Here is a 72,089-nt window from a genome sequence, read left to right as displayed (position 1 = left end):
ATTAAGAGCAAAAAATCCTTGCCAAATGAGTAAGGCCCAAACCTAAACTGATGTGGAATATCTTCATCTCTAATTTACTTATTAGTAAACTATACTTCATAGGATTTTGTCTGGCAAGATGAGATAATCAGAAACAAGTTTCCCCGCCCCCCCCCCCCTTTTTTTTTTTTTCAGTGATGCCAACTTTTAAAGAACCAAATAAAATACAAAATTCAGCATGCTAGAAAAGAAGGGAAGACCTCCCTGCTAATTTGCATCAGCCAGGATATTTGGGAGGAAGGTCAACTTCAGATTGTGTCCTGTACACAGACTTCAGCTTTTCAGTCAAAATGAAATTGATTTTTTCCTCCTTTCTTCCTACAGATAAATATTGACTTCCATACCAGAAACCACATCTCTCAGAACATCTCCGAGCCCACCCTCAGTTGCTTTGATGACGCTCAAAGGTTAATTTATAGTCTCATGGCAAAGGACTCATTTCCCAGGTTTCTAAGGTCAAATGAGTATAAGGAACTAGTAAAGAAGCAACAGAATAGAAATCAAAAAAGGTGGCTCCCATTTTTGTGAAAATGGAAATGGGAAAGACTTGAGTGTTTACGAGTTTATAAATGTCTCCTGTTGCAGATCAGTACAGGTAATATTTTATTAAAGTGATAGTAGAAACCAGAACTAGTGTGTTTTTAAGTATGATAAATACATGATTTTTTTTTCTGCTAAATTTGGTGGAGAAGTATCCTAGAAACAGAATGGAAACATGCTAAGACATTTGAATTAACTTTTCAGTTAAAATAAAAATGAAAAGAAAAAAGTTTGCTATTAAATTTTCCAATACTTTCTTTGTTAGTCAAAGTGGTCTTACATTTTGTAAACAGAATGTTCTGGTTTCCTGGTTTGCCATTGGTTTTTCTTTAGAAGTATGGCCTCAAAAAAATAAATTCCTTTCAAGGAACTTAAATACTTTTATTCACCTTCTTGTTTATAATTGGTAAAATAAATAAATAAATAAATAAATAAATAAATAAATAAATAAAAGTTAAAAACCTCTGTTATCAGGTTCTGTACCAGTTCAAAAAATGGAGAAATACAAGAAATATAGTAGATACCATACTATGAATGATAATAAATTAAGGAGAATATTTAATAAACACGCTTTCTGACAAATGTTCCTGGCATTTAGAATGTTTCACTATGAAACAGCGAATGTTTCATACTACAGCCCTCTTTAATATTTTCTTTGGGTTTATTTCATTTAAATTTTTAATTGAAATTTTTCATTTATTAATTGCATAGGCATTTTGGAAAAGAAGTGGAAACCTTTGTACATTTTCTATTAAAAATTCATTTTCTTTCCTTTTCCAAATGTATTAATTGTCTACTTACACTCATGACAAAGTAATGTCAGTAATGATTTTTTTTTTCCCAATGAAATAAAGGTAAGCACAAAAGTAGGCCAACAGTTTTAGACAAATAACCACATAAATCAGAATTTAGTGCATGGTGTCACAAGATATAAAAAGATTCTAGTACAATCTTTGCATGTCTACAAGCATGCACACAATGAATGATTTGCATGTCTACAAGCACGCACACAATGAATGATCTCATTCATAGGTACTAGAGGATTTAATGCATATTTTTAGGTGAAGGAAGGAGCTATGGCATGCTCTTGAAGAAAAAAGCATTCTAAACCATATGGGACAGGAAGAATATTCACAATAGAAAATAGTTCTAAACATAAGAGACAAAAATAAGATTTAAAAACAAACATACAACAACAGAAAAACACCAACCAACTTTCATTTGATATAAATTTAATTCTCTTGCTTTGAGCTGCTCTAAATCTCCAGGGATCCCTCCCCTTTTTTGGAACCCTGTTCCTCTTGCCTTCTACATACCATTGCATCCTATACACAAAAGATCCTCTCTATTTTATCAAACTAAATTAAAGAACAAGTTTGTTTAGACAATAAAGGACATTAAGCAGTCTGGAAGCCCTAATATGCTGCTCTCAGTTATGTACTTAGGTACCACAGCTTATGTAGGTGAATTTGGTGTAAAATAGCTACTCTGTGATACCCACAGCCTAGGCTATTACCTACATTTTCTTCTTGCTTTCTGCATTTCTTTTCATTTCTTTATTCCCCAGCATTAGTGGTTAACAGAGAAATGAACATGAGCACTGAGGTTGAGCTACAAGGAGGATGTGGTTTTGTTCTGCAGTCCCGCAGCTACCATTCATTTTGCAATGATACTTCAGTGGAAAATTGCAGCTTCCGCCTGCAGTGCAGCCTCGGCATCACTTCTGCACTGGGGAATTTCTGCTGATTAAAGTCACAGTGAAGACAGCGATCAGGATAGCTGAAATTATATGATTTACTCAAAAACGTAGCAAGTCATTTTTCCCTCTTAAAATCCAAACCTCATTTTCAGAAGAGAAAATGCCCACATGTAGGAAGGGGCAGGATCAAATCACCTGTCTTAATAGGTCAAGTAGAAAACCAAAAAATTCTGCTGCATCAGTTGTTAGTGACACAAGGACAAAAAGTACCTTGAAAATAGATGTACGATAATGAAATCTCACGTCAGTACTCCTTTAAAAATTCTGCACTTTTGACTTTATCACAAAGAGAAATAGAAAGTGCAGACAAGGTGGCTGCTAGGGATCTTTGATTCCTGACTGTTTGAAAACACAGGATAAGGAGAAGTTAAATATAAAACAGTCTAACTTGATAAAAACAATGCATGCTATTTTTCTGATAACTCTATAAAACAATAGTAGGAAGCCCTCAGTGTCAATACATCCTATGTCCACCACAGTTGGAGATCTGACTAATTCTGTTATTACCAGCATAATTGTCATCAATAGAGGAAACTGTTCTTAACATATCAGCATTTGACGTTCATTTTAACAGTTACTTAATAAAGTACCATGGATGGTTTTAACACTATTTCAATTAATTTAGAAAATTTAAGCAGAAATGTACAGTAATTGCACTTTTAAGGGTTATCACAGACTGAAGTGTAATATAAAAATACTAATTTTTCATAGCCCCTGATTAAAATTATATTAGTTTTAATTAATTAACAGAGTTAGTAACAAATTTGCTGAGCAGACCTTTCAACCCTTTTATAAATTAGTCTATTTCTGGAGCTTAAATATGAGATGAAACTTTGCAAAGTTTAAATATACGATCAATTTAAATTTGGATATATCCAGTGATAATTGGATGTGTGCACACAGTTAATTTTTCAAGCCATCAGAGCACTATCTCAGTACATAGCAGGCAACCAAACAAAAGAATCTACAAGCGGATTGAAGTGTTTCAGAGTTGGGCAATCAAATATCTGAAAATGTATATAATACAAGATGTGTATTATCAAAGATACATTTCAGAAAGCATCTGAAAACACCCAGATGAGAAAGCTGGGAGCTGATAGTCTTTATTTCTGTTTATCCTCTGGATCTAAAACTGATGCTTCAAACTTTCACATGAAAAAAAATGAAAACCAAGCATCCAAACTCTAGTAGTTTGGCACAGGAAAAGGCTAGGAACAGAAGTACAACTTAGAAAACTGAATTTTTCACAAATCCCAGAGCTTTACCAAGAATTTCCAACATGAGCTCGGCCCGTTTGTATAAACTGTTGAGCAACAAATATGAAATGGAGAGGTTACCTCCACCTTCCATTGAAATGTAGTACAGATGTGCCCATTAGCATTTAGGGAGCGTGTAAATACTACAGGAAAGCTGGATCTCTGATTGGGCTTCAGAGTGATCCTTCAGACCAAAGCCACTTAGCAGCAGTCAGAGAAACATCTGCAATGCCGAAGCCACTAAAGCTTGAAAATCCCAGATATAAATTTGTGGAGAGGGGTCACAAATAATTCCGTATGTTTGTAAATCACCTATTCCTGTGGAACATCAAGTGCTAACATGTTACCAGAATTACTTATACTAAGAACAGTTTGGGGTTGTAAGGGAAGAGAAGAAAAGACTGCAGTGTTAACAATATTCAGCATTATGCTTTCAACAATTATCTTACAGAATTTATGGCAGATTTTTTTTAAGCTAGTCTACAGTAAAAGGATGAAGAAAATACTGTTGTACCTAAATAGAAAGCACTCACAGAAAGTTCTATTAGGAAGAATGTTTGCACTGCAACCCTCCTACTTGCTTTTGCTAAAAAATAATAAGTGATTATTTATTCAGTTTTTCTCTATTTACAAGTCCAAGTCAGGCAAAAATCTAAATTTTGAGAACTATTTTTTTTTTTTTTTAGAGGACTCAGTCTTTTTCAGAACAAAAAAATCATGCCAAATATAAATGTTAGTAATAAAATGGGGTTTATTTTTTAATAACACTGCATTTCTTAAAACAAAACCAAACCTCGGCTCCTGCATGCAGTGACAATCCTAAACCTCCCACAGCATCTAGACTCGCAGACTGCCAGATCCATCATGCACACATCATGACAGGACTGTCCCAGAATTACAATTAAAGACATAAAAATATTATAAATAAATAATAATAAGCAAGTAACAAACAAGTTCTATATATTCTCTCTCTATATATATATACGTTTTATAAGTTTTATATATATAAATTATATACATATAAAATAAAGGCATAATTACATCCTCAACACAGGACTGATTCCAGGCTTGCCCCGAAGCCCAGGATCCTGAGTTACAAGCAGCCTGGTATATTTCCAATGGCAGACTGGACTTTGCAAGATTCCTACCTATGCTTTGTCAAAGGTTTGTCAAATTCTGCACACCTCTGTGAATGTTGGATCTGAAAACTTGGCATTCGGCTTTTATCAGAAAATTTCCTGCTAAAACTATAACACAAATGTACTTGAACATGCACACTGAGCCCCAGGGTTTGCACAAGACCCTCCTAGACTCATTTCAGTCTTGATCCAAAGAGAACACTTTTAAAAAAAAAGTTCAAAATACTGAATCCCTCCAGCAGTGTCTGCTGCTAAATAAGAAGATTATCATGCTAAGATGATTAGAGTAGTTCAGCACCATTAACCTGCACTGAATAACAATTTTGCTTGTGTACCCAAATGTGTTAGTCTAATATCCATCTCTGATTACACAGTTGTCATTGTATTTAAGTAGGTATTCAGTTAATAAATTTCCATGCAGTGCTTTCCTAAGGCATTTTTATTGATGTCGAAGCTCTGGAGATCCATGAAATCATTATAACATTCTTATTCCTGGAACACTGAAACACATTGTGGGCCTGAAGCACTGAATATATTTTCTACCTTTTCTCAAGCCATGAAAAGAGGAATTGCCATGTTTGTTAATATTGGTTAAAGATCTCAGGTAGCTTAAGAAGTCCCTGTTTTATTACTTGAGTAACAAAAACAAGGTCCTCGTGCATATTCACCTTCAAATACTGTGTGATGTTCAGTCTTTACAGTGCTTAGAATTATGATTGTTCAGTATTGTAATTTTGAACTAATTCATTTAGCGACAAAGTATTTTGAAGAACTGACACATGGCACTAAAAACATCAATAGAAGTTCTACTTCATATATTCTTAAGCTGTTCATTTTGAGAGAAAATACCTCCTAGAAAACTTTTCCATTTTCCCCAGTTTTTCCACTTCTATAATATTAGGTTCTGTAAATTAGATTCAGTGTATTCTTAGACATTTCAGAGGAGGCTCTGGATGTTCTGAGCTTTAGTGAAACAAATGAGACAGCACTAGAGCAAATTATTCCCTTCGTTTATTATTTTGTTGCTATGGTTTCTGGCTGCCATGATATCTTTTCTCTGCCCTAAATGAGACATTGCCTTGTATTGTTTTCTGCATTGCATTTATCTTTGCATATAAAATGAATACAGCTGAACTTGTCTCCCCATCTATACCTGTTTGCATTTAGGTTTGCATGTAAGGTTATATTTGTTCTATGAATAGCTTCCCCACTATGCATAACAGTGCTGGAAAGGCAAACAAAAGCACGTACTCAAAAGTCTAGGGAAAACTTTTTTTTTTTTTTTTTTTTCTTTTTCCTAATGCAGTGGTTATAATGTGAAGACTCAGAAGCCAGAAAGGAAAGAAAAAGCTTCTTAAAACTATATTTCCTGAAGAATTTTGCATGCATTATGTTGTTTTCTGAACATGTGCAAAAAGAGGGGAGGAAGAGAAGAAATCATGAAATTCAAGACCGAGTATTTTTGAGGAAATACCTCTTATTTTTATCCGTGTTGATAGCAACATTCCCCTGCCTGCACACCCTTATGTAAAATGTGTTACCTTTTTCTCCTCCTGAAATACAGAAGAATTGTACTATGTTAACTACAGGCTACAGTCTCTAAACGACCAGCACACACAAACAACATTATTTAATAGTAATTCTGATTTGTATGTAGATATTTCTGTTCTAACCTAAGCAAGTAGCCAACATACATGGCACAAAGGGGATTTGATTCTAAACAGATAAAAGATAAAGAACCTAAAGCAGCATAAATATATCACAATCGAAAATTATGATCTCAAGAAATTCAGAGAATTACCAGGGTTAGCTCCTTTGAAAGGCTGAACTAGTTTGTTATTTAAAACATTCCGTTCAGTAGAGGAGATGCATAGGTGAATGCAGGCTGAATTTGCTGACAACAGAAGACTTCAGAATTATTCTTGACACTGTAAAACAATGCTGCATAAACTAGGAGATATCAGACAAAAAATGCTCTTGCCTAAGACCAATTCTTGTGTTTTCTCTAAGTTCTGCACTCCACCTACCTGCCTAGGCTCATCACCGTGAAAAGACATCTTCAGGTTCATTCTAAACTTGCACAGCATTATTGCTTCTCTTGAAGCACTATCAGTAAAATTACATACAAAATACATTTATATAATCATACCAAGTTCATTGTTTTAGATTTGAATTTAATTTCCAGAACAAATGGACTGGATTTTGATCTACATGCAACCATTTTGCTTGCTACAATGAGATAAAATGGCAGTTCTGAAAGGTCCTTGTATTTATTGATTTTCTTACCAGAGGTTTGTCTTTTAGAGAAATAAAATGAAAAACATAGCTTGTCAAATGGCATAAAATATTTTTTGTGACACATTTATCTTTCATGTCAAATATTAAGTGCAGCATATTCTGGCTAGACACTAATTCTGACACTTTTCACAGTGTCAAGTGGTTTTCACTGATGATAGTGAATCAGTATTGGAAGTTTTATATACTGAGACAGGAATTACTAGAATAAACTGCACTTCTGTCATGCCTCCTACTTTGATATTTATGTTGTTTTTCAGTTAGTCTTACATTACACTTTATGTTGATCTCTCTGCACTTACAATGTACATACTACAGCAATGCTGAATTCTGTAGCCAGAAATACATTAGTTTTCTTAATGAAATTACCTTTTTGCCTGAATTATAAACACGTTTTTTTTTTTTTTTTTTTTTTTGTTTTTAAATAATAAACTTCCTGGTTGTAGTTCTTCTTATGGTAACTCCCCAAGTTTTTTTTCTAAAATATTCAAAAAATATTTTTAGAAGGACTAACACATTATCTAGCCATGCATGACCAGGTAGTAAGTCTCTACTCTGAACTGAAATTAGAACTGGAGGAATGGCAAAGGGGGACACAAAAGGAGGATTTCGGTAACAGACTGCATTTTTTAAAAAGTGCTTGTCTGCTTTTCTAAAAAAATCTCCACAGGTTTTGTGAATAAATAAAAAAGAACGCCCACCACCATTAAGTACTTTACACCCTAAAAATGCAGTTTTGTGTCAACTGTATCTATGGATTTAATAATTATAAAAATAAAAATATTCACTTATTTCTTAACAAGGCTGATTTGCTTTGCTTCCTTTCAGAATGGAGTGAAATCAGAGTTATTTCATACTTTGTTGTCCTCTATGAAAAGCTTTTGATGCATTGGTACTAGAAGTCCATAAGGCAATTCCTATGAGTTACTGCTTACCAAGGTGCTTATTAATGTACTGTACACAAAATGGTGACGTATGTTTCTTTTTAAATTATCTAACACAGTTTTTGTAATAAATTTCATTATTATTTTGGTATTACTATTTACTTTTATAACAATTATGCATTAGAATTATCCCAGGAGTTGATTCTTTTTGGCAATCCATGTGAAAAAAGAATTGACAGAAGGAAACAACATCAGGTGGTCTCTGATGGGTTGTAAGTTCTTTGATTATATAAAAGCATGGGAAATTCATATGCAAATGAAAGCTGCAGGTTTTACAAAGGTAGGTAGTACAAAGCAGTTGTACAAAACTGCACACAGCAGAATAAAGACAGGAAAAAAGGTAATGAGGCAGTTTCATAAATGTGAACTAATACACTGAAGGAAAAACACCTTAAAATGCAGCCCACTAGGCAGGTGTTACCTAGCAATATTGTTGAAGGACATTGCGCACCTTGGCAAAAAAGCTTGTTTATTCAAATGTGTATTTTAATAGTTACCGAAAAAAAGCTTCCCAAGATCTGAACTAAAGACAATGTTTATACAATGCTCTTTTAGGATTTGGCTACCATGTGGAGTGTAGAAATTGAACTCCAGGGACATCACTTTTCATTAAGGACAATCTGCTGCTGAATTTTGTTTCAAGGACTGGAAGCACCACACATGGAGCTGAGCATGCAGGCCCAACTCCAGTCCTACAATTCTATGCACATCTTGAATGTTACAGCCTGGAGATGTATTCAGGGCTCTTCCCCCCTCATGATACTATTGGTATGCAGAGTTCAGAGAACTTATCTTCTCTCCAAAAGTTTAAAAATTCAGTATTTTGAAATCAGTTGCACCCTATTTATCAGAAAAATCCTAGTGAATATTCCTAGTGAATAGGCAGGAGTTTGGTTACTAGGAAATTAGGGGAAAACGTGTTTGATTTATTAACAGCATTAAAGAGATGAGCATAAATACAGTGTCTTGCTCAAGGAGGTACATGAACCGTACGTGTTAAAGGAGCATGAAGACAGAAGGCACAGAGTGTGACTCAAGAAACCATAGTAATGAGACAACAAGTATACAACACAGATGGATTAGCAATGTTTCCCTATTTTCCCTGAGAGAAGGGACACAATTCCTATCACATGGGATACTCACTGGAATAAGTAACGGACCAGAGAACACATCCTCACCACTAAATAATTCCTTTCTGTCTGTAATTCACTTCAGTCTGACACTGACACCGCCACTACAGCTGGCACAGAACACAGAGTAAGAGCTCAATTCCCATAATGCAAAACTGTCCAGGTTTCCTATCCCATTGACTCCTAAGTGTCCTGCCACTTTCAGATAAATGCCTTTAAATAATTCAGGAACAACTGTCCTTGACAAAGAGCTGAAAAATGTTACAGCAGCTAGCAGACAAGAGAAAGAAGGTGAAGAATTTAGCAGAACATAAAGATTTTGCTTATTCAGACGATACATTAGGAACCTATTTAATCTGCTTCACTTCCAGCACCTAGGTAGCGCTACCTTGAGGAGTGATGGCAGAAGAACACATTGCAAATGTCGACGTTTTGTTCAATCAATGTCATGGACAGACAAAGCCGATTGCTCGTGCATGTATAGGAGCAAATGGACATTCTGTGAAAAGTACCTCTGAGGGGTTTTATCCTGAAACAAGGGCATGTCTTGTGTATCCACAGATATTTTACATTACACTGATATCAAGAAAATTTTTTGTTTTGATATGGTAATTTCAACATTTTACCAAATACTGTGGTACCACCTTGTGGTAGCTTTTTAGATAGCACTAAGACCATGTATATTTAAAAAAAAATATATAACTAACATTTGTACTGATTAGTCTTGAGCTATGTTCAGAACCATCTGCATACCATGAGCAAGCAATATACTTGATGGATTTATGGTTCTCTGTGTTAGAGAATATTTGAGGCAAATTTCAAGTGTGCTTCCATGAAAGCTGAACATCAGTGTTTCAGTACTGTTCAAAAACTACATACGTAAGAACTTACTTGTTGAGTCTTCTCAGTCTGGCATTGCTCAGGTACACAAATATTATCAAACCTGGGAAGGAAAAAGATGCTAAAACAAGGGTAGCTCCTGCCTCTGTTACGGCCATCAGATCAGTGACAGTGTTTCAGACTCTGAGCTCCAGAAATGACAACAAATCTCTTCTGAAGCCAGGGCTCAGAGAAGCCATGGGTACATCTGTCAGGTAGGACTGGCTATGGCTCCTGACATCCCATTCCATGCAATCTTGAGACACTGCTGAGCACTGATAAGCATCAGCGATATGAGAGCACTAACAGACCCGGAAGAGCCAGGGGTGTCCCTGTTGCCTCACACGTGCAAAGAGGAAGAAGCCAGTCAGATGTACAGAGAGGTGACAGCAGCTTCTGCTCTCATCGTGCTAAGATTAGAGGAAGGCGTGGACAAATCCAGAAGGCAAACAGGCATGTAAATGAACTACCACTGTAAAGATGAGCTTTTGGAAAGAAGAACACAGAGATCCAGACACTGCTGACTTGACAGCAGATGTCAGACTAAGAAAGCATTTGGTTTAGGTGACCTGGCTGGGCCAGTCCTTAGCTAACAAGCCTCTTGTACTCTTCTGGTTTTTGACCTTATTGGAGTCACTGGAATTTAAACAACAATACTGTGTCAAGCATCTTTTAGTCTACTTCTGACAGCCATCTTCATCCTTCTTTTTCAACATCACCACAGGAGATGAAGTTTCTGCTCTCAATAGGACATAACATTTATTTAGACTTTCTGCTTTGGTTTAGGTCCATCTTCGGGTATTGAAACTTAGGTATAATTTTCTCTCTTACAGTTTTGACTGCCAAAAACACAGAGCAGAGCAGGAAGGAGAACTTCTTTTGTTTGAAAATGGTAGTTAACAGGTCGCTTGTGTGTGCCGGGAAGCTCTGGATGTCTTCAAATTAATGCTTTGACTTTGAAGCAGCTTCCACATTCCAGCTCCAACTCATGCTTGCTCCTGTTTTGTTCACTATCTGCAAGCATCAATTCTGTTGTAAAAAAGATTAGAAACCAGCACAGAAACTCTGTGTGAATAAGCCATTTTAAAGCAAGGACTTTAGCTCTGCAAGGTCTGGTTCTCTGCCAGCAGCCTGCTTTCTTCTTTCCAGCTGAATCACAAAGGGAGAAGCACTGGGATTATATAATAAATTTATTAAGTTTGGTAATGAAATAGGAAAAAAATGCCAATAGAGCAGGTGTTTGGGTCAAGCTGAAGAGAAGGCAGAAAGCTAAAACATAAAGCAATATAAAACTTTAACAAATGCTCTTGCACCATCTGAAGAACCCTATCATCCTTTCACATTTTTTAATCTCTCCACCCTGAAAGCCTGCATTACCCCTCTATCTCAGGCTCAAATTAAAAAAAAAAAAAAAAAATCAGAAAGAGGATCCATTAGGTGATTAGCGATGTAAAAACAATTTGTTCTACAGATTGATACAGATTCCTGATAGAATAATCATGTTTACTCTTTGTTATCTTCTTCATTTTTAAAAGCCAGCCTTCAAAAGCCCACACTGCTTTGTTAGGAGCAAATGTCAGGGTCTGTTACTGGAGTAAAACATTTTCCACTAAGTAGGCACTTATGTACCTGAGACATTTGTTTTCCAAACTTTCTCATGCATACTCTATAAGGCAATGTTGACAGTAACCTGCCAAATAATCTTTGCAAATATCCATCATTATAGTAACTATAAGCCCGTGCCTTGATGTTATATTAAATAGGTTGTAACTCATAGCAAGAAGAGAAGCAGAAAGAGAAGATACATTGGGCTAATTTAAGGAAGGTTTCTTAAGCAGTTTCTTTAACCTTAACATACTAAAGTCCTGTTTACCGTTTTATGCTGTATATTTGTGATATACTACGTCACGTCATCTGCTCTAGAAGGAAGGCCAGTTCAGAACATGCTTAAACACATGCTTACCTCACAGCTGGTGAGCAGTGAAAGGGAAGAGAGGCACATTAGAAAAAAAAAACGCTTGGACATGAGTTCCTGAGAACAGCAATGTACTTAAGTGTAACAGGAATTTATATTTCTTCTGAAACCATCTTAGAAATCAGTTAAGGCCTATGTAAGAAGATAAGTGAAAACCCCTCCAGTCACAGCTAAGGATACTGTCACAAAGTTGTGTGCATTAACCTGAAAAAAACAAAACCGAAATTGAAAACTGTTCAGGCTCATTGAGAGTCTTCAGAAGCCACAGGAAGACGGCAGAGAGAGAAGGCTGGAGGAGGCATTCAGACACGTTATTTTTGCCCAGCAGCAGGCTAAATGCAGCTACCCGGCCTGCCAATGGCAGATCACAAGAGAAAGCCGCGTGCTGGGTGCGCTCCCGGCCTAGCGCTGCACCTCCGGCCTCCTCCTGCACCTGGTGCTTTGAAGGGCTTTGTTTGTAGCTTATCCGTACCTCCGTCCTCGGCCCTGTAGGCGGGATCCTCTCACGTTCGGGTCGTGCAGCTGACACACAAATGAACTGCCCGTGATTCTGTTTCCGTGCGCAGTGGTTTTAAATCTGGCTGGGATTTTTCAGTGAAAGCTTTTTGACTGGGAAAGTCTGAGTGACTGGAACCCTGAATTTTCTAAGGAAAAACGCACATTTCAAAAGGGTCGTCAGGGAATTTTCTCAGGACAAAGTTAAAAAGGAAAAAGAAGAAAAATCTGTTTTATTCACCACCAACACATTTACTCTTTATCTCCAAAACAGCCCCTGATTTACAAGCTAAGCTGGGACACAGGGAGGTGCACGTGGAGCCCAAGACATGTGCCTCAAGCCTCCCTCATTCCAGATACCGCTCGTCTTGTGACTAAGGAGTGTCTGTCTGTCTGGTGTGGGTTCTTTTATGACAGCAGTAGTTTCAGTTCTTCCATAACGAGGAGCAGAAGCAAACACTGCAACTACTGTATCTTTCCTGAAGAAGAATACTTGCTTTCAGACCAACTTAGTCTTGACACAGTCGCTACCAATTCCTCTTTTTTTTTAACCCAGACCCATTGACCCCACTTGACATTCACCTCTTGCCTTTTTATCTTGATTTGGGGTATTTTGGTTTTTGAGGTCCTGATGATGTCACCACCCCGCCTGTTTCTCAGCCCACGGAAGTCTAAATGCTCCTCTGTGTGGAGGTGAATTTATGGCCTTGCATGCTTTTTTGGCTTGTCTGACTTGTGGGAGGAGGTGGGTGATAGCACTCTGGCCCACATTCGAGTCTCTCCATCTATATATAAATGTATATGTGTAATGTTTCCACAACTGCAGGCTTTGAGGGCCATCTCAGAACAGCAGAAAGAAGGTGGTGACTTAGAGGGAAACTGTCTGCCAACATGCCCACCCATAAAGGACACCCGAGTCAGTCAGCTGCGTTCTCATCTGTGCCACTCCTGAATCGCCCATCCTAACCTGGCCTGGTACACAATCCCCTCCCCTGCTCAAAGAAGTCTCCTCCTTAGACTCAGAAGTGAAAATCTAGCTTTGGCATTTGCAACTGCATCCGTTTAACAAGTTGTGGTGAGAACACTGGAACCAGTGAATCCTGTTCTCAGCGTGGAAATTGGTGACATACAGTCTGGCCCTGCTGTCACCTTCCACCTAACCCCTAGGCGATGCTTCCGTTTCTAACGCCCACAACCCTTATGTTTCACGCCTTCTCCCTCCCACTGCCTGTAGACCTCTGGCAAGGCAAGAAAAAGCAGACAGCATGTGGTTTAGAGACATCACACGCTCTTTGTCGGCAGCGTATGAAACCCAGTCTCTCCCACTGAGCCACCAGTTTCATCAAGCCGAAGGGACCAGACCCGTGCCCCTCCGCCAAGGCCAGTTACAGTCAGCTGAAACCCAAAAGGGTTACTGTGCAAGGTGGCCAGGTAGATAGAAGAGAGCATAACTAGGCTTCATTTCCTTAGGAAAGGAGTCTGATAAATCATTTTGATTTTTTTTTTTGATAAATCAAATAATTTTGATTTATCAGACTCATTCATTTTGAGGAATAGAACACCTAGGAACAAAACCTGTTTTCAGCCCTGTTTACCCACTCACATGGAGTGGCTGGCACCTGCAGACCACTGGCTTTGAGGGCTCTGCCTCAACCTCTTACTAAGCCCAAGTGATTGACTAAATGACCCAAGTCACTCAATCATGGGCAAAAAAATACAAAACCAAAACAACAAACCAAACCGACCAACCAAATATGTACCAGGTTTTAAAGGGAACAATGAACAAGAGTCTGCAGTAAAATAGGCTCAGAGAAGACTCTGCAAAAGGTGTTTCAAACAGTTCAGATTTACTTCACTCACCAGCAGGGGACAGCAAGACTATATACACACACAATTTTTTTCTGCTTCTCTGGTCTGATTAAAACAAAACAAAACAAAACAAAACAAAACAAACAAAACTGTTCAGTCTCTACATACCATTAAGCAAAGATTTCTAAGAAGAAAGTCATGAATGCTCAACTTCAGCCAGAACTGTAGGATAGCAATGGCAAAGACCCAGAGCAGAGATTTTAAGGCTCAATCTTGGATTAAAAATACAAACATCACCCTGTTTTACTTATCCAAGGAGAGGGTTTAAATTTTAAAATAAGTTTTTTAGCACTATTTTATATGCTGAATGGAATCCTACTCAGCCTTAGTACTATTTCAGAAGGGCAGAGATTTGAACGTTCAGTGTCATAGCTGACAGCCCCCATATCTTCAATATTTTAGGACACCTACAGTGACATTAAACAGCTATATTTAAAGCAGCTGGCTCACGCTTACTGTACTTTGGGTGGGGAAGATGATTAGAAATGTAAGTAATCATTCCTGACCACAGCTGTCCTTCCATGATTTTCCATCCCACATGATTTGATGACAGTTATCACCATGGAATGACGACATTTATGCAGCCCCCCATCACAGACTGCCTGCACCAACAGTGTCTCAGCAAAAATAAGAAATTTTCCTAGTCCTGATTTAAGTGGAATAGTGAATAGTCTCATTTTCATCTTTTCCATACAAGAAAAAATGCCAATTTTGAAACAATATCAATAATACATTTTCAAATTATTAAAAAATTTCAAAAATGTATATTACCATTTAAAATTGCCAGATACTGAAAAATGAACTTGAACCATCTCTCAATAACTAGTAGTGTATGCATGTGCTGCAATTCCTCTGAAGGAATTCTGCAAAATTAAAAAAGGAAAGCTCTCTGTTCTTCATGTACAAAACTGCATTCAGAAGCTGTTTGTATTCACCCAAAAACAGCAGATACCAGACCCACAGATAACAACCCTAAACTACACACACTTGCATATTTTTTATTTCAGTTATGATTATGAAGTTCTTTTTTGTATTTTGATTGTTCACATGGAGAGGTATTAACAAACTTGCATACAAAGAAGGCCATAAATACAATCTCATGACTAATTTTGATCTCCATGTTTAAAAAACACTGCTTCCAAATTTAAGGGGTTTATAAGAAAACCATGGTTGAGTTCCAGCAATCTGCTTTCTAGGAAAAGAACAAAAAAAATAATGCTTAATCTTTTTAATTTATTGAGGGACAGATTAATGAATAACTATAACAGACAAAAAAAAGCAAGAGAATTTCAAACTAGAATGAGACACTTCTTAACAACAACAATTAAGAGATGTTATGCTTGTACTGAGACTTCAAATCCAGATTGGAGACATCCTAAAATGTTTTACTCACACCTGATTCTAAATCCCTTATTTTACGGTGGGTCAAACTTGGTCACCAAGGTCTCTTTTGGTTTTAAAAAATCTCTGAATCTTTCTGCGAGTAAGAATTTTTCTGCGAGTATATTTAAACATTGTATATCCTCATCATTACCTCTGATTTGACACCTAGAATTACTCTAGGGCTTACTGTAAACTTTCTGAATCTCACAACAATGCACGTGGACTTCAGAACTTTTTTTTTTTTTTTTTGGTTTTATTGCTGTTCATGATGTACATGAGATTGTAGGATTGTGCTAGATATCTCCTTTTTCCATCAATAAATCTTTTTTAATGCAAGCTGAGTGTACTAACATTAATAAAATAATGTTCTCAAGAAGAGAAAACACAGAACACCCTGGCTGTTGGACATGTAACCTATGACATGCACTGGTTGCTATTAACAGCTAGAAACAGCCTTAAGCTTCTGGCAGTTGTATTGTTTCATTGTCAACAGAATTTGCAAGAACTTGAAAATCAGAGCAATGAGTAATGAACTTGATTGAGGAGCACTCCCAGAGTTCCATTTATCCAGACCCCAGTGAAGTCTAAAGTTCAAGAACTGACACTGAAGTGCATTCGCTGTTTCTTACTACTCTGTTCCTTGAAACTATTGATTTTTAGAGGCTCAAAGTGTATCTACCAGTCCAAAATCTTTCTTTTTAGAGTCTTGAATAAGTATTCCCCAGATCTCACCTTTTCCAAAAGCGGTGCAAACAGTAGATGGAAGGCCTGCTGGTTCACTGGCAAACACTTGTCAGAGTCCCATATCCTGCTCCCCCCTCCCACCCCTCCGCCCTATTTTCCCCCATTAAATATTTTAACTAAAGTATTTCTTTAACCCAAATCTTTTAACTAAATTGAAGTGGTGTTACGGGGATCTCCCTGAATTTTTACAAATTTCAGCCTGGTAAAATAAGTAAATTAATACAGATACATACATACACTCCTTATCCTCCCCATCCCCTAAACAGATATGTTACATCTCACTGCACAACTAAATGTCACATGTAAATAATTTCATATTGGAATTTTAAAAAGTTTGAATTACAAATCAATTGGTTACCCTTTTATGTACTAACTTTTGTGTTCACAAATCAACAATGTATGCTTGGTCTTAAAACAGTAATGGATGCATTTTAGAGAAATGCCATTTAAATACCATGAAGATGTTTCTTTCAATGTTAGGCTTTATAAAACCTATTTCATCCTTAGATTCAAGTACTAGAGTGACTGAGTTAAAAATTCATTTGACCACATATTTAACATAGGTTAGAGCATTTTTCCTCAGGGTTAAGTGCAGTTACATTTATTAGAATAGTTCAGGGCAGAGTATTTCCATTAAAAATTGAATTCCATATACTGAAATACACAGTCTATTTGCTTTAATATCTAGCATGAATAACTACTGATCACACTATAAGAAACCAGAAGAATATCCTCTAGAAAATATTCCCTTAGAACATGCCCTTAGAAAATGACATAGCATAATTGGAAAAGATATAGTACCAAAATATGTAATGAAGTTCTACTAAGTATGTTGATTTGTTCATACAACAGGGAGACAGTGCGTAAAACCAGGTTTGAGTCTGTCTGGCAAAAGTGTGTGGTTATGTGGGACGTATGTCTCAAACGCAGTTTTTCAGACTACTTGTCCCCAATTTCCTTTTTTATGTTTGGTCTCCTCTATAACGTGGTTCTCGGTGGAAGTCTTCTGCTTCCGTTTTAAAAGACTGACTAATCAGTTGTGACTTGTGTTACTCATTTCACTCACTATCTGTAATTTCACAGTTTGATAAAGAAAAAGCTGCGTAGGCAAAAGACTTTCAGGACGAATCTAATATCCTATTCTAATGAGGGGGCACTGTAAGAGTATGGAAGAAGCATAGCCTCCCTACATTCCCCTTTTAGTTGGGGGATGTAGGGAAACAGCTGGGAGTTCAAATAAGAAAGACAGCTGTAGATGTAGTCAGTTATATATCTAAAACTGTAGAAAAAGAAAGAAGGAAGAAAAAAATGTTTTCCGTTTTCGGTTAACTAAGTGAGCAATAAAGCAAAAAATAGAAGATACATTCTGAAAGACCTCAAGTGCCAGCTAAATTAACCCACTGTTAACTGTGATGCGGGTTCAGTCTGTCTAAACCTGCCAGAAATCTGTGCTTTGGCTATTCACACTCTGAGCAAACCACTTTGAGAAAATCTAGTCAACCCCAGGCCATGTACCTTTGACAGCTTCATAAAACTCATCAATTCACTTCCGATGCATCTTACACCTTTGGTTGGGCTAATAACCTTCTGAGTTCAGCCTTGACCAGGCTGGACACATCTAAACTGGACAAAACTCCCCTGAAAAAAGCAGTTTTTAGCTCAGGGTTATGTGAAATGCAGATGTCCTAACATTCTGACAATAAAACTCGAAGTTAGTCTTTGCCCACATGAAACCATGCCAAGGTTCATTTCACATTTTTTCCTTAATAAGTTTACTCTTGGATCTTGATTTTTCTACCACCTACGGCGCATTTGCTAAATCCCATACAAATCCTCACCTTCAACTCTGGTTCTTTCCACTTAGCCCATCAATAGCCAAAATGGATGTAAATACCTTCAACCTTTTCCTTCTTTTATATGAAAGATTACAGGTTCTGCCTTCCCTGCAATGATGTGCAAGACCCAGGGCCGAGACTTCTATGCCCCAGACTGAAGGTGGTCTCCCTGTGGGTTGCCAAAGAGACGTTTGGTGCTTGCAAAAGGGAGAGCACAGCACTGGAACCTTTAAGTTTCTAAAGCAGACAGAAACAGGACAAGACCCCTCACATCACTGACCAAAGATGGCACATCAAGTTAGGAAAAAATAGAATGGCTTTTTATGGTACCAATAAAGTTTAAACTCATATTTTTTAAAAACCTTTAAAAAAATATTTCCCCTTTAACTGAATAAAGGGGCAGCCCATGTTCACACCCTGTCAAATGTTGGCAAATTTGTTTTTTTTCTCTGTGGTATTACTTATGAGAGAGAAATACTTTTGTGAATGCTCAGAAAAGGACTGCTAGAAAGCTGTCACATAATCCTTGTTTTCTATATGGCTTCTAGAAAGTTTATTGTACAATCTCATTAGAGAGAACACAAATAGGATGGAGCAAGAAATAATTACTCCTTCCCTCATTTTACAGATAGCAGAAAAGAAGATTCAATTCAGTTGCCCACACGTAGTGGTGGAATACTATTTGATATTCACTCAAATATCACCTGATATTCTTTCTCCTCCCCATAGGCCCTGTGTCATACTTGCCAGCACTGTCTAGACTTTCCAGATGCCCTATGCCTACTCCAGATGGGTGTAGACACCTATGTCGGATGACTGGTCTGAACTCAGGTTCAGTTTTGTTCTCACTCACACAGGAAACCCATGGCAGACCCAGAAATTAGACCCAGTTGACTTCAGTATCATCCAGTAACCACAAGACCCCTAGTTCTGCTGGCACTGAAACTTAAAGAGATCACCACCTTCTGGTGGTGAGAAACGGCCTTCTTTTTATACATCCTTCAATGCCAAAAAAACCCACGTGCTCTATCTTCCAATCACTCTGACATGACTTCTCAGCTATTTTTGTCCCTAACTTTTGATCTACTTCCTTCTCTTGTTCTCTGTCTCATTCTGATCTCACTGCTGTAGCAGTAAATAGTGCTGATACATGACCAACAGCCAGATTAAGATCCATTGAAGCACTAAGCTGCTTATCTACACGTCTAACGCTCTGGGTATTCGCAGGGTGCTCTTCAGAAGTGAAATCATGTCTTGCATATTAGAGTTGATCTTCATGTTTATGAAACTTCAATAGTTGTGAGCCAAAAACAAACAAAAAACAAACAAAACAGCAACACCAGATGAAGTTTTTGAATTCAACATACACAAGTTCCAATTCCTCTAATTGTTCTCAAGTGGCAAGCTGATCTGCCTTCCTCTTTCATGCCTCCACAATGCTACGTTTTCAACCAATTAACTAATTTCAAATATCTTTAATCTACTTTGATAGTCATACAGGTGAATGGCTGCATCTAGTGAACTGATGAGTGAATTCAACAGGTTTTAGAATATTAGTGCATCTTCTGAAAGTCAAAGAGGACGCAAAAGGAACAGCAAGCAACCCCTTGTGACAAAGAAAAAAAAGCAGAAGCACAAAAGGAGGAACAAAAATCATATTAGAGACACATTAGCAGAGTACAGAGGCTGTTCCATGCTAAAAAGTACTGATTAGGATCAACACCTGACCCTACAAAGCAACGTCATTCCACACTTCCACTCAAAACTACAGCTATGCAAAGTCAAATATCTTACGGTGATACTTGGTAAAGGCTAGCAAGCATTTATCTCTAGGTTTCTATCAGTAGGCTCTCCATTTTCTTCTCATTCTGTTAATGTTGAAATCATTTCCAAAAAGTCAGCAGTTTAGAACCGTGCAAAGCATTTGACAGCCACAGAGAACAGGATGGGAGCCTCATGTATGTCAATGGGATTCCAGCCCATCTGAAAGTATGGCTCCATGTATAACCTGTGACCCAATGCACAAGAATCTCTACTTTTAGAGACCCATTTCTTTACCAAACTTCAAAAACATTAGTGCTTAGGGACAAACTTGACCAAAAAGCAAATGCGATCAAGTTTTGCAGGTCCAAGGATCCCCCAAAAGAGATTCATCTAGCAGTTTCTCTTTTGTTTCTGAACCTGTAGCAGTCATGCTAAGAGCATACCAAGTTGGCACATCAGCATTTCTTACAGGAATTCACAAGCTACGTTTTTACCTTTTTATTTTTTAAAACATGTATATATGACCATGGCAGCTTTCTTGCTAGTATGTGGATTATCAGATAGAGGGAGCAGCAGGGACACATGGAAAGCTGGAACACTTGCAGCTAACAACAGGTGCATGTAAATAGGTGAACCACACCCCGAGGAGGAGGAATGTGTGCTTGTAATATGCACGCCCATATTGTTAAGGGAATAAAATAAAGACAAGAGAGGCTTTTCCCTTAATAACTGATAGGAAACAGCTAGGAAATTGAAAGCATCAAGCAGAGCAGGGGCATGAGGATGAACCTTGCAAGACATCTGTGGTGAGCCTGAAGTGAGAGACCCTTGACTGAGCTGGATATTAGACTATGAACCAGTACATTTGTCTCAACTTAACAACTAGGTTGAGAGGGTTTTCTCTTTTATATAGATGCATTTCTATGAAACAGTGTTGTTGGTTTCTTTCATTAGAATTTTCTAATGAACAAATACACAGAAAAAAATCCAAACCTGTCTAACAGTGATGAACAAGCTTCCTAATGCTATTCAAGCAGTGCCACAGATTTCTGGGTCCATAGCAAGATAACTTCCTTTTACCTGCTTATGAAATAAGCAGTGCTTCCCAGTGTTGTGGTTGGCTCTTAGTAGTTACTAATTCCTATTTATAGAGCATCCAACAGTTCTGTGAGTGCTGCATAGAAGTTCCTCACCTGCCCCTGCAAATTGTTTTGTAATGAGCTGCCAATTGAGCAGAGATCCCAACAAAGGAGGTTGGGTTAATTTACATGGAAAGGAGGAGAATGTGAGTTAGCAAGACACTCCTACATACATACTCTGTATCATACTCTGTATAAAACAGACAGCAGACTTCCAAGTTTATTTCAAAGAATCACGGCTTTGGGTTTGTCTTAAAATTCAAGTATGCCACCCCTACCCCATCTTATTGGCTGTTGTAACACTGAAAAGGAATCAGTTACCTTTTGAAAAAGGCTGATAAACATTACATAGACAGCGGAAAACCACATTCTGAAGTGGTTTCCTTTTGCCAGCCCCTAGGGACAGCAGCTGCAGATGCTATAGTGGCCACGACTGCTTCAAGTGTTTCTGAGGGTTGAGCACCATGTCTCAGATGCCATGAAAAAGGAGAGAGATGGATGCCTTACAGTTTTGGTGTGAACTCTAGAACAAATAGGTTTGTGCAGGTTGGGTTTTCTGTGTCGTTCCTACAGCCAGCGTTTGATAATAAGCAGAGCTCACCAGCACCCTCCAATACTGAGACGTTTAAAACAATGAGTCATTTGTTTCTAAAGCCTTGCTGCACATATCCTTACAGCTCTTGGCAAGTTTTAACAAAATAAAGTTCAGTACTGTCCTAAATGTACTTCCAATGGAATGTGAACATGAGGAAATTTCAAGCTAAACTCCACTATCAAGTTTAGGGAGAAAATGAGTTTAACACCTCCTTTTTCCTCTCACTATTGACCTCAGGCAGTCCAAGCTTTGCACCCTCATTCCACAGCACAGCTGCAGGTCATATGGAAGAGCGTTCTCTCACTGTTCTACCTTTGTTTGTCCTTTCTCACCAGCTCCTCTGCTAGTTTCGGTCAACTGTTACCATTACCTCACACCCATAAGCCTCCTGCACACTGTCAGCTCCTTGAGGTTCCTGTGCAGGAATAACACGAGGGAAAGGCTAAGCTGAGTGGTCTCTTTAGCACTACTGACAGATGCTTCACAGAAAGAAGAGGATGAGAAGCAAGAGTTGACGATCATATAGGGAAAAAAAAAAAACAAAACAACAGATAAACGACAGAACCAGAATGATTTTATGTGTCTATGTATCTATATATATAGATATAGATAATTTAAATACTGTCATTATTTGTTTCATAATCTTTGCATTAGCCCTCACTTAGTTTCTTGAAAATACAAGCATACGCAGTGCTGAATAAAGCCCTGTGGTTGTCTGTCTTCAGAGACAAAAATCCCTAATGAGATTCTTATAGATTGCTCATGCACTTCTTTATGAATACAAGATAAAACAAAAATTAAGCAAAAAGGAAACAGGTGCGAACATGCACCAGTGAAAGCGAGAAAGTAAAATTCACAGAAATGACATTTACAGAAATAGCAATATATACTGAAAACTTCTTTGCTCTTGAACTGAGCCTGTTAACACGTAAATCAGGTAAACAGCATCCTCCTTCAAGAGTATAATCATACACTTCGTAAGCTATATGTTCTGTGTACTATAAGTGCCGTGAGGTCTGTGATGGTCCCTTGGGTTCTGAGATCATTTTTTTCCTATTGTTTTGCTCTGTGACTGGAAACCACATGGAGCCCTGGGCTCTGTTACACCGCAGCTCCCTAATATTTGGAGTGTTCCATAGCAACACACAGTGAGACTAAACCAGATGACAAGTGAAAGTGGTGCTGGTTATTCAGTGAACGCAAAAGGAATCAAAAAGGAAAAAATTGGCTGGTAAAACACAAGACTTGCTGCAATAGAAGACAAAAGCAATAAAAAAGACTGAGAACAATATGCAAACAGTATTCTGAACTTCAAATGACGCAAGCAAGCATTGTTAGGTCTATTTTGTTATGGCCTGTGCTCAGAGGTTGATTTGCATGAAAAAAGAGAATACCGTAAAGATGCATTAAATGCTTTTCAAGCTTCACTGTAGCTTTCTGTTCAGTATATTCTGCTTATACCATCCTTAATGGTCAAAGTTAGAGATGCCACATCAAGCAAAATGTCCAATTATTCTTTTTTTTTTTTTTTTTCCCCCCACCCAGCAGTATTAACACATCTTCATTCTGTAATTGTCAAAGCAGTGATATTTGTATACGGGAAGGGGAATCTGCCATATTCATAGCAAAGTAGAATAATTGTAACAGGAAAAAAATATCATGGGAAAGAATCCATGAAATAAATTCTGTACAAACAATAATCAGCTGATAAATTAAGTGGTGTGGCATGGCAATTTACTAGAGGGAAATAAACATAACATAGGAAAAATCGTGCCTTTTTTGTTCCAATGGCAGGAGGAATTTCATCAATAATCTTCCACTGTTTATCCATGTTTTTCTGGTGCATTTGAAGGCTGTTATTTCTTATTCAGTTCAGCAGTTAACTTACTTGCTGAATTGTCGTCCATACTTATTTGGGTCCTAGGTCCCAAGCTTTATAATAAAAAAAATAATCCAGGATGCCTTTGCTCCACACGCTTCTGACTTTCAACAGAGCAGCAAAGTAATGAATTTACTATGGTTTTATGTTCCTCCTTCCGAAAACAATAATGAGAGGAAGGAAGTGACAGGTGAAAAGAAAGAAAAATCTTCAGCTCTTCAAAGGGAAGTATCTCAACGTTACGGTTTAGGTGGAGACTTTAAGGTCAATCAGTGTGGCCTCACTGATTTTAGTTCAAAGTGCATTATTACCTGACTTGATTTTTTCATTAAAAGGGGGGGGGGGGGCTACATTACAGTTTTCAGAAAAACAAATTCAGCAAGTGTTAGCATTTCAAGAGCATTAATGAACATGAAAAATGAAAAAGTCATACCTGAAAATCTAGTTGTCTTCTATTTCTTTGATTTATCGTGGATATCCCTAAATTAACTGAGTTTATGATAAACCTAAAACATACTCAGACCCCAATCAATTCTAAGATCACTGCTTTGCTTCTATACAGACTAGCATTTTATTAAATTGCTCTTCCAGGCAGAGAAGGACCTGGGAGTGATGGTTGATAGTCAGCTGAATATGAGCCAGCAGTGTGCTCAGGTGGCCAAGAAGGCCAACAGCATCCTGGCTTGCATAAGAAGCAGTGTGGCCAGCAGGGCTAGGGAGGTGATCGTCCCCCTGTACTTGGCTCTGGTGAGGCTGCACCTCGAGTACCGTGTTCAGCTTTGGGCCCCTCGCTACAAGAAGGACATCGAGGTGCTCGAGCGGGTCCAGAGAAGGGCGACGAAGCTGGTGAGGGGCCTGGAGAACAAGTCCTACGAGGAGCAGCTGAGGGAGCTGGGCTTGTTCAGCCTGGAGAAAAGGAGGCTCAGGGGTGACTTTATCACTCTCTACAGATACCTCAAAGGAGGCTGTAGCGAGGTGGGGGTTGGTCTGTTCTCCCATGTGCCTGGTGACAGGACGAGGGGGAATGGGCTTAAGTTGCACCAGGGGAGTTTTAGGTTGGATCTTAGGAAGAACTTCTTTACCGAAAGGGTTGTTAGGCATTGGAACGGGCTGCCCAGGGAAGTGGTTAAGTCACCATCCCTGGAGGTCTTTAAAAGACGTTTAGATGTAGAGCTTAGGGATATGGTTTAGTAGAGGACTTGTTAGTGTTAGGTCAGAGGTTGGACTCGATGATCTTGAGGTCTCTTCCAACCTAGAAATTCTGTGATCGGTACTTCAGTTTTGACTGCTTTAGCCTTCTGAATTGGTCTGGTTTGGTTTCGTTGGTAGGGTTTTCTTTTTGTTAACGAGAGACTCTGACCCTTGGAAATCTGGAGAAAAAACGGGTCAAGGCAGGGTTTCATGGGGCAGCCTTTCTCTCTGGCAAGCCAAATGGCCTGGGGGGGAGCCAGCCCCAGAAAAGGGGGCCCTCAGCCCCCCCAACCCTCGTCCTTGCTCCACATGAGGGCATCTTCTGGGCCTCTCCCAAGGCAGGCGCCTTCGGCCTCACACGGGCCACTCCATCACAGAGCTTTGCTGAGGTCACAGTGGCCACCAGCGGGCCCACCCTTACCCCAGGCCCTATAAAAGGGGCCCCCCTGCCACTGGCCCGCCACTTGCTCAGCGATTTGGTCTTCTGAAAGCCATTGGCTGAAGGAAGGCCAGAGTTAGGAGCAAAGAGAGAGAGAGGCGAGCAGCAGCCCTTCTCAGTGCGAGGACAAGAAATTGTTCCTAGGACCACTGAGAAGGATGTCTGCCTCTGAGAGAAAGCGCCATGGGTCGAGGGCCAGCACCTCAAGCACAAGAACCAGCAGTGCCCAGGAGGTGTCTGGTGCCCGGCCCAGAGGCTACTCTGATAAATATCATTGGAGCCGAAGTGATGCGGGGAGCAGGCCGGCCCCTCGGACGGACAGCAGCAGCAGGCCTGGGCCTAGCCGGAGGTCCAGTGATGACGGAGAGCGTGGGTTGGAGGGCCACGGGAAGCGGAGCCGTGCCCAGCGGTCAGAATATGATGCGGGACCCAGCCGTGGCCGAGGGAGAGATGACAGCAGGAACTCCGTGAATGAAAATCAAGCGGAGAACGGAAAGGACCCAAGGCCCGGAACTGGGAGGCGTCCTGGTGCGGCACCGTGGCCAGAAAATATGCCCAGTGGAAGGCAGCCTGTGTGGGCAGTCCCTGCCAGGGACTGGCTCGTCCTCCAACCCGCGGAGCCCATGGAGGTGGGTGCACAAGATGAAGAAGAACCGATGGAAGTGGACCCACCTCGGCCTCAACAAACATGGGACTCCCCTGGCAGCTCTCTGAAAAGTGTCCTGAAGGAACACCGGCAGCTGTGCAGAAGGGCTCGGCAAGCTCCCTATTCCGCATCGCCCAGGCTCCACTCCAGGCATTAGCCTGGAGCCATGTGGCAATAAAGACCTTTGCCAATTCTCAGGGGTTGTGTGAGTGCTTCTTTCCCATCCACCAGGCCTCATGCAAGAGGTGGCAGCCCTTCTGCGCAGAGCCTCGAGGAAGAGCACAAGAGAGACCCCAGCTCCCTTCGGGCTGCTGCGTTGGGGTGACAGGAGGAGTCCCCAGGAACCACCGTGCACCTTTAGAAGTTGTAAAAATAAACCGAGGGGTGAAAATAGTAGTGTGTGAGTGATTATAGCTGGCTAATTTCTTATATTAGGAGTGAGTTTCTATATCTGAGTAATTGGTAATGACAGATGTGGAGAAGGCTGAGGTACTCAGCAACTTCTTTGCCTCTGTGTGCACTGGTAGATGGGCTTCCCACATCTTTCATTTCCCTGAACCCATAGATGGAGGCTGGGGGAGCAGAGTCCCAGACACTGTAAGCAAAGAGCAGGTTCGAGACCAGCTGATGAATCCAAAGAGGTACAGGTCTACGGGACCTGATGAGCAGAATCCCAGGGTCCTGAGGGAACTGGCTGATGGAGTTGCCAAGCCTCCCTCCGTCACAGCAGAAAAGTCCTGGTAGTGGGGTGATGTCACTGGGGAGTGGAAAAATGGAAACGTCATGCCCCTGCTCCTCAAGAATTAAAGAATTGAACAAAGAGCACTGCTCTTCAACAAGTAAAACAATTAGGAGACATTACTTCTCAGAAGAGCAGTCAGGCACTGGGACAGGTTGCCCAGGGAGGAGGTGGCGTCACCGCCCTGGGGGAGTTCAAGGCAAGGTTGGACGTGGTGCTTAGGGACATGGTTTAGTGGGTGACCGTTAGTGTTAGGTCAGAGGTTGCACTCGATGATCTTGAGTTCTCTTCCAACCTAGAAATTCTGTGATTCTTCTATCTAGTTGCAACACCAATATGGGTTTTGGTGTTTGTCACTGAACACACTGCGTTCCTATACATAGCGAGTGTTGAAGATGACACTTTAAAGCCTAACCTTAAAAGAAAACCAAGAATAAAGTGCTTGAGATGACTTGTAAGTTGCAAAAGTGCTTTAAGTAACACCAGAAGAATACATGTAAAGATCTACAAACATTTCTTAACAGCTATGTTCAGGCCACCTGCAAACATTGCGGTGTGGGTATAAATCAAGTAAAGAATAGAACAACTCTACTTCTACATAAAAGGGATATTTGATATCCAGTTATACATACATGCAGATCCATGTTTTGAGAGATATCTTCCATTCATAAGACAGAAAACATATTAAGAAGAGAAAGGTTCAGAGGATGGATTTATTTTTTTTTGCTCTCATTTTTTTTGCTTCCATTTACACTGCCCAGGTAATGCCAATGATTAGAAAAGCCATCTTCATAAGGGAGTCGTGATCCCGCGGTTTCTAGGCCCCATTTCTCAGGCTGAGGTTAGGAGAACATACATCGAGCTTTCACGATTGCTTTCAGAGTAACTCAGAGCAGCACAAAAATGCTCAGCAGTTAACAGCAAAGCTACTACTGTCGTGAAACTCAGCGGGTTCCACTTCCTGCAGCTCGCATGAAGCCATCCCTCCACATTTGGTTATCGTGGTTTGCACACTGCATTTTCTTCTGTTCTCGTCTTCAAATTCAGTTGAAAAATTAAAAGGAAATGGACACACACACATTAAAGCTCACCTGGTTTACAGTACAGCAGCACTGACACGTACAGCACACTTGGTGGGGAATTCCAGGCCTAGCAACGTACAGGCCACACTGTAGAAATGAGTGTGGGGTTTTTTAACCTTTCTATGGACTGTCACAGAAACTAGGCTGAAGTAATTAGTTTTCACCACTAGTGGGGAACTGGAGGGACACAGTAATCACTTGGTGTTTTAATAATGACACACATTAGGAAAATACATTCTGAGGTTGTGACTACCCCTCTTTTGGGCAAAGATTATATATTCAGTACTCGTAACAGCCAAAGACTGTTTCTGGAAGTCGACTTTCAGATAACCTCTGAGGAACTGTACAATGGCTTTGAATGACAAAGGCTCACCTTTCTTTGTCCTGGAACTTAGAAGCAAATTAAAAGCCTGTAATTTCCTACACATTTTGGAGAGAGGCCAGGTACTTAGTGACCCAAAGAGGCAAATATGCCTTTTGATAAAGCCATGAGCACCTATACAAGTTAACTTCTCCTTGTGGAGTTAGGTATGTAAAGAATTAGGCTGCTCTTAATCAAAATCATGCATCAAAACTTTTCTAAGCATTCAGACTGGTGTCTTGAATGATGCATGCCTGAGAAGTGAGTGCCAAGCATAGGTAACAGGGCGGGGGGGGGGATACATTCGGAAAGACTTGTCTTATTAAATGCAAAACCACCTGTTTGTTACAAATAACTTGTGTTTACTAAAAAGCATATGATTAAAGAGGTCATTGTTCAAAGAAACACGGTAGGCTTACATTGTAATAATCCTTTTGCCCTCGTTCGGACCAGGAATGAAACACTAACTGCTAGTAGCTGGATTAGTAGCTGGATTTCCACTGGTACCAGCAATTCCTAAGTAGCAGCCACCTCCAGCCAAGAGACTTCCTACAGGATTCTTCTTCGTTACCCTAAATTGACAATAACCACCCTGCTAGTCAAAAGTCAAAACCCTTCCCTGACTAAATTAGAACTTCTCAGCAACTCCATTGCACAGGGTTAGCTTCATTTCTTTAAGCATGTGGAGACTGAATCCTCAGATCCCCCTCCTCCTTCTTGCATCCTGCCCTTTTCAGCACCTTCTTGGCAGCGCCCAGACGTGCAGCGGCACATTTAGCACACTAAATACTAGTAGCATAGCCACGCGTTCCCAGCCAGCCCAAGCTCTGCATGGATGAGCATGCAATCTCAAAGCACTACTGCAGAAGCTTTTGTTTCACCGCGTGCCCAGAACTAGGACTGACTATCTTAGAGGACAAAGAGATTGAGGAAGGCAGCACATCAGTTAGGAAACAGCCTTCCTGAGCATTAGGGAAACCAGGTCAGGTAGGTGTGAGGCACATGGGAGGGCAGGGAGGCAGGCTGATAGGATGGAGAGGTCTCTCTGTGTGGTACAGCTTGTGGAGTGCCAAGCTCCCACATAAAAAAGCAAGTATGACGACTTTGAGCAAATTTAAGTCTTTCTGTTGCACGTTCTAACACCTGGTAATTAAAAGTAGAGAACAGGTGAGACTCAAAGTAAATGACAAGAAAGGGAACTCTCTTCCTCTGGTTCATCACAAACAGAAGTGGTTGTAACATCACATCCCCGAAGATTTCTAGCTCTTCTATCCTTTTATGTACTTAAATGGAGAATATATAGATATCTCCCATTTTCCCATTTCTTGAAATAAATTGCTGCTACTTTACCTATATACCAGGCAAGTATTTTCAGAGGGAGATGGAGGAAGCGATAGTTTGACCGATGCACTTTCAGAATGTGGTTCTCATTCAAAAAAGACAAACTGGAAACCCTTATTAGCTTTTACAGTTACCTTTCTTTCCTAAGCAGGACTCTTAACCGAATTACAGTTCTATAATAACATTCGTTCATGTCCCAGCCCTAGCCATCTTGGTTGCCTTCTGCTGAACTTGCTCACATCTGTCAATGACATTTGTATTGTTGGGGCCAAAAACTGCACACAGTTCTCACTGTGGTCTACGGAGTGCTGAGTAGAGAGGGTAAATCACTTCCCTTGATCTGCTGGCTATGCTGTGCGGATGTAGCCCAGGATGCTGTTGGTCTTTCTTGCTGCCAGGGCACACTGCCAGCCTATGCTGACTGCTGTCTGCCAAGCCCTGAGTTTACCCTTCTCACCCCACCTTTCTGTCAGAGCTGCTCCCCAGCCAGTCAGCGCCCAGCCTGCATTGATGCACGCAGTTATTCCTTCCCACCTGCAGGGCTCTGCATTTGTTCTTATTGAATATCAGAAGACAATTGCCTTTTCCTCCACCCTGTCTAGTTCTCTCTGGAAGAAGGCATCCCTGCACTTAGGTGTATCTCCATTTGAATCCTCCTCATTTTGGTGTCATCTGAAACCTTGACAAGAATAGGATATTGATCAAGATGTAAAATTCAGCAGATCCTAGGATAGACCCTCGCAATGCTCCACTTATTATTGCCTTTCAGGTTTATTATGACCCATTAACCAGTGGTCTCTAAGCCCAGCCATCCAACCACTTTGTTTATTCATCTGGTGGTTCATCTGTACGACTGTAATGCCCTAACTTTATATTCCACAAGAATACTATAGGACACAGCATCAAAGCCTTGCTAAAAATCCATGTGATATCCCCTGCTCTTCCCTCATCCTCCCATTTTAGCCTTTCACAGCTAATGTAGTGGCAGATCTTGGTGTCCTTTTACATCCCATGCACATCTCAACTCTTGGCTTTCCAAGTTTTCCAAGAAACTTGGCTTTCCAACACATCTGGGTGACATTTCTAAATTCCTCCTTTACAGTCTGCCCCTTCTTCCATCCCTTGTATGGTGGTGCTTTTTTGAATCTGAGCTGTCCTGAGTGCCTGGCTTAGCCAAGCCAGTATCCCAATACAGCTACTTGTTTTCCCAAGTGTCAGATGGACCCTTCTTGTGTCTGGAATGGCTTCCAGTAACACAGGGCAATTTTCTGATGAACTCATTTCTGTGAGGATTTTTATGGTCAGAAGGAAAGCTAAGCCTGCATTGAGGTGATAGTTCAGCTAAGAAATTTATAACAGCAAGTATGAAATAGTTTCCTGAAAGTGTTCATAATTATGCTGAAACAAGTTCTGTAGAACTCCACCTAATTCTTTGGTATTACTTTTCCTGTTCAAACATGCATAAAAACATTTTCAAAGTTTTAGCTTGCTGTCCATATCCAATCAAAAAAACAAACAACCCAAACCACTGTTTTAAAAAAGAAATGGAACCTCAGTTTAACGTGTCAGATCAGTAAAAGAAAGAGCATCTGATTTTTCTTAATTAAGATTCAGATGAAGAGGAAGCCTGCTAATTTCAAAAGCTAAACTGGTATCGTGTTCACATAGCACATTTCCCTGCTCACAGTGAGAGCACTCAGCAAATTCTGCTTCACACCTCACCACCTCAGACCACCTTCTCACATTTTCTTGCTTAAAGAAATGTTGCCCTGCTTCAGTGCACCAACATGCGAGCGCATACAAAATGTGGAGTAGGCAATCAGAAATGTGCGTGTTTCCCAGATAGTGCGTGGTGAACACATTTCCTGCACTGCCGAACAACAGACACAGGAAGCATCACCATCAGCCGCCAAAATTTACTGTACTGCATTTTTTTCTTTCAATCCAGGTGTCAGTCAGTACAGCTGAGAACCAGAAGTCCCCTGAATTCACAGAAGTAAAACAGTTAATTTATTTTTGATGGAAAGCCCCAGAATGAAAATGATCTGATTTCTGATAAACTGTATAAACTTATTATACTCTAAATAAGAAATGGCCATAAGAAAAAAGAGAGTTACTGGGTATGTGCATTTCTCGGATTATGAGAGATGTGCTTTGGCAGGAGGAAGAAATAAGCATATATAATTCCTTGCACTGACTCTACAGTATAAACAAGATTGCTAAATACTAACAACATTCATCATAAAATGTTGTTAATATTTCTCTGTAAAGAAAAATCACGGAAGTTCTAAAAGATGCCACAGAGAAAACAGTAATTTGATAAGAAAAATGCATATTCAACTTTTTTTTTTTTTTTTTAAACTACAGATTTCCAGTAGTTAATGATGACTCAAAACAGCCACACAAGTACCAGAGAAGCTAATAACGTGTCTGAAGTCACACAGACCAAAAGTTCAGTGTCCATTGGGACCGTGTACAAACATTGAGAGGTAGACTGGTTTTCTTTTTCTTTACACAGACTGTAGGCATTCCATAATGGATGCAGTGAGTGGACTATATTTTAATCTCCAAGTGATCCACATGGAACACTTCACTTATAGGCTGTCTTCTCCACAGTGCTTTCAAGAGCTCCTGACAAGTCATCCCTTTGCTGTCATGATGAAAAATTCCATGAGGTCCTCCGCAGAAGCTGGGGGAACCCCTAAAAAAAATCCCCTGAAAGCATTTTGCTGATAATTCAGAAGACAACAGGGCAATTTTGGACTGAACTGGCTGTCTGCAGGAGCATTTCTATGAAGACATTTTATAGTGATGGAGGAAGTGAAAGAGCTAAAAACTCAGGAAAGGTCTGGTTGCTTATCCTCCAGACTCAAGTCTCTTGCTCTGTCATGCTTGAACTGAAACACTAAGCATGTCTGTTGCACATTTGCAGCTGCCCAAAGAACGAAAAATAGCAGAACTAAGTGGAAGATATCTACCCAAATTTCAATGCATGGCATCCCTTGCTGTAGGTTGGCACTAGGATGCAGATATTTTTCAAATATAAAAGTTTCTTTCAGTGCTTGTTACATCTTAGTGATTGCCAAAATAAAACTCCCATTAAATTGATTAGGAATAAAAGCTAACATGGGGAATACCAAAACGTTCAAGCCAAATAAATATAAAAAACAACAAACAAAACAATTCTCAGTCAAATCAGTCCAACACCAAGAGTGAGAGACAGATTAATGTGTGTGGCTCACTTGTAACAGAAAGAGTTAAAAGAAAATTCATAAGGGATATCATCACTCCATTATGGACTGACTATGTGATGGTAGATAATAAAATTAATGTTCCCAATAATTATCCCCACCACCCAATAGCGGACCCCCCGCTTTTTGTAAAATGAGCACTATTTCCTTTTCACACAGAAACTAGTTTCTATTTCCTTTAAGTGCCTCTTTTGCTTAAGAGATGGATTATCTGTAACTTACCTCTTTAGGTCACGTAAGAAAGAGTAGCATTTCAAAGAAATCACTTGTTTTCATAGCTAAGCTAAAGCTCAGCGACACAACTATCAAGGGGATGAATATTCTCTACTGGGACAGCACTGCTTGTCTGGGCACCATGGAGCTCAACCCTTCCAGCCCAGCACCAGTTTGGCCAGTTAAATCCAGAGAAGTGGATGGTGAACAGCAAGAATACAGTAACGCTAAAACCTGTAAAGCTGGCCTTACACTAGCATGGGAGCTAACAGCTCACCTAAAGCCAAAACGTTTTGTTCACAAACAAAACTGGGCTGAAGTGGAGAAGGAATGAGGGTAAGGCCTGTCAGAAGAAACATAAAAGAAAATTAAAAACAGAAGTCAGAAGCAGAAGTTTGGAGTCATTTACACCAGCAAGTGGCACATTGAAAGTTCATAGGAATTTTTTTCTCTTTGTTTTACCTAAAATTGTCCACTGCTGTAATCTTGGAAATTCTCTCACATGTTCTCTTGCACTCCACCAAGTGGTTGCTAGAATGAATGGGAAATAAAGCCTGGGAACAGGTAGAGTAAGAGCAAGTATTTTATGTATGTGCACATTAAATCTCTTCTACACGCATTAAGAAGTTAGATGAATTACTCATCACAAGTCTGTAAGAGAACTGAAAATAAGAGAACTGAAAAGCAGTAAAACCAGCTAGTGATAGCCAGCTGTGCTACTGGAAAAGAAAAAAAGATCTCTATCCATTGGACAGATTTAAATAGAGGTGATACCAGCATCAGGACAAACATACGTTATTTGTATCAAATAACAGGGATATTCTAATAAGCTGTAAAACTGTCAGATTCAAAATACATTATTATAGTAATTGAAAAATATATATATATTAGAAGAAAAGAACAACTATTAAAAATGAAAGCATTTCAAGCAGCAATCCATAGTCAGAAGTGGGGAAAACTATTTTCTAGATTAAGATGGTGGGAGATGAAACAGATGGGTCTGTTACCAACCGTCACATGATGAAACTGGGGAAAAAAAAGTGAAATTTCTGACCTCCAAATATCTGAAAAGCTTTCTACTGAGGCAGGACACAACTATTGCTCATAGCATCACACTCAATCTGACCAGAGCCTGGACTACACTGCCTGTCTACAGGAAACAAGGATAGGAAATGATTTTTTTTTTTTTTTCACTTTGCAAGCTACACTGTTATCCAATACCAACATAACCCATCTCCTCTACCAAAAAAGTTAACTGGTAAACATAACTCAGATCCTGTGGTACAGCAATGTTACATGGATGTAAATGAAAAGAATATTACTCCTTATTTACTCTAGAGAATATTTATTGCAAGAAGGTTATCTTCGATGTCCTTGCAGTAGCACATGATAATCCCTTTCTAGAAGGTCTGAAACAACACCTGCAACACGTACTGATATTTTTAACATATCCCAAAGGTAAAAATAGTAATTTCATTTCAGATGGGCGGTAGTCATTCCTTGTCTGGCAAACAAACCATCAGTCTTGCACTGATACTAGGCACAAAGAAACAAACCAGCCAGTTCAGAGGAGGAAGGCTGTCTAGTCCCTCATCCTAGACTCACAGAACCTAACTGGTGACTTACAGCTGCTTGTAACTGGAAGTCCCAGTGGTGCCCCCCTCTCTTTTAACTTTAGTCTGCAAGGTACAGAGAGATGTGGTAGAGAATAGGCTCCCTTGCCTCCTCTGTTTCCAGTGAGAGCTGAACCAGCAGTCTGCACTCAGTTCTGGAGTATGAAGTCTTTAAATTTGACTTCCAGAAGAATGTTCACTTATATATCCAGATCTCCCCAAATGTAAGAGTGGGCATTTACCCATCTAGCAATCTAAGCATACAGATAAACCATGTGCTGCCTATGTCCGAAGGCTTGGTCCAGTATACTACAGATTAGTTTATTTTAAAATCCTGAATTACTTGAGAAAGAGTCCAAGCACTTCAATTATTATTATTTTTTTTATAGAACAGAATCATAGATTAGCTCAGAAGAGACCTCTAGCAACTATCTAGTGCAAGTTTTGTTCAGAACAGGCTTAAGAATTACATCAGGTTGCTCATGACTTGGTCTGTTTTGAATATTTCCAGGGAAGTGGATTACTCAGTCACTACACAGCCTGCTCCATTGTTTCCACTCTTGTGGTAACTTTCTTCCCCAGAAGAAAACCAGTAGTGCACCCTTTGAGTAGGGTCTGGATCTAGCATCCCTATAACCCTCCCAGTAATTCACTGAGGAGAGCCCCAACCTGAAGAAGCTCAGCTCCCTCAGCCTCTCATTGTTCATGCTAGGTATGAAAACAAATACGGTACTGATACCATCTCTTCCTTCCTTTCTCGTCCTGTTCAGGGGGGTTAAAAGCAGTTGGTAAATAAGTCTGTCTGCGTGAAGGTCAGCGTTTACCTGATAACGTGCAGATAAATGTTTCCTGTGGTACAGACTATACAGGGGCATTTATGTCACTACTAGCATGCAGAGGATCAGTAGCCTCCTGTGGTTAAAATCATCCTGATACAGAGTGTCCCTGCATGTGCATCATCGTACCGAGTCCTTTGTACCACAGTCCACTATGGGACTGGTAAATAAGTGAACAACTCAGTTACCACAGCCATACGCAGCCTTGTACAAAACATTTGTGAGCTATTTCTAAGAGCTAATGAGCTAATCAAAGCTGTAAGCATTATCTAAGAACACAACATTTTTGAAATTGTCCAGAAAAAAAACAAAACATGGATATGTCCAAGGACCAGTTGAAGTACTTACACCTCTAAAGCAACCCAGACAAATAAACAGAGGCTATTTCTATCTTTTCAGGGTAACAATTAATTCATCTTGCTTTATATCCATGGTGTCATCTTTGCAGTGGAATTCAAGTAGATCTGAAAAATGCACATCTCCCTGGAACAGCCTGTAGTGTTCACATTGCCTTTACAAACAACAGCTCTCTAACTCACATCAATCTTTAGACTGTTCTGAATCACCTCGTGTTTCAGAGACTTTCCTGAAATATGTCAGTGTACTTCCAAATAATCTGACTTGGAGAAATTAAATGGAATTTCCCCAAATTTTCACTACACAAAACCCTTTCCTATGAAAATTACTTTCAAACATTTGTACTGCTTGTGGGGCTGAACAAATCAGATGCCTCTATTCTAAGAGTATTCTTGTTTGAAGAGCAACTGGTACGTAAGTGACTTGCAAATAGTTTGTTACATAGGGAATGTTAATACTGGTATATCTGAAAGCACTCATTTCTAGCTTACAACCGATTTGATGGGTTGAAGCAAGAGTATGCAATTTCAGAGCACACCTGGTATAACAGACACGTAGCAGGTGAGTTCTGTCAAGATTAAACTGCAATATTTGGAGCCCATTAGATAAACTCAAAGAAGAACTGCTGATTTGAAAAGACCAATCAGAGAGGGACAAGAATTCAAGGTTATGAAGTTCTTTTTTTTTTTTTTTTTTTTTTTTTTTTTGATGGGGGGTGTAATGCAGACACACAAAACAAACCCAAAGTAATTCAGTTTCATCCGGTTTAACCTCGACCACGAGACACTGCTGTCTGTTTTCTTTCTCAAAAGACTCACGTCACCGCACACTGAAAAAAGGGAACTTCCACAGTTTGCGGTGAGGCTGCACGATAAACAGATCTGTTCACACCAACTAGCAGGGCTGCCTGCGTCAATAAAAGGAGGTAGCAGTCAGGGAACTGGCATTTGGTGCTTGGAGGATTATCGCTGCGCAAGGCGCTTCGCATCAAGGCTAAGTAAAATGCCAGGATTATTTTTCTCCCACCACAACATGACTGAAATAAATGGAAAAGACGACTGCAAGCTTGCAGAAGGCAAAATCCATAAAAAGAAGCAAAAGGCTTTGTAAGTATACATGTCTCAGTCTAAACTTTAATGTGTTAGAAGTGAAAATAGCACTAGATCTTGAAGATTAAGAATTAGCGTCTTTTTCAGGCTAACTGACTGCAAAGCCTGCTCAAAGCCCAGGAATATAGCATCACTGTAAGTGGCTTGAGCTAATAGAAACCAACGAATTGATTAATTTAGGCAATCAGGATGAGATTTTTGGATACAGTGGCAGTCAGTCTTTTGAGAAGAATTACATGGATATGCAACTTCACAGGCTTCAGTCCTAGGATTGAGCTGTTTGCCTCTATTTAAGCTTTAAGGAATTTATGTAGAAATGAAATGCAACTGCAATTGTAAAGGATTACAGAATGTCTGTTCATTGGTTTCAGTGGTGCGGATCTCAAGAATTATTTGAAGTGCATGGTCCCGCATCTTGAATCTGGGATTAAGGCTTCCAACTCCAGAAATGTCGTGTAAGTACAAAAAGTAAATCTATGGTTAGATTGCTATATATTCCAACTACTTTTTACTGGCTTCTAAACTACTCTTAGACCAATAAATTATTTCTAACACAACAAAATAGTGCCTGAAATTTTCAAAAGGGACTAATATTATAATTTCATTAATAATTTCTGCTTCCTAAATTCATTATTAGTGATGATTATATTTGCATCAAATGATGGGGAAGAAGAAGCCTCTCTTAAATCTATCTTCTTCAGAGGCATATCATATCCAATCTGTAAAGGTTTACAAGAAAAAATGCTTCATGCTCAAGGGAATAGCCAAGGTATTACAAGTCTCATTTCAGATATATGGAAACAGTAATACAGATTCAAAAGGATTTGGTCATAGTCACAGTAGCAGCTCATCTTTCAGGGAACAGAATTCAGAGTGACTGCACAGTTGCCTGTTTTTCCATTTCTCCAATTATTTTTCCTCAGTCTGGGCTCTCAGATCTGCACTGAGAAAGCCATGAGTTTAATAAATGTGTTACATATTTCTGAAACAGAATAATTAATTATAAAACTTGTCTGCTTTAAACATGCAAGTGAGAAATGTGATTTCTTACCTAAAGCCTTTTCCTTCTTTTGTCAATTTAGGCTTTCTGCAGAGGAAGTAATGCAGTGGTCCCAGTCTTTGGAAAAGCTCTTGGCCAGCCAAAGTAAGTACTTTACTTTAGTACTACTTTTTTTCTTATTCTGCAGATAAAAATTTATCTAATGTTACCAAATATGCAAAGCTGTAGCATCCTGCAAACACTGACAAAGAATGAGCATTTCAGTTGTTCACAGCTCCAATATTCTAATTGGATTCCAAAAATTTGTCTCCCCTGCCCTGTTTCATACCTCTAGTATAGCAAATAACCCCCCAAAAGCTCAATTCACTGCTTTCTGACCAGTTCTGTCCCTGTACAACACTGATTTAACTTGGAATTCTGCCTTCAGCTATACCCTAGGACAGTCTATTTAGGGAAGACTAGAATCTGATGATATGTTTTGGTACCCGGGGTCTAGATCTAAAAGCCACTGAATGCCATTAGGAAGAGTCCCATCCCCCTTAGAACTGGAGTATTTGCAGTATGTAAAAAGAAAGGGAGAACACTATTTCGGCAAGATTTTTATACCAGAGATTTCACTCCTGCTATAAACTATTTATTTTTATCACCCCTGGTCACAAACATCATGCTATATATGGCATATTTGTGTTGGCTGTAGGTGGTCAAGGTGTCTTTCGGGAGTTCCTGAAGTCAGAGTTCAGCGAGGAGAACATCGAGTTCTGGCTGGCCTGTGAGGATTACAAGAAAACCAAGTCTGATCACTTACATGGCAAAGCAGAGAGGATTTACGAGGAGTTTGTCCAGTCAGATGCTATTAAACAGGTAAGCATTAATATATAAAATTACAGTAAAGAGATTCTAGAGATTGAGGAGAAGGAAGCATGAGAGATGCACTTAAATTCATTTACTCAGGAAGATGACAGCCACATGTTTTGTGTGCATGCTTGCACCGTTAGTGCCTTCAGACACGAGTCTATCAGACCTCACAAGTGCAGTCACACGACACAGGCCAGCACTACTACAGCGCCAGCAGAAGTTCAGTTGCAGCACTAGTGTCTTGACACATGACGCTGTTCTCTCCGAGTCAGCACAGTTTGAATTACTGCTGGTGTTTGGGGTCAGACCGCTGGAGTAAGCTTGGCTTGTAAGAGAGCTGTGGATTATTTTTTGTCCTTTAAAATATGGGGACATGCTAGAGAATTGAACGTTGTGTACAGTGAACATACCTCTAACTGGAGACTCATTCTACGCAGGATTTCTCCTTGTTTTAATTTGAGGTTTCACTGGAGATGGTAATTTATTGTTCAACTCTAGTGTCTCTGACTTTTTAAGAAACTGCATTTCTATTGTGCGTAGCTGGGATATAAACTTCAAGTTCCCTCATCTTGCAGTTCTGATACTGAATATCACACTGAGTTCTAAGGCTGGGAATTTATTTACTGACAAGACCAAGCGATAGATACAGCAGAAGAGTACATTTTAAAGATGTTGATGACATTTATTTTATTATTATTATTTTCTTTTACTTTACAGATCAATATTGACTATCATATGAGGGAAGCAACAGCCAAAAGGGCTCAAGACCCAACTCACACAAGTTTTGATGAAGCCCAGAAAACTGTGTATGTCCTTATGGAGAGGGATTCATATCCCAGATTTTTGAAATCCAAAGCCTACCTGAACCTTTTGAACCAGCTGCAGACCAACAATTCAAAATAAAGGGGTTGAGATAATGAAGAGGCAAAGAAACTATGTCAAATATCCCATGGAAACATCCTCCAGGATGGCTGGATCTTGGCTAGGAGAATGCCCTCCCTGGGAGGAGGTATGAGTGAGATGCAAACAGCTCCATGGCCAAGAGAAGGCAGGATAAAAGCTAGCAAGACTGCTACAAGGGCGAGAGCAGTACATGGAGAAAATCCTCTCCTGCCATACATACATCATGGAGATGAGACAGGATCTGGATGCTATTTATTATTTGAACTCCACTGTGAACATTGAACCAAGTCTTAGATGCCAAAGAACTGCTGGTTATCAGGAAGCACAAGATTAGCACGCTGAGTGTTGGGAAAAGATGATCAAGTTCAGAAGAAAAATAAGGACAACTGACAACTTTGTGCATAACAAGAAAATGCCCAAGACTCTTTAATGGCTTTTTTAAAAAAATCTGTGAAGTCTTAATAAGTGTGAGTGCAGCTCTATGATAATATTGTGCTATGTATATATTATAAATTGACTTATTTTAAAATTGATCTATTTTAAGTTATATTAGAACTATATAAGCTGTACTTTTTTTTTTTTTTTTTTTTTTTAAGTTTGTATTCAACAAGCAGATATGTAGCATCTTTTCTGTTTAATTTATTGCAAAATAATAAGCAACTCTTCAATTAAATCTACTCAAAATACAGAAAAAAAGTTATGGTCATTTTCCATCTTATTTTTTGTTTTCTTTCCATTACAATTACTGAAACATGCCAAAACAAGTACTGAAGCACATGGTTCCCTTCTGTCCCACTATGTCACTACTTCCCATCTCCTTATTCAAATATTATTTTTTCCCTCTCACCCCACAGGCCCTTCTCTCTCTCCTACTCACTTTACAGAGATATGGCCTTAGTTATATGGAATACCGGATCCTACATAGACAACACCCACTCACCCCCAAATTAAAAAGAAAAAGCAGGTCCAAATTTCCTGCTTATTTTTCATACTCCCCCAGCTACCGGCGTTTGAGTCAAATCTCAAATATAGATACCATTTCATCACTGACTTCAGCATCAAAGTGGATTAACTGTGATGTGTTGAATACAGAAGATAAAATCTTGCTCACTTACACAGAGAGGCAGTAACTGGTGTGACTCAATAGCATTCACATTTCTTATGGTATTAATGCTACAGACTAATTTTAGCAAGATTCAGCCTAATTTCCAATATCAATAGTTGTTTAATTTCATTGCAGACAAAGCATTAAATTTACTCTGTAATACATGCAATGTTATGCACAGCCTGTACCACACTGGATAGTGATGGGAACCAAAGAAAGAAAAATTGCACTTGTACTCAAACTATGCAGCTAGAGAAACAGGGACTACCAAATCTGAAGTGCTTAAGATCTTGTGATGACATTACAGTTTGTAATGAAAATGAATTCAAGTGTGTTCTGGTCTTGATGAGTTACCATCATGAGAGACAGCTATCACATGCGTGGCAATACAAGACGTGGCAGTACAAGACTAGCTCAGCCCGACAGATTTTCCACTTTCCAGAACAACATGAGCTTCATCAGGCACACTCTGCCAGTCTGTACCAAATGGAGAAAAGCTGTAAACCCACAGACTCCTCTCGTGGGGAGAGAAGACTGCGCTCACACTGCCACCCTTTGGGGACCTCGGGGCCTCCAAGGGAGGACAAAGGCTCTGCGGGAGGCTACATGGCAGCTGCTGCCAGCTTCCTCCATCACCTACTGTCATAGCAGCCTGGCAGCCAGCGCAAGGCACAGCCTCCTACTTCTAAAACTAGTGTAGAGAGAGAGAACAAGCATGCATATACCCGAGGGAGTCTCCGACTGCAAAGCCTGAATTCTCCTGAAACAACGTGAACTGGTCTCCAATCAGCTCTCTTAGATAAGCTGAATTTCCAAGATCAGTAGGAATAAAGTGAGTTCCTGTGAAGTAGGAAATAACACTGCCTCCCACACCAGGGGCATCCTCATCTTTGCTGACACACTTAGCATGTACCAAACGTCACTGTTCGCATAGTTCGAAAGCCACGGAAGACAAAAGAGTACCGCCAGTGATTTTTTTTTCTTTTTAATTGTTATTATTATTTACTTAGGAAACCGGGTCCCTGTGTGCACTGGTCACATGCTCACAGAATTAATAAGAAGCAGCTATCTACATCTGCTTTGTACATCACATAGTGTCCCTACAGCACTTCCAAAGCGCCCCCACAAGCCTGTCAAAGATGCAACGTCAGCTACACTCTGCACAGGCCGTGCCTTTAACTGATGCTATCCTCGTAAACCTTTTAAAATTAGCATAGGCACAAATTTAATTTACAGCACAAATCTACACCTGCACTATTTTGCCATGATTTAGCCAAACACCTGTATGAAGCTTCTGACAGAAATCATATTTCACAGTATGGCTAGTTATGATTTTTTTTTGTTTGTTTGTTTTTAAAAAGAAAATAAATTATGCTCCTTACAATCCAGCAATTTTACTTTACAACCCTAAAATTCATAAATGCCCCTGCAGTAAGGGCCTGAAACTAGCCCCACATGTCAGGTGCCCAGGTCACCAGCTCCAGAGCTCTTACAGCCCCCTCCAGGGCTCGAGCAACACGGCCGTGCTTCACCGGGGGATAAACAGCGCTCAGAAATGCAGAGCTATCTCTGGGATGCTGTCACAAGCCCTGTGTTACATAGCTGTTGCTACAGCAGGGCTATACAAAGCTGGTTGCTTAAACAAGGTGCAGGAGATCTCAACGTATTTTACAGAAATTTATTGTGCTGTCCATATTAATCTACCTAATGGAGAGAAGCAGCTATAAGTAATAGCTCAATGGTACAACTGAAACAGCTTTAAAAGTACTTTAAGACAAGTGCTTTAAAACAGCTGAGAGTTAGGGGAGGTGTTTTTTAAAATTATTTCTGCAAAATCTTTTTCACAATGCAGTATATGGTGCTTATTTTACAGTGAATTCTTCCCTTGAACCTAAAAATGGAAGTTTTTTTTGGGCTCTGAAAAACAAGAGAACATCCAGATCAAAGGGATTAAGCTTTGTGACCTCAGATCATTGACAAGGTGCATGCACTCTATCAAGTTCATTTGTGATTTCTTACTCATCTCCTCCTGCCCCCACCCATGCACATAAATAGCCTTGGTGCTGTAAATCGGTTTCACAGCTGTGGGTCATGCCCTGCCAAGCAGGGCAGACTCTTCCAAAACAGCGCATGTTACACAGCCCTTCCGTAAGTGTGCCCCCCACGGAGAAACTTGTGAACAAAAGGTCTGGTTGCTATACTGGTAAATATGTTAGGTAACTGGTGGAAACTGTCCTTCTTCAACATATGCTAGAGTTGATCATCAGTTACCTGTTAAAACTTTCCAGAATTGGTTTGTGCAAGAGTTAATTAAGTTTTTGCACTTACAGGTTGAACATAATAAAATATTTAATGGGTGAAACACCTTACCTGCTTTGTTTAGTTGATTTTTAATTTTAACTTTCCTCTTTTGGAAACATATATACCATAAGAGAGAAGGAATTTGCAGTTCTGTTTGTATTGACTGTGAGAAAAACCATTGAATCAGACGGGCCATCAGCTACAGATCAGTACTTGAAAGCAGGATGCAGTACAGGGAGAAACTAAGATTTGACAGTTGTGACTCAGACTTGTCTTTAAGAGTTCCCTTCCACTGCTCAAGGAAACATCTTCAGTGTTTGTCAGTGTTTCAGTAGGAAAAAAATAATCATGGTGCCACCTTAGGGCAGATTTTCAGAGTGAGTTAACTTCTCACAGCTGTAGAGAGTTTTCTTTAGGAAGAACTCAAGAGCCCAACTTTGCAGACACAATGTGAAACTGCTAGGCTCATTTTAGTCTCTCCAGTTCGAAAAACTTCCTGAAAATGCATTCCCCAAAATAGATGTTTTAATATTATAGAATTGAAAATGTGATATAACATTGTGTTAGTCTCCCACATATAATGAAGAGACCATCCATGAAAGCCTGTTATTAGAGGCATCCTGCACAACAAAATGTGAAAGAAGCTAGAGGCCAGGACAAGCTAAGATGGTGAAGAATAGTATAAACTTCTCACCTTAGACTCATAAATGCCATCCGTCTGTGCCAACACCGAAGTAATGCACTTTCTGGATGTTATCATTTCCTTTGTGGTTGTGAAATGGGTTTGAAAAGCAAAGATCATGAAGATGACTAGATGACAATAGGTGGAAAATTAGATGTTTTCATCTTCCATTCAGAGACATGGGTTAATTGTATCAGAGTGTAAACTTTCTAAATGAAGCTTCTTGAAAGGAAGTCTTTAGTCATTAGACATGAGCACAGATTGCCAGACAAATTCTTGCTTCATTGGATGATTTAAATTTGTCCTGGATGCTCAGAAACAAAGTTGGAATTCAGGTTATCCCCTGGCTTTGTTTAGATAAACACGGTCTGAAAGGCCTTAGTCACAAAAATGAGACTTAAGATCTACCAAGCGTTGTTGGAGGGTTTCTGCAATTAGAGGACAACTTATCAAAATAAAATACACTGTGCATAATGGTAATAACTTACAAACCCATGAATTTCATACTTCTTACTTTCAGACTTTTGGAAAGAGGCCACATTGTATTTCATATATGGTTTGTCATCCAATAAAGGTCAAGCAGACAGCTTTAGAAATATGAAGAAGAGACTTGCTATTGAACCAAATGTGACCAGCAATGAGTTTAAGCTAGACAACATGCTTATCCATGCCATTCTGAGGAAACAAACACCAAATGTTTGAACACAGCCCAAAGTCTTACTTGGAACTGTTCGTATGCTGGAATAAACAGCTGGAGTTAGGGTACCTGGGCTAGCATGGCCATATATTCTGACCTATGTGGACCAAGCTGTGATTAATAAATTCACACTAAAAGCAAACTACAAAATAAATAAATAAATAAATAAAATCACTGAATGCTGACATAACTATGGAGAACTGGCATCTTGAAAATGAGTACACCTGCGTGATGCACAGGTATGCCTTGTACACTGCTGCATTTTTATGCAAGTGTGGTCTGATGGAGGGCTAAGGGCACACAGTGCTTTGTACCCAAACTGTGGTACCCACCTCTCCAAAGCCCAGCGGAATGGGAGGGCTGAGGGTTTACGTTATGTCTAGTCCAAGCATTCAGTCGCATGATTTCCTCTTCTGCTTTAATGACTATAGAATGTCAGGCTCACATGGTGACATGAGGGCTTTTCAGAACGAAAAAGGGAAGAAATGACATGGCATACAATTGATGTAAGGTTTTCATAAGTTCTGTCTTGACTTCAGTCGGTTTTTATCAAGATGACAACTCTTTGTCAAATTTGCAGAGAGCATTGGCAACATAAAGTCTGTCCAACTCTATGGCCAAAACCTGAAGAAATCATGAATATAGAAACTACCCAAATTCTTTAAGTCAGTGAGTAATTGTAAGCTATGCACCTTACAATTACTTATCTGAATGCACCTTATCTGAATAGAGGCAAAGGAAGAGCTTTGATCCACTATTTCTATACTGCATCCACTCAAAGAGCAATGAGTATGAACAGCACCTAGATCAGAACATCCACTTTGGGCCCTTAATTTTTTTATTTTATTTTTAAAAAGAGGCCTCAATGTCTTTCTTCTCTTCCTGTGCTTGGTCCTAGGTTTCCAGGCACATCTTCAGCATTCATGTTTACATACCCTTGTAAGACACAGCCTCAATAAGGTGAATACCAGGCAAGCCCAAGCAAGCAGTGTTCCTACATTCATGAATGCCAGCGTGTGGGTGTACTGCTACCCAACCTCCTTTCTCCTGCGACGGGCAAGCAAGGGAGTGTGTAGGTGGATGGAAAGAATGGGTACAAGACAGAGAATGAGACAGAGGGCATCCAAATTTATTAGTGCGGAACAGGTGTAGGTGGGCGAGGTGTTTAACGAACAGAGGAGCATTAAAATAGAAACACAAATAGGAAAGTGAACGTAAGGGCAAGACAAAACTAAAGAAAATCTGTAAGAATTATCAAGAACGATATTAAATAAGCTAACACAAGAAAGAACAGAGGAAGAAAAACAAAGCTTTGAGCAAGAGTTTGTCTGGAAGCACTGTCCTCACTGAGGAGGAAAAAATTGCTGTAATCAAGATGGTCAGTATATACTGCTGCAGCTTGCTGGCACTAGGCAGTTATCTGTGGAAAAAGAACAGGCCAGAGCAACTGTCAAGTTTCACGTCTCTGACTTGCTAGTCATTTTTTCCTCCATTTTGTTTCTTTGGCTTTTCCGTTTCCCTCATTTTACTTTCCTTCTCAAAAGCATGTCCATCTCAACTACTTAAAGGACCAAGCAATAACTGGCTCCTAAATGCCATGCTCCCTCATGATGCTGAAGTTGTTCTACACCCTTCCAATGTAAGGAAGGATTCAAAGGAGCAAGGCTGTATCAGAAGCCACGTTAACCAGCCTGTTCCGCATACGCTTCAGTTGCCTGCTTGTCTCACTGTCTGACCTATTTGAACAAGGAGTCCCCTTCCAGCCAGGTGAAACCATCCATTGCAATCAAATTGCAGAAAGTTTCTGCAGAGGCTGTTCATCCACCCTCATGAACCGATTTGATCCACCCCATTGAACTGATGCACAGGGAACTTGTGCCTTTTCCTTCAGGGTGATGTCAGATGACATCTAGTGGAATATCCATGTAATAAGAGGGAGGGCATAGTTCAGGCTTGATCGCAGTATTTCATTGAAGAAGCATACCTTTTAATGACTAAACCTATCGTTCCTGTGTGCTTTAAATATTCTGGAAAGGAAAGTAGAAAGGTGACATTCTGAGTATCAAGCTATGAAAAAAGGACAGTGGAAAGCAGCTGTCTCTAAAATAAACAACTTTTTTAACAAGTTTGCCACAAGCTGCATTGAAGTAACAGCAAGCAGGAATGGCAGCAGTCCTGCAACAGGACAGAACCCTTGCAGTGGCTGGGACATGTGGTGGTGGCAGGCAGGCACATCCGTAGCCCTTCAGGGTCCCTCCATTTCTGAGGACCCTCCAGCCAGCCAGATTGTCTGGTTTTACAGTTCCTGTGTGCTCATCTAAGGATATGTGTGCCAGCAAGTCAACCACCCAACGCTGAGGCACTGTGGATAACCATTACATTCCAGAGGCTGCTTTAGGACATGGTCAAGTTGAAGGACACAATGAAACCACAAGATATGACATAGGCCGCTAATCTTGCACTGAAATTTCCTCCTGCTGTCAAGTCAAGAGTAGTTATGAAGAACTTTCTTCAGTTTAATGTTAAAAAGAAATTTACTGGGGGAAAAAAAAAAAAAAAAAAGGTCAAAACAAATTTATTTCATCCTTCTACACTAGGCCTCAATACCAGTGGGTGAGCTGCAATAAAACAAGCGAGCATACTGATTTATTGTCACCTCAAACTTCAGCTGAAGTTCAAACAGTGCTGAGTTTATGCTTTGCCAAGGAGCCACAGTAGAAGAAAAAGAACGATGAGTCAAAACGGAGAGATAAGATCCGCGGAAACAGCTCACTGCACAGCTGGGCTGTCGGATGGAGTAGGCCGGCCGTTCCCTCCTGACCCAGTCAGCATGCCCAGTGTACATACTGGCAAATCCCCAGAGGTCACAACTACCCCCAGAAAGGACAGACAAGCCCTTTAGAAATATTTTTTCCCCTTCTTCCTATGATTTACCAGGACCCTAAGATCTGGTTCTTATTCCCCAAGCCCTAGTTTTAATACAAGTCTACCACAGGCATGAAGAGAGCAACTGCAGTGCTGCTGCACTGCAGGGCTGCTTCCATTTGAAACACTTAGAGAAGAATAAATGAAACGTAGATGACTCCAGGCTTAATTTAAAATGAGGTCATAACCTGGGCAACAGCTATGAGAAAAATAACAAAGGTCCTCACACAAGTTAAAACAAAGTTCTGTTCTACCATCACTCAGGATCTGTTAAATACCAAGTTACAGGCGTATAAAAACCCCTCACACTGATGGGTCAGAGCAGAAAAATAATATTTTTATTATTCCATAACAATACAAAGTTCCTGCTTTGTGATGTTGCCCATAAGAGGGCCAATCTTGTTTTTAAGTGCAACTCACCTCATTTCAACGTGGACTTCAAACTTTGCATAAAGAACTTTGATATAGGAACAGAAAATATTAGTCACAAAAGTTGGACAATACATGCAAGATTTCAACCAAGTAACACACAGCTTTATTTCATTACAGCTGGTGGGTACAGATGTCAAGATAATTTCAGAGCAAACAGCATATAACAGTGGTGCAGAGTCCAGCTGAACTTCTTCTGATAGAAATCACAAACACTTTTTGCCTGTGGCAAGCAGCTAGGCACCAGCACGAACAGAGCAGACATGCCCAAAAGGTAGTAAGGCCTTTTGCATTAACAGAAAACAATGAAACAAGAAAACAAGTCAAGAAATTTGGGATCTTATCCCTACAGATGCAACTAATAAATTGAACATTTTAACATTTAAGGAAGCTGAGAATCAAGGCTTGTGTTGCAGCTTGAAAATAGATCAAGTGTACTGTGATCTACCAACAATTTTCCTGATAGTTTTCCTATCTAAAATATAATGACTGCTAAATAGTGATTTCCAGATCAGTATCACTTAGATCTTGTACAGAAGTGAATAAACTCATGTCTTCAATTCATCAGACAGGTAATTCACCTGAAAATCTTGTAACCAGGTGACTTTCTTTTTGATTACAAGACCTGCAGGAAGCACGGATCCCTACATGTTAGAAGGGTTGTCACCTTGTTACAATAAAAATCTTATATAATAGCTTTTTGTTCACTCATATGTTATTTGTATGTATTTGGTGAAAACAGCTCCTGTAGCCCTAAACTAGTTGGTTTAACTACTACATCTGAGTAGTTAAGATGTACATTTGTTACCATTCACAACAGAAAATAGTATAAAATTGTAGGCAAAATAATCACAGGCTGCATTTATGAAGTTTAGCCAATTTAAAATTGATACAAATTGCACTACAGCAGTAGGTACTATACCTGTTTTGTTTTTAGGAATAACACTACTCCCAGCAGTAACAAGTAACATTAGATTAATGAAACAGACTGTACTTTGGTGGAATGAAGAAATTCTAAAAAGATAAAGATAAGATGATAATAATAATAATAAACAAACAAACAACAACAGAACAAACAAACAACAACAACAACAACAAACAAACAGCTAGCTTTGTCCTATTTGGAAATATTTCTTATGTAAAGAGAAAAGAGAACCACAAAGCCCTGGTTGCCTACATAGTGAGTATGTGTACTCAGCAAACCCTGGGACACAACATTTTATTGAAAGCCTCTAAGTCAAATTAAAACTGTTCCTCAAACCAATAACATCTCATTATATAACGTGACTTTTCATGCAGCCAGAACTTTAGTCAGTGCGACACATCGCTTCCATCCAAGACACCTGCCAAAGAACTGGTACCCACTCGTGCACTGTGCTGATTTATTGACTGGAGCCAAAGGAGTGCTCCACTGCAGTACTGAGAATAGGTCTTTCTTTTGACTCCTATCATTTGAGTGAAGCTAAATGACAGCACATCAGAAATCCAGAGAGCACATCCAGAAGTGCCTCCTGGACAAGGACTTTTTCCCCCACACAGTAACAGCTCAGCCAAAAGGAAAATGATGCAGTGCAGCCAGGGAAGCCCCTTGCACTGGGGAGAGCACAGTAAGTGAACTACAGCTCCCACGAGGCATTGCAATAGCACTGCTATTTAAATTTTTCAAGTCCCAGCTATAAAGCCCTCAGATATTTTTGGAGAATTAGTTTTTCAGTGTAATATTGTTCTCCAGTAAATTGAATCATCTTGCAAATAAATGCAGCAAAAATATTATGGTCAGCACAGCAGCTATGAGAGTAGCTTTAATACACATCCCAGTAAATCACGTTCACATTTCCCTTCCTAACATTCATTGTATTAAAGGAAAGAAAAAAGTAAAAAGCTTTCCCTCCATGTCAGATGCCCTATCAGGCAGTGTTCTTTCTGCTTCAAAGACTAATGCTAAAGGCAAATAGACATGGAAATAAGATGGCCCGGCTGATGATACTCAATGAGACAGACTAGATTGTCACTTGTTCTATATACAAGTGCTATTGCTGACAGGGGTGAAAAATCATCTGCGTCAGTAACAGCGAATATGACTCAGAAGCAGCTCTCTAGTCCTTTGAATGCTTCTTTTCCTTAAGACTCACCTCCCATAATCACGTACTTCACAAGTTTACAGAGAGGAGGGCCAGTAGCTCATGAGGAAAGGGGAAAAATAATCTTCTGATAAAAATTAAGCATACAGGCAAGAGTTACTAACACTGCAATTTGACAGAGGTAAAATTTCTATTATTGGATATTTCTCTGATCAGGTCAGCGTGGTGAAGCTTGACATAATAGCCAGCAAGCCACAGCACGTGCTGAGAAAGAAAAAGTGAGAAATATATCAAGTTAAAGATAAATGGGTAAAGACCAATTTCAAAAGCTACACAGCTTCTGATGTCTGTTGTGCAGCAGAAGCTTATGAAGCACCATGCAGCCTGCATACCAAACCTGATTTTGCTTTAATTAAGAAATAAGTGTATACACACACACACATATTCTGTGATACTAAGCACCTTTTACATACTACATTTTCAGAATCACTGAAGTTATAACTTATGTGAAAAGGGAACACTCAGAGAATAGATCTCTTCCCAATTTGGCTGACTCATAATGGAAAGCACTCATTGGAATACATCCCTGTTTTCTTCTAGTAACATAAGCATGAGCATTTTTTCCAAGTTACCAGTGTTGAGATCCTAGAATTGCAAAGCTTAAAAATTGGTTAGTGTGAAAGGAGCTACGTGCACCTACAATCTCACTATCAAACATTTGTTTTTCCTTCTACTGTTTAGTCTTTCACCCAACTACTTCCATACTTCTTCCCGGAGTTGGGCAGGAAACTCCTACAATCTTAAGAAATTGTCACTTAAGAATAACAAATACCAAAGAAATCTGATTTTAGTCATCTTCAAGAACCGCGTCTAGATTAGTAATAATGTGTCATGCCGCACTGTAAACAGCTGGAGAGAGATAGAGAGGATGTCCCTTTCAGCTCAAATTGTATTATGCTTGCATTATTTATCTTAAATTCAGAGCTTATTTTCAACTCTCCACTGGTAAAACAATTATCTGGCAACTTGGACATAGAAGGCCTTTAAAAATTACAATAAAAGCTTGAGTCCCTAAAAGATTTTGCTACTAAATACAAGCATTATCATTTCATACACAAATCATTATAATTCCTGTCCCAAAGAAATTACATTCTAGAAAGCCAGCAGTTGGCTTGCGCTTAACCTAAGCACAGCTCTAAAGAAGTGAATACCATTTCCAGAGGAATTATATGGGAGCACCTCAACATAGAACTGTACCTGCTATATTGAGAATATTTGCTTTGGCATAGTGAGCACAAATTTGGGACATACAGAAAAGCTTTTTTAAATGCAAGATTCTTATGTCTTGTTTAAATCAAGGGACAGATTTTTCAATATTTAGCCATAGATAATCCTACCTCCTTCTCTTTTTTCCCCCTAAAGAGCATCTTTGGAGGAAGTACTACGTTGGTCCCAGCCTTTTGAAACGCTGATAACAAGAAGATGTAAGTAAATGCATGTTTGTATCCCGGTTGGGTTATTGAAAAAAAAAAAGTTCCCATGACGTTAAATCAGCAAGTCATGCAGTATTCTGTATGCTCTATCTTATATATGCAGCTACTGAAAAACAACTTCAGGTGTCATGCTTACCATGCATCACACGGAAGCTGAATGAAGCATGCTGGAAATGCTTTTCCAGACTTACCATTTATAAACTCCCATCTGCAAAGGGCATGCAATTATTTTAAAGACATGTGATAAGGGCACATTTATCTGCCACATCCCCAGTCAGAGCACCGCATAGCAAGCTATTTTAGAAGAAAGCAAAAGCAAAGGTGACTTAGCAAATCCTATGTATGGCAAAGACATCCTAGCTGATGGTGCTTTTATACTGTGCAATGCCACAGAAGGTAGCTCAGATCCTTTTCTTGGGTACAGGAAGAACTGTAGCCATAGCACCAAGTCTGAATGTCCCCCCAGCATCCTCCTGCCTCCGTCAGGGCTCAGAGTGCTCCCATATTTCTACATGTTTTCTCCCATATTTCTCCAGTCAGCTTGCAGTCTGACTGAAACATCACTGCTGGACTTAAATATTCATAAAACGGTCAGGTACAGTGTGCATCACAAACCTAAAATTATTCCTGAGGGCTTCCATTATTTTAAAGCTATAGATTAATCACAATGAGCAAGACCACTAACAGAACGTGGATTTGTAACAACTACAAAGAAATGAACAGACTTTCCCCATCAAATTCTTTAACAGAAACCAACCTGTTGTGTTACAGGGAAAGCATGGAGAGGAAAGTGCAGAAAAACACATTTTAAAAAGCTGCAGCAGGTGTAAGATCAAGGCTACTGCTAACATCTTTAGGAATGTGAAGATTCAGATCTCTGCACCAGCAGAGGAGCTTGTGGCTTCCCACAGCTCAGATACTGCTCAGTGCAGTTCTCAGTACCCTGTCCCTGCAGACTGAAACGCAGCTGAGGTTTAAAGGAAGTTCCATGCACGTAGGAAAATGCAGTGTTGACATCTAGGGCTCCAGGTGAATTAGTTCATTTGATTTCCCAGATTGCAAAAATCTGTCTAATAAGGATATTTATAGGTGTACAAAAAAAGAATTACACTGCCTTGTAAACATCCCTACTGTCTTCAAAGGCCTCTGAAGGTAAGACCTTGTATGGTATACAAAACTTGGCTTCCAAAATATTTACAGACGGGACCTATGACCTACTTGTAGATGGAGTGCAGTGATGGAAACAGTTCTTGCATGCCTGCAAAGCCTATGAGAAGATCACGTCACACAGGAAAAGGATTTCTGTGGCCAGGAACTCTTTACAAATTACATTCAACCCCAGGCTCCAGCGAGGTCACACACCATAACGTGAGCTCTGTTTCCTCTAGAAATGTCTGAAGCGTGATGCAGCCTACCAAATGCAACAACAAATACCTAGCACTTGCAGTACAGTGAGTGAAGACCTTTGCTGCTCATCTTGCCTAACCTCTTCTGCACTCAGTTTTAATACTCGCCTTCACTGCTTTGTTTGTAAGCAAATCTTTCAGCTATATCCACCATCTATCCACATCCACAACAGGCACAACTAGATAAAGAACAAAATTCTTGGATCTATTCTATTCTTTTTTAGAGTCTGACCCAGAGGCCATGGATCTCACTTCAATATGTTTTGGCAGCACCATTGCCACATACATATATTAGTCTGGTCTTTGCAAGAGGAAAGAGAAATGAAACAAGTACTCCACCCAGCCCTGTCCCTTTAGAAAATGGGAAATTAAATACATATATATTAAAAAAGAATATATATTTATATATATATATAATATAAAATGTTCTGCTTACAGAAGGAGAATGTTCAGAGAAAATATAGCAAATCTGAGCATTAAGAAACATTCAAGTGTGATTTCTTTCTGGCAAGTGGCTATGTAAGAATGCATAGCCTGCTCAGCAGATTGTGCTGTGACCTTTAACTATCCCTGCTTATTACTCTCCTTGCAAAAATAAGTTAATATTGGCTTCTTCTGCCTCTGCTCCTAGCAGATTGGCATAGCTAAAGAAATCTGACTAGACTTATTTTCTGGTTTGTGCATAACAATAAAACTATTACAGAGTCTCAGAGCGCAGCCTCCCTGTTGACACAGAAGGGCAAGCCAAAAACAACTCCACTTGATTCCCAGATGTTGGCCAAAAGCATTCACTCCTTTTAATGACTAAATCATTCCCACTCTTATAAAACTAAAGGAAATTGGAAGGTTCTTGTTGCTGCTTTTAAAACACAACTGGAAATACAAAGCATTTTTCTCTTTTTCTGAAGATTTTTTTATTTATTTAGGCTGGGGAGAACAATGGCTATTTTTAGCATGTGCTGCTATAGGAAACCCAGTAAGACATTCACATTTTTAAGAAGTGTCAGTATTGCCAAACACAAATCCATTAACCAAAAGTAAAAACCTTAAAAACCTTGCAGTTAAAAATAAGTTGTGTAATCTTCCTCCCCTCCACCCCCCCAAAAAAATAAAAAAATATGTATTTGAATCTTGCTATTGGCTGTCTGGTTTCTAGGTCTTCAGGACACACTGACTTTGTGTTTTCTCAGTATTCACTGTTCATACAAGAAGTAGATACTGCTCTGAGAAGGTAGATCCCAATGAGGATTTTAGCAGAGTTTATATCCAATTTTCATTTTAAAAGGTGCAACTCAAATGACTCGTCAGGAGTAGCCACATCCCAGCCCATTAACGACATCAATGCAATTCATCACAAGCTAATGTGTTATACCAAATTAAAAGGAAGTTGTGATATTTCCTATCACTAGAACAGCTAAAAAACATTTCTGCTGCAGCTACTCTATGCAGCCCATGCCCTCAGGACTACTACTCTCTGCCTACATATGTGCTTTTCCATGAGGATGTGGGTAGGCTGGGACATTCAGACTGCTCTTCGTCTGCCAGACTCCTGGTCCCCAAACGGAGCAAGCTCCTTATCCAGCCACTACCCACTACCTCTTACTAAATCCAACACCGAAAGAGCAGATAGGCTAACTATTAAGATTAGGTTTTACTAGCATTATAAGGAGCAAAACACTCTCCTAAAATTGATCATTATTTTTGATTAGGTGCTGATTTTAAAATAGCAGATATAAGGATATAAATAGGCATTCAGTACAGTTCACCTAACTTCCACGTTCCAAACCATTCCTTTTACCTATACTCAGTGATACTTTAGTAATGTTGTTTTACATTTTCCAATTAATATTGACAGTTCTGTGAGGATTCAAGAACCAACACAGCCGTGTTTTGATGAAGCACAGTGAATTATTTACATGTACATGGAAAGAGATTCTTAGCCCCACTTCCTTGTATCAAAGCTCCATCAAAAACTCAGACTTTGAATGCCAATAATTCATCAGTACCTTAAATAGAAGGGTTGAAAATTTACAAAGGTTTCTTCTGCCATGCAAGTGTTCCTAAGCTTTAAAGAAGACAGGAAAAAAAGTGAGGCAGTAGACATAATAATGATCTGTTGGACAGTTCTGCTGATGTTACAATTGATTAACTGGTTTCCCCTTTCCTTTCTTTTCCCATGAAAGAGTTCTGATTTTGTCTCATTTTCCTCTCCCCTCAGCAAATCCCCACAAAACTGGTGAAAAATGTAAAGCTTACAGATTATCAGAAAAAAAAAAAAAGTCTGAAGGTGTAGACTTTATTGATGTGCAACATGTCTAATAACACTCAGTATACTTGTTTTGAAAGAAATAAGTTTTGCTTCTAGAAAATAAATGCTGTGTTATGTGCAGACAAGTCAGAAAAAATATTTGCATTGTTTCATTTACCAAGTTTTTATTGCTGTTTTACTCATTGTTTCCAAGTTAAAGAAATAAACCACAAAAAAAAATTATTGTGAAGTACAGCTTCTTGCTTAAAGGTTAAGTTACCAAGTGTAGTAATCATATGGTGTAGGGTTGATTTTATGTTCAATTACAACATCTGCTACAAAGATATAGTCTACTCTACTATATATACCTTGTGCCAAAGTTTTCCAAATTTATCTCCTGTAATATTTTTTTTTTCCCTTTCTTGGTGTGGACTCTCAAATAGAGCCCTTTCTCTTCAGGTTCCCTAATAACTAGACACCACAAGCAGAGCTGAGGTTTGAATATCGTCCTGTAACAAAAGCAGGTGTCTGTCTCACACACCAGCTGTAAGAAGGGACTCACTGATGCATCAATCGGGTACCAGAGTACTCTGGGCTTCCTTCAAAAACTAACCTGATGATGCCTTCTTGATTCTCATTAAAAGTGTTAAGAGATCTCAATTTTAATGGACTGAAGCATGGATGCTAAAAGCCATGGAAAAACAGGAACCTTTTGAGTTTCCTCTCAAGCTGCATTATTCCAAGGAATACACAGTATGAGTCATTCTGACAGTAGCCCCATAAACCCCAGTAGCATGATGCTCTGGAATGATTTTACCAGAGAAATGAAGTATTTATTCAAACGGATACACTTAATTGACATTATTCGAGGTTATTTCAACTATGTTGTGAGTTCACTCTTCTTAACAGTTTACTTTCAGCTACAGCTTGGCTGCCTGGTCAAAAATGCAACTTCTGTGACCACAATAAATCAGTCTCACCTATGTTGAGAAAGTCTAGGATTTCTATAGGATGCTCATGGCACTTCATTGTGCCATTTACCTAACCATAGTAAGTTTTTGTTCTCACTCATATTTTTCCCCAATCTATTTTTTTTTTTTTTTTGTCTTTTCCTTACCAGGCAAGCATGAAAACACAGGTCAGTGCAGACAGATAAGGAACAAAACTGGGTTTTGCTTTTGCAGCATCTACCTTGTAGCAAGGAGAAACTAGAGCTGTTGTTTTAAGATACTTTCCTTTCTAGTGCAACATGATGCACAAAGGCATTTTAAGGGAGAGCCTCAATCCCTCCTAAAAATGAATAAATCATTGTTTAGGCCTCTGGGGGCTGTCCAGGTGGTGTGTTGGTATACTGTGCTTTTCTCCTTGCAGAAAGGAGATCATCCAGAAACAAGAAGAAGGGGTGTGGCAGGGGAAGCAACAACTAGAAAAATCACTCTTATGGCAATGCAATGTTTTGGATTTATTTTGCTAACAAGTCACAACCCATATCATTGGCAGGCTTATCAGTTTCACATTAAAGACTTCCTCCTAGAAATCTAACAATGACTAAAAGTTCTGGAGAGTTTTTTTTTTTGTTGTTTGTTCTGGGAAAATAGTACGCTTCTTCCAGCTTAAAACAGATTTATTCTTAACTGGTAGAGATCTCGCTCTCGCTTGGTTTTCCTTTTGCGTTACCAGATGCACAGCAATAACAGCGCATTGCATCAAATCACATGATTCAGAACAACAGTAACTAATGGCAGCAGCAATAACAACTCGCTGCCTTTCGCATTTTCATTAATAGCACTTGAACAAGCTCAGATACACTTTCCACTGGCAGACAGCACTAAAAGACATTTGCTCACATTAATCATTAAAAGCTACTGTTAACATGGATTAAAAAAAGCTTCAAAATAGCTAAGTTGGCAGAATTTTCTCTCATTCCTCCCTCTTACTTAGAGGAAACAATAAAATATATAAAAAATAATCAAAACAATGGCATTTTTTTCAAAAACATTAAGTTTGGCAAGATAAATTGCAGATTAATAAAAACCACTACACCAATTGACTGTATCCAGTCCTGGAAACTGCTGACCTAAAACTTGCTGGACAGATGGCCAGTATTCCCCCCCCCAAATAAGTGACAATTAGATAACTTTTAGTCTTGAAGCGTGACCTGTATTGGCCTACTTTCCTAATAGAAGTGATGAAATTCATGCTCTATTATTATACTGCCGTTCTCATGTGTTTTATATTCACTCCTGGTGTTTGAGTGATGATAAATAACATATAACAAATGCATATTGCATATAATATCTAAAAAGTAAAGTAAGAAATATGCATATACTTAGAGCCAGTCAAAATAAAACTGTAAAAATAGCATAGACTATTCTTTTCTACACAGATTGGTGGTAAATAAGAATGTACAGTGTTTCTGCATTGTGGTCTTCTGAAAACAAACTGTTAGGAGGCTTTTCTCTCAAGGATTTTGTACTTCCAGATTATTTCTGGATCCTTCCTACTTTAAACCCCTGGAAATAAAAGATGGGCAAACTCACTCTAAGTGTAGTAATGAAGTGATATTCAGAATTCGGTACTGTAGTCAACTGATTTAAATAACAGGAGCAGAGCTGTTTAGCATTAATTACAGGGCAGGTGAGGATTTTTAAGAGCCTACAATCTGATGAAAGGGCAGTGACTGTACTGCCATATATAGTGCTGTTGCAATCACAGGTCCCTTCAGAAACTGCAGGTTTAATTTGGTCTAATGTTCACTAAATACCAGAGAAAGAGTGTGATCTAAGAAAAAATCCCCCCAAAACAACATTTTGTTGCATATGCTGATTAGACAGCTAGCTCACATGGTTATGGCCTTTCCTGTGCAGAGACTGGACCAGCACTGGGGAAAGCTTAACACAGGCTTGCCCAAAGTCTTCTGCAATGAAGTTTCCCAGTGGTAGTAATCTCTCCCTCAGTAGAATTATCCATTAAATAAGTTGTCAGTAGCACTGAGTAACTGTACAGCTTTGAGAGCAAATCGTGTTTGTGTATAGAAGTTCTTGATGTGCTCTACCATTTTCATCCTACAGTCTTCCTTAGCCCAATATCTGGGAAATTAATGAATTTCTCACAAAAACAAAGTTTTTCCACCTCTTCCAAGGATGGGGTTATTCATACATTACTTCAATGGTCTGGCTTGGGTTCCCTGCAGCCAGAGTTACCTAACGTGATATTTTGGTTGCTTTCTAATACAAACTTCCTGTAGACACTGGGACAGCTGCAGTCCTACAGACTCTCCACCATGCAGTGATGCAATTCAGAAAGGGAGCATTTGCATCTGATGTGGCAAATGGCTTCTGCGGTGCTCGCAAGAGCTTGAAAAGAACACGTGTTGAAAAGCTGCAAGAGCACGTTTTGTTCCAGAACAAGAGTCCTGCAACTTCATGTTTCCGATCCAAACAACTAGGTATCATCTAGCACAGAAAAAGTTTTTTTTTTTTTTTTTTTTTTAATTTTTGTTCTCTGCAATAGAGAGTCACTTAATAGCTGCCCAAGTTTTCAAAAATTGAAACTGAGCAAGTACCAATGAAGATGAGTTATCAGATTACCCCCTAAACAACATTCAGAATATGATTAAAGGGTGGATGCACAAACCTGAGGATAAATTGGGAAAAAACACCAGAGGATTTACACCAATGATAGGAGGCAGGGCAGCAGGTCTTCTTCCATAATCCCACCTAGCAGGTCATTCAACCCCACAGACTCCTGCCTCTGCTTCAAGCCAGTGAGTCCAAACCTAGAAGTCCCAGCAAAGGCTTGGTATAAGCACTGCCTGTTTGTTGAGCTGCAAAGGGCAGAAGATTTTTACATTGTGGTAAGAGCATGTGTTCTGCTGGGCTGGTAGAAAGGCCTACAGTATAGTGTGAAAGCACAGCTGAAAGATTGCATTTTGTAAACGCCAGAAGTGCCAATAATCAGAAATGACAAATTATCAGAAATGGCAAATTGTCATTTTATTTGCCAAGTCCTGAAGGAAAACTGCATTCATCTATTGACTAATTTAAATAGTTACCTCTGCTTTGTGTTCTGGCTTGCCTATCTCACTAGTCTCAGACTGATAAGTCAAAAATTTCCCAGAACATCCATCACTAGCTCTATTGCTACATACAGCACCAGCCAAGGCAAATAGTTTTTTCTCCCACACTTCTTGTCTGCAGACCGTGATTCCAGTAATCACCTCAGTAACAACAGGTGAGCAAACAGAACAAGATTCTTATTTTTATTTTTTCCCCCCCGAAGAAATGGTTACATACTCCATTTCATGGAGGTATTTCCTTCTTATTATGTCCTAATCTGTTTTGCCTTTGCTTTGGTGGTGAAAAAAAAACAAATAGCACAAAACTATAACTTTACTTGCAAAAATCCACAAGAAAAACAAACAAACAAACAAAAAAAACCCAACACCTTTCAATTCAAGTTCTAAAAGCAGTTTTCCAGACATTTGCAGTTATAAAGACCTGCCATTCACTTGCTCTGGTAAATTATTAATGATTCATTCAGTACCATGGCAGATGATATCACCTCTGCAGTAGGAATCATCAATATTTTCTATTAATTACTTTCTCCCAAGACAGTTCTTAGCTGCTATCCAGGTTAAACCACAATAAGACCAAGAATCGCTTAGTCTAGTTCAAGTCCACAACTTTATATATATATAATATATATATAATATATATATAAAATATATATATACACATATATATTCAAAAGTAACAATAATCTAGAAGCCTCTAGAACCTCCAGCCTGTGAGCCCTTGACCATGTGTTTTCTTTGCTGAGTTTTGTTTGGTGTTGAAATAATCTTACAACAATGAAAGATGACTTGATAATTGATATTTATAATCTCATTTCAGTTTCAGGTGCCAATAGAGTCAATGAAGTAATTTCTATCTTGTTGACTTTCACTACTTCTCATTTTAGCTGTGATTTCACCACTGTTTCTGTTGGTGGTCATCTTGCTCTTGTTTTCCAGTACAGTTTTTCTTTGTGTAGCTATCTCAGCCCAAGCTCCCCCCCCCCACTTTTTTTTTTTTTATTTTAAAATCTGCCCTCTCTTCATTCACCACTTACTTTTTCATATTTTTCTTACTTCTTTTCATTTTTTTAACTTTTTTTTTTTTCTTTTAAACATTCAATGCTTACTTTTTGCCCCCAAAGCACACTTAACACTGTCATACTTTAGGGTTTTTTATTTGTTATGCTTTTAGATAACACAATTTACGGTATATGAATCCTGAACTGGTTCTAGATTAACAGCCAACGCTTCATAGCCCTGTTGGACAAATCCCTGCTCTGGCAGCAACAGCCTCGAGGCTGTTTTAAGGAGCTCCCTGCTCTCCAGGCAGGGCTGGAGCATCCTGCAGCACTACCACCGCCTCACAGCCAGGTTGAACAGCATGGCCCAAAGCACCATTGACAAGTTCACACACCACAAAGCCTCCCTAGAAGTGCTGTTTTGTTTCATGTAGGACTCCTACAGAACACATGGGTTTCCTGCAAGTCCCACCAACAGGCCATGATAAGGCAGGACTTAGGGCCGCTCCCTACAGCTCTGAAGGTGTGACACCTGCCTGTCCAACCCGGCCTGCACATCCACTCAAACATCCTCACGTGGAGCAGTTACTGGATCAGGAGGGTGAACACCAACCACGTTATCAAGTGCAGTTCCAGCATACAAATGCAGCAAGAGTCCCACAGAGCAAATTACACCAGGTCTGCTTTAGTTAAACTTCTATTGCTGCTATATCAGCATGGCAATTACTTCCTAGCAACGTGGTTAGTGCTAAGGCAGGATAAAATTGCTCAGAGGATGATAAGCCTGTATTGTCTTTGCACTTGGAGCGCACTGGATGAACTGTTCACTGACATTTAAAACCAGATAGTCTTACATTGCTGAGTATTGAAGAGAAGGAAAAATCCACCTCTACTATCAGTCATAAAAGTAATATAAACTGCTGTAAAAATAAAAACACTTGCTGTGATAATTATGCTTTGTCTAGCTCTGCCTTTCTAGAGAATTTGCTAAGGTACAGTATTTTTTTTTTTTTCCAGCCTTAGAGGTGACACCAAGAAACAAGGAAGAAATCCAGCAGACAAATTACCTGCTCCAACAGCCTTGACAAAGGGTCAACTGCTCTGCAAACAAGGAGTTAACTGTTAATCATTGATAAAAGAGCTTAAAAAAGCACGCTTATCATTTTGTCTCTAGCAACCCAGTCTGGATTTCTTGATCACTGTGCAGTGTTATAATGAAGCTAGTGATCTAAATAATCCAGCGTTGTTTTTTTTTTTTTTTTTTTTTTTTCCCCCCACAACTCTCTGAAGAACTCTTTTCACTTTTGTACCTGCACTGGCTCTGTCAGCCATTTTGGCTACAAAAATAGCTTTTTCTACCCAGCATCAAAAGGTTTACAAGTGAAGTCAACCAGCCAGAATACATCTACAGCCCTTTGTAGAAAGGTGCTAATCTGCCCTGCCTGCACTTCACATCAGCAGAAGAAAGAGTACCAGTGCCAAGAACTATCTGGCCCCACTAGCAGAAGTTTACAACAATTGTAGAGAAATTGATTTGATAAAAGCACATCTCATGACTCTGAAGCAGCGAGGTTTTAGCCATGATGTAACTTGGAAGGATTTCTGGACACAGAGGACTAGAATGTCATGTATTTATATTATGCTAATGCCAGTTGTCGTCTTGGAAAACCTCGGGGGCATTAGGACTTTCTGTTTTAGAGAACTTGTGAAGGAGCCACTGAGCTGAAATGCCAGCAGGTAAGAAACTTAGCTAGACGAAGAACTTAGCATGATGTTTCCTGGGGAAGCACAGCCCTATCTGAACAGCTGAAGAGCCTGGAAGAAGGCCGGCTCACAACCAGCACCACCTCTACCTCGTTCTTTACTACCCAGGGCCTACGCCCTTGTTGAACTTGCTGCCAGCTATAAGAAGAGCTGGAGCAGAGTCCCTCCGACATGCTGGGTGAGCTGTGGAAAGCCTCCAGCCGCCCCCAGTGGCGCAGGCCTTGCCCCAAGGCGGCCATGTTGTGGACCTCAGGGAGCAGAAAGCTACATGGCCTGGGCACCTGCTTTACTCAGCGAGCCAAATACCAAACGCTGCCCCATCCCTCAGAGGTAACCAAAGCACTGCTTTGTACTTCTGTAATCAATCCGTTACAGGAGGGTTTTAGATGCTACTGCTGTACTGTTACAGGCAATTGTGAAGCGTTCAACGGAACAGAGACAATATGAATAAAACCCAACTACTTAGCAAGACACTTCTAAAATTTGTCTAAAGGTCAGAATATCCACATCACCATATCAAGCCATCCTAAGTTATAGTTTCTATTTCAGTAAGACTGTATAATTCTATATTTTTATATTAGAAGTGTTTTTAATACAGCTCAGAAAACAATGAGGCTTAAGCAATTAGGCATACAGAGGCATTTAGAGAAGCAAACTGCACCAAAAATCTAAATATAAATCACAAAATTTTTCAACAGACTTTTCTCATTCCGTTTTATTTGAAAAAAAATCATTGAAAGCACAATTAAAATATGACCAACAGGCTTCAGAAGGCAGAATGATTTAATTAGTACACTGGCTCCTGCAAGACCAGAATAACAAGAGCTAAAAATGAAGAAGAACAAAACTATAAAAAGACTCTGCTTTCCCATTTTGTCTAACACAAAACTTTCTAAACCTCTCACATTTAGAAGTCTACCTTATATGGAGATTGAAAGTTTTCTTCTTCCTCCCAGCTTGTGCACAGTTGTGGCATATATTGGAACAGCAAGACATAAGATTCATCATATTTGTCATATTTGTCCAGATTTGCAATCGTATTAGCAAAGCAATGAGGAAAGTATTTGCGTCCCCTTTGCAACACTGTGTAATTCAGACCCCATATGAAACATTCATATAGAAACTCAACACTCCTTTGTTCTCAATGAAATAAAATTGCTTTTGATCAATTTTCCATATTGGCTATTTATCTTTTTGTTTGGAGCACCACTCTTTTTTTGGCCAAGCAGCTCTACTGATAGATGTACAAATCAGACCAGCTTGGATAGGTATAGATGTCTTACGTGATGAAAAAAAAAAACAAAAACAAAAAACCAGTCCTTAGAGACACTGACAAAACTAAAGTTGTTATTGCCTCTTATCTAAAGAGCTCTATCAGGAAGCAATTGCATCATTAGGTTTGTCATTTCAGTTCATCTACTTACAATTATCGTAATTTTGAGTGTGAAGTAAGAGATTTAGAAGTAATTTACATCAACAAATAATTTAAGTCCATGGCAATTAATGAATGATAAAGTTCACTGAAGCTAAAAGCACGAACTGTACTCCACCTAACTCCAGCATTACAATGAAACAGCAGATATGACCGCACTACCACACAGAAATAATCCTAGAACAGACTCAGACAAGCAAAGAAAAAAGAAGCACAGTATCACAAGAAGGCATGTGCTCATATCTGCAGCATCAGTCAGAAAAGAGCAAGAGAAACAAAACACAAAGTGGTGCTTCAAAAGCAAAGTGACAAAGTGAACGGCTTTCATGTAGAGTAGAACAATTTAAGGTACATTATATTTTATTCTTGTCTCAGTCTTGCACTGGTCCTGACCCGTACTGGTCAGGAAAGGGAATGAACAAGAAGCAGCACGCATGAGGACAGCAAAAGAATTTATCAGTGGTAAATTTATCAGTGAGATTTCATGGGTATCTCCATGAACAGAAGAGCATTTAAAGAAAAACATGAGACGTGTGAGTTATGCCCTTTTATACCCTTTCTGACCTCCTCAATGCTGCATTGATTTCAACAGGCAGAAGGACCAGTTGTATCTCTCCATCACTTAACATTCAGTTGGGACCATCCTTCAGTTGGCAATATTGTTCAGCCACAGAGAAGGGAAAAGCAGCAAGTAAATACAGTTCATGATTTCTGTCATGTAACCATAGATCTTATGCTTTGCTCCATTTCATAACTCATGCTTTTAAAAGGAACACTGTCAAGCATCAGTTTGAAAGCAAAGACATCTGAAAGGTATTTCTCAGCAGCTTAAAGTAGGAGATACTTATCACAATAATTTAATCACACCAAAAATAAAAACTGAGAATAAGCTCACTAACAACATTTTTTTTTTTTTTTTTTAAAAAAGTAGCCTTTTTGGTGTACATGAAGATTTGTTTCAGTGCTTGTTTCTTGATTTTCTTGTTCCTCTTGTTCTTTGTTGAAGATCCTATCACAAAATACTGAAGTCTGACTTCGCTGTTTAATTACAACTTCTAACTTTTGTTCTTAGACATGTAACCTATATGTTTGGTGGGAGAAATTTTAGTTCAAGTATAATGGTATCTCTACAACCTTACCACATCTGCACAACCTGCTGTTGTAACTCTTCTTTTTACTATTCAGCACAGATTACATTAGCCAGCTACTAATCTAATATACCAAAGCAATTCTATGTAGTCAAAGATGATGTCAAAGCCCTCCTAGAACTGCAGGTAACAGATGGGGATGTAAAATAACTACTGTCAGGGAGTGGTGGTCAGGGTAAGTAAACCATCCTTCCTTTACCTGTCAAGTTATTACTGCATCAGCCTTTCCCCAAGTACCTTCTTGAGGAGGGAGGTGTTTGTTTTCTGCTTGGGTTTTTCTTTTATTCCCCTCATGCCAGCAGAAGCATTTGGCCTCACGAAAGGTTCTGATTAGCCCAGTCATGTCGGGTATGCTTTGTGCTGGTTGATGTGCATGCCGTTCTTGCTTCTCAGCATGAGTAATATGTTTTGTGTTATTTTTCTTAAACTATGTACTTTTTCTCTTCTTAGAGAAGAATGCGGTGTTTTAAATAGCTTAAATTAAGAGCTTTCTTAGCACAGCACAAGTTATACAATTAGACTTATTATATATTTTTCCTTATCTTTTCCACCTGGGGAAAAAATCAAGCAAAAGCATCCTCTGCCAGCTAGTTTCCTCTCACTTCCCTACCTGATAACTGTTTATTAAGAAATACTGGGCTATGTCATTGCTGGTTTCTTTTAGTAACTGGAAAGCAGCAGCTGCTGGAAAGAAAATTTCTCCCTGCCATCCAGCTTTGAAGAACAATGTGGCTTTATTTACCACTGTAAGAATGCTGTACACAAGGCCTCAACATGCCAAGATATTCAGGTGCTACTTCTGATTAGGTAAGAGTAATAATTGTCAGTCTTCTAAAAGTTAGTAAGAGCTGTTAGGCAAGGTTAGAGGGAAACTGTTTTATAATATACCCCATATGTATATATACACACACACACAAAAACAAACAGGGATCACAACTATATATATGTTAAGCAAGAAAAGTGGGGGGAATTATCTGCCTTTTGTTATGGCTACATATTATCCCGCCCCATGTGCAGTTCTATCAGAATTTAGAGGTTAAGGAATCCATATGCAGCTTGCCTTGTCAGTAAGAGAAGGCAGAATCCTTGGGTGTGCCTATGGCGGGATAGGTCTAATTTCCCATTACTGCTTTTTATCCTTCTCACAGAGAAACTTCACCTTCTCCAGACACTCTGAGAGCAGGTTGAAGTTCTGGTGTTCGAGAAACAAGATGAACACCTGGGCCTAGCAGCTAGCCTTTTCGGTAACATCTGGAATGTGAAATCATCTGGCATAGGGCCTTAAGTGTGCGAAGTGCCACCGTGACAAGGGAGCCTTGCTTCCCCCTCCCCCCCCCCCCCCCCCCCCCCCCCTTTTTTTGGGCCATCTGTCTGTAACTCTAGAAGCACTGAAAGTGCTGAATAGTTACCTAACGTGATCCTGCAAGGGATCAGTGCATGGTAACCATCTTCAGTGTCTTCAGACAAATTCTACCAAAAAAATGGCAATTCTTACAATACAGAAGGAAGTTCCCCCAACACAGTATTTAATTATTGCTTTATTATTGCTTTATTATTATCTGCTTGCTACATTTCAGTATGGGAATACCACCCAAAGCTGAGTGCTTTCCTCTCAGAGGACTGCAGGAGAAGAAATCAAGAGGCCTTCATCTGTTTTGCATATTCCCCAGGGGCTTCAAGCCTTGGGGAATTTAGCACTAGACAATTTTAGACCAGAATTGTCTTAAAGAAAGACTATCTTTCTTTAGGAAAGAAACCTCCATACTGATCTGAGACCTAGTAATACCCTCTGTGTGCGCCCTCATGCCTCCAGAAAAGCCTGTTCCCATACCTCCACCATAGCAGCACCCTCTAACACAAACACACTGTATAGGCACGAAGAACTGTCATTGCTGATTTTTCTGATGTTGTCTGCTGAAAGCTGTCACAGCTGTGACAGATAGCAAGAGCACAAGTTCCAGGGTGGTCACCATCACTGAGCCTTTGCCTGAAATTCTCTGAACAAAGCTTAAACTACTAATGCTAAACCCAGCAGGCCTAGGCTGCCATTTTACAACATCCACCCACCGGGCATCATGGCTGTAGAGTAGGCCAGCCGCCTGGACAGCAAACCTAAGCCAACCAATTATGGTGGCAAACAGCAAATATTTTGAAACAAAATGTTTGGTATCAGCTGGTTATCAGATGACTAATATTGGGCCTGTAGGCCCATTTTCTCCTCTGCAAGGCATCCCTCGCTGACACTTAACATACCAAGGAAAGGACTGAAATACAGGCCTCCATGACACTTTGAGGAGACTAAGCCCAAGACTCATACCCTACAGTAAGAGGACCAGACAGTGATTCCTCCTTTCCAAAATGCAGCAGAATTACCAGCTAGGGGGGCCAGTCTACAGGTGACATGACCTGAAGCTGCAGAGGAGGTATTCCAGCCCCCAGCCTTGAGTCTGCATAGCCCTTTTCACGAAGCACAGCTCATTGCTGACCCAACATTCACACCGCTCTCACAAAGCAGATCTGGATGTTCAAAAACACCAAGGCATCACACGTGCTAGGGCACTGAGCTGTGCCTTCATCAGCTTGCAGTCACCAGGCAGAGATCACTCACCCAGGGAGGACTGAGCCCCTGTGTAGAAAATGGACAAGGAGCTTCTCTTACTGTTGCTCACACTAACTGTTCTGAGTAGCAACTAATTTTTATTTCAATTTCTTTATATATAGGCTATCTTGATAGAAACTAAAAAAAAAAAAATAAGAGGCAGAAGACTGTTCAAATTTTAGAGGTGCGTTTGATGCCTGTGCTTTTAATTGAAGTGTCAGGATTGTGCAGGGCTCAGTTAATGAACCAAGCTAAAAAAAATATCTGAAGATACTCTGTACAACTGTCCAAGTCTAATTCTTAGAATTTTCTACCTCACATTAAAAGGCCTAAAACTTGTTAAACCTTGACAGCTTCCTTATAGGAATTCTTTTCTCATTACTGATAAGGAACTCCTAAAAGCACTTAAAAGTTGCTTTTCTGCCTCAGTCCAAGTTAAACTGGAAACCTGCCAAAAGCTACACTTGTCCTTGGTCTTGTCACAGTCTTGGCCACATGAGGCAACCCCAGCAAGCCATTCACAGTGAAAAATTCATATTTACCTCCCCTTTGTGAAGACAGCAGTTTGTTTAACGAAAGGAAGGTGACATGGCTAATAGCTGATATTGCCAAAACCGTAATGGGTACGTGCACGTTACAGAATGCACAGCAGCCAATCAAGCAGCTCATCCTGTTCTAGCACATTAATAAATATTCATTAAGCTGTGTCACTTGTGTTCCCTTTTAGTAATTTAAAAAGTTGCTACCACGAGAGATGCCACTTATTTATTCCCACTACTGTAAACAATGTGGCTCTGTCTCAGGTTTCTTTAGAGATTTCTGAATTCTGGAAACCAGCCAGCTATTAGTCACAAATGAATGAATTAGCACTGAGATAAGAGCAAAGAAGGGGGAAATAATATAAAAATGTTTTTTTTGAAGTTCCAACATGAACTAAAATAAGCTAAATAAGAGCATGAAAAGTGTTGTCTATAAATAGACAACTGATGGAATTTTACACAAATTGGAATTGCAATTCTGTCCCTCCAGGAAGTATTGATAAGCTTCTTTTACTTTCTAAATAAAAATAGTAATAAAAAAAATACAGCAAGCAGCAATATCAGAAGAAATAACATCCCATGCTGATGAGCATACTAAGTCAGTTTAGGGCCCCTTATCTGAAGGAAGGAAAACAGCTGGAAGGGAATTTTTCATAATTTGTATTCAAATAATTCATATTTGTATAACTCCTCTAGATGTGGCCAGCTGAACAATTCCTTCAAGTCATTACTCGAAGGACATTAATTTCCTCTAGCAGGAAGATAAGCTGTACTTCCAACACAGCTCTTCCAGCCTGTCTCATCTAGTCAGTGTTATTGCAGGTGGTGGCACAGAGGAGAGGTGAATTCCCAACATCTCTGAGCACCCAGCCTGCTGACTGGGTGCTCTTCTGCATGATCTGATGACCAACAACATAAAACCAACTTGGTCCCTCATCATATGGCAAAGCATGGTTAGTGCTTGGCATAAAGCCTTTCCCCTGTCTCATCCGTAGCTGCCAGTATAAAGAATGAAAGGGAAAAAAAGGGCAGTTAAATCATCTGCAAATTACCCTTCAAATCTAGCTATTAGCTAATTAAGTACTGCTCACAGAAGTTCAGTAACTTTTACATGTTCGTTTGCTCTTCAAAACTGTATGTGTATGATGCTTAGGTGTTTTGGAATATCAGCTACCTACTGAGCCCTTCATTCAGCATCACTAAAAAAAGAAAAATCCAATAATTCTTAAAAAAAATAAATAAAAAATCACACTTATTCCAGTTAGAAGAGACAACATGCGACAATACAGCATCCTCATTAGCAAGGCGTACTCCAAATGGAATGATGCAACCTTGAGGTTTGGTGAGGAGCCAGAAATCACATTGATTTACCAATAGAGGTCTTGAAGTGATTTTTCAGAAATGATCCTTTTCTTCACAGAGGCTATATAGCTGGAAAGCATGCAAGCTTATAACTGGCCGATTGCAAAACAATACCTTCCACCACCAGTTTTCCAGGAACAATTTAAAGAGAGGTGTCTAAATCTCTTTAAAGAGATGTGCAAAACACAGGGTTTTGCTTTGGCAACAGTTGTTGCCACCAGACAACCCTCATCCAAGAAATTACAACTCCAGAACTTTTTGCATAATCAATTGTTCCTGTATTGCTCACAGGGAGGGGGAGCAGAACACAGAACTGGCCGTATCAGCCTTGTAAAATCCAGAGCACTTGTTATGAATCTGTCTGCCCGTTGCTGGAATTTGCACCAACAAATAGGTTAGACAGTGCTATTTCCAAGATGCAAGGTAATACACATGGATTTTTTTCTAATGCTTTACTCACACAAAGTCACGTAAGTCACCTTGCCATCCTTTTATATCCTCCTCTCCTGTCTGTGTGCATAAATTCTGCAGTTTTGAGGGAACGGGATTAAACTTTACTGCAGTGTCACTGGGGATCACTTTTCTTGTTGGAGATGTCTGAAGAGAGCAAATTTTCCACACAGATCTGGCACTGTGATACAACAGATCTGGAAAGTGATGTATTTGACCAAAAGCTTACCAGGAACAAAAAGTAGCAAGGACCATGCTGCCTCTAGTGTCAACTGGAATAAGTTTTAATGAGTAAGAGGAGTAGATCTGCTGAGTAAGAGTATGTCAGTATTAGTTGGCAACTTCTCAGAAAGACTGTTTAAAACAGTGTTCCAGGAATATTACCAAATAATTTCAGCATATTAGGTGAGTCATTGTGTTGGTGACGTGGAATAATTAGTTAAGAGGATGAAAATCAAGAAAACCGGAGAGTTCCACGTGGTAATGCTGCTGAAAAACTCAACCATCTGACACTGGATAAATGAACAAAACATTAGATGGTAACATACCCTTACAGTAAAGTAGTATTTCATAGTGCTGGCTCAACAATGGAAAAAAGAGAACATGACTACTGCACAGCAGACTTTTCAGTTAATCAATTATTTGTTATTATATGTTATTTGGTGCACTAGTTCCAAAATTATGGTTTATCAGCAGCAGATCAGAAAATAATCCAAGACCCAGAACGAGCTCAGCATAGACCCAATGTTAGCAACAGAAATAAACTAGCCTTTATGAAGCAGGTTTTTGTTTAGTCTCGAAAACCAGCTATTTCAAAATCAAATAAAATAGACATTGCTCAGGACACCGGTAGTGGCTGAGGCTCTTACTTTTGCTTAGTTTTAGCTGCATGTTTTTCCCAGGGCTCACTCAGGCTGCTGGGAACACCTGATTTCATCCTCACTTGCTGATGGAGATGAGCACTGTGATCACAACATCAGTATCAGAAAAGCTTCTCCTGTAAAGCACAAACTGTCCAGGCCATCTCACAAAGCACAATTATGAATTACCAAAAGGTTCATTAAGAAAGAGTTAATGAAGTTAACCAATGAGTTAAACCAATGTTTAACTAAGGCTGAGTGCAAGCTAGGAATGACACCTGTCAGTTTTGCATTTTTCAGGAGTCATACCACAGGCAATGACTAGCTGCCAGTCCTTCCCGTGCCTCATTCAAAACCCAGAGTAGACACCTCAAATTTCTAAAGCCACCTTTAGGTTATTCCAGTGTGTCTTCACATCCAGACAAAAACCTGGTTGAAATGGCCATTTAATCAGCACCCTCAAATGTTGTATGGAAAAAAATGACTGATAAGTTCATTTGCACAAAGCTAAGCAACAGTCTGCTGCTTTAGTCAGACTTCTGGAGAACAGGAGAGGAGGGAAAAAGGAAAGAAAGAAGAAAGGTGGGTTTTGGAGCCAGGTCTCCTATATACCACACAGGGTTTGTAGCCAGGGCAGCTGATGTGTTCAGCTTCATGAGAAGCGTTCAACTTTTTATTTTTGACAAGAGTGAAAGCTTGCAGCTAAAAGCCACATGAATTTTGCTTTGGGTTTGTTTATGGAAACGGACTGGAATAAGACAAGAAACCAACCTTACAACGGTTGTTTTTAAGAAACTTGTTTGCAGGTCTATAGATGAATACGGGAAGGAAGGACAAGAAAGCTGAAGTTCATCAGCTACATCTTTAAATTACGTATCTCCAAGTGATACTTGCCGTAAGTAAAGTGTTCTGTTATTTATCATATGGATCTGCTGAATGGCTCTAGCTCCCTTCTCATGTCATCAAGTCTTTCAATGAAAATAACGGGAAATCAAAGGCATAAGTGGAAAACAAGAGCACAATTACTACATAGGTTTATCAAATTTATTTAGAAAATAATCCAACAGCAAATGAGATGTGTAATTGAGGAGAAGATCAGCCTCGTGTTTAAGTGCGGAAGTTTAAAGAATCAGACAGGCACAAATAAGAATCCTCTCCAGACACTCAGATGAGATAAAGAGATTGCCCTTGTTATTTCCTCATCATGCATAACACAACACTGCTGATCTCTCTTCTATCAGATACAGGCCACAACCCTACTCAGAAATCAACTGACTGCAATGAATTCACCACGAGAATGAACCTAGCATTCCCAGGCAATCCTACACGGACTAGGAAACTCGGAACAGAAAAGCTAATAACAGGAGTGAAACGGGCAACACCTACTTACTGCTATAATTGGTATCAAACATTGGTACTGTGCAAATAGAAGATAGAAGCAAATAGCACTGCTTCTGGCACCTGGGAGAAAGGTTTTTTTTTTTTCCCCCCCTTTTTGTTTAAATAAATTGTTCTGTTTATTCATTCTTCTGTCTTTCAGTAGAACCACAGATGTCCCTAGTCGATGAGGCATACTTCCTCTGGTATACTTGGAAAGAGCACAACACATTCAGGGAACCTACCTGTACCACAAACATTTATTCAGTGGCGCCTTCAGAAGACCACTCGTGATCTCTGTCAGGTTTTCTGTTGGGGTAAGGCAAAAAATTCTCAAAGTCTCAGCTGCAGGAGAAAGAGCACTTGCTACCTGGTGAGATTAGCGAGCCTTGTTCATACAGATAACTTTCTTTTATCAAGGAAAGGAACCAGAAGGTGACAAGGGAAGGTGACAGCTGGCAAACAGAAGGGCGGCTTCTGTATTGCTTTAAATTGTGTTGTAGAAGTAGTGATGTAAAAA

At 39.6% G+C, this 72,089-nt stretch overlaps 1 protein-coding gene across 1 annotated transcript; it reads left to right on the top strand.

Moving 5' to 3' along the window:
• The first annotated feature begins 36,645 nt into the window (after positions 1–36,645).
• Positions 36,646–40,240, top strand: LOC309881020 (regulator of G-protein signaling 1-like). Its single transcript, XM_082766556.1, has 5 exons — positions 36,646–36,834; positions 37,209–37,292; positions 37,920–37,981; positions 38,535–38,698; positions 39,410–40,240. The coding sequence occupies exons 1-5, from the start codon at positions 36,731–36,733 to the stop codon at positions 39,593–39,595; spliced, it is 600 nt and encodes a 199-aa protein (XP_082622682.1). The 5' UTR covers positions 36,646–36,730; the 3' UTR covers positions 39,596–40,240.
• Positions 40,241–72,089: the final 31,849 nt, after the last annotated feature.

Source organism: Aythya marila, assembly GCF_965140915.1.
Source record: "Aythya marila genome assembly, chromosome: 8".
NCBI lineage: Eukaryota > Metazoa > Chordata > Aves > Anseriformes > Anatidae > Aythya > Aythya marila.
The sequence above is the reverse complement of the archived record's forward strand: the minus strand, read 5'-3'. Positions and strand labels throughout refer to the sequence as shown.

Bases quoted from the DNA above. Each gene is read 5' to 3' on its own strand.
- LOC309881020 (XM_082766556.1), top strand. From the start codon at position 36,731: ATGCCAGGATTATTTTTCTCCCACCACAACATGACTGAAATAAATGGA. The intron at 36,835-37,208 runs GTAAGTATACAT...CATTGGTTTCAG, and splicing joins AAAAAGAAGCAAAAGGCTTT to TGGTGCGGATCTCAAGAATT. The intron at 37,293-37,919 runs GTAAGTACAAAA...TTGTCAATTTAG, and splicing joins TCCAACTCCAGAAATGTCGT to GCTTTCTGCAGAGGAAGTAA.